At 41.6% G+C, this 72,089-nt stretch overlaps 2 protein-coding genes across 2 annotated transcripts; both read right to left on the reverse strand.

Moving 5' to 3' along the window:
- Window positions 1-13,415: 13,415 nt before the first annotated feature.
- Window positions 13,416-26,620, reverse strand: LOC124719767 (ankyrin repeat domain-containing protein 23-like). The gene is made up of 2 exons (XM_047244965.1): window positions 26,580-26,620; window positions 13,416-13,902 (listed from the first exon to the last, which is right to left on the reverse strand). Exons 1-2 carry the CDS (start codon window positions 26,618-26,620, stop codon window positions 13,416-13,418), a joined length of 528 nt encoding a protein of 175 aa, XP_047100921.1.
- A 151-nt stretch (window positions 26,621-26,771) lies between these two features.
- LOC124720381 (speckle-type POZ protein-like) lies at window positions 26,772-47,261 on the reverse strand. The gene is made up of 2 exons (XM_047245717.1): window positions 46,636-47,261; window positions 26,772-26,940 (listed from the first exon to the last, which is right to left on the reverse strand). The coding sequence occupies exons 1-2, from the start codon at window positions 47,043-47,045 to the stop codon at window positions 26,787-26,789; spliced, it is 564 nt and encodes a 187-aa protein (XP_047101673.1). The 5' UTR covers window positions 47,046-47,261; the 3' UTR covers window positions 26,772-26,786.
- Window positions 47,262-72,089: the final 24,828 nt, after the last annotated feature.

Here is a 72,089-nt window from a genome sequence, read left to right on the forward strand (position 1 = left end):
TATATATATATATATATATATATATATATATATATATATATATATATATATATGACCTAGTAGATAGTGTCCGAAGTTCCATGCGGCTTTTTGCGGATGATGCTGTAGTATACAGAGAAGTTGCAGCATTAGAAAATTGTAGCGAAATGCAGGAAGATCTGCAGCGGATAGGCACTTGGTGCAGGGAGTGGTTCAAAAATGGTTCAAATGGCTCTGAGCACTATGGGACTCAACTGCTGAGGTCATTAGTCCCCTAGAACTTAGAACTAGTTAAACCTAACTAACCTAAGGACATCACAAACATCCACGCCCGAGACAGGATTCGAACCTGCGGCCGTAGCGGTCTTGCGGTTCCAGACTGCAGCGCCTTTAACCGCACGGCCACTTCGGCCGGCGCAGGGAGTGGCAACTGACCCTTAACATAGACAAATGTAATGTATTATATGATTACATGATAGCGGAACAAACACTGGTAGCAGTTACTTCTGTAAAATATCTGGGAGTATGCATGTGGAACGATTTGAAGTGGAATGATGATATAAAATTAATTGTTGGTAAGGCGGGTACTAGGTTGAGATTTATTGGGAGAGTTCTTAGAAAATGTAGTCCATCAACAAAGGAGGTGGCTTACAAAACACTCGTTCGACCTATACTTGAGTATTGCTCATCAGTGTGGGATCCGTACCAGATTGGGTTGACGGAGGAGATAGAGAAGATCCAAAGAAGAGAGGCGCGTTTCGTCACAGGGTTATTTGGTAACCGTGATAGCGTTACGGAGATGTTTAGCAAACTCAAGTGGCAGACTCTGCAAGAGAGGCGCTCTGCATCGCGGTGTAGCTTGCTCGACAGGTTTCGAGAGGGTGCGTTTCTGGATGAGGTATCGAATATATTGCTTCCCCCTACTTAAACCTCCCGAGGATATCACGAATGTAAAATTAGAGAGATTCGAGCGCGCACGGAGGCTTTCGGACAGTCGTTCTTCCCGCGAACTATACGCGACTGGAACAGAAAAGAGAGGTAATGACAGTGGCACGTAAAGTGCCCTCCGCCACACACCGTTGGGTGGCTTGCGGAGTATAAATGTAGATGTAGAACCCAAGCATTTATAGCTGCTAAGTCCAAGGCATAGGAAAAAACGCGCATGGGCCATCTGCAGCATCCATACTTCACAGTGTAAAGCCGAGCCATCTGATCGATTACGTCAACGCCATACTTAATGCTACTGCAATAGGCCACTGACTCTGGTAGCTTTTTAAGATGTCGTTCATCGATAGTTACTGTGTCATGCATTGAACTCCCAATAAGCACATTTTTGTTCTTTTTCCACTGATAGCATGTTAGAGTCATATCACCTGACTTACAAAGAATAGTTGTGTGCAAAGGTGCCACAGCAGATTTTGCTGATCGAGGTATTTAGATTTCTTCACTGTGGCTATAATGCTTGAACTCTTACGTTTCTAAATTTCTGCAAGGCATTTCGTTGTGAAAAAATTGTCGCAGGTTATGTTTCTTCCCGCAGAAACAAGAAGCTGCGTAAGACACGTTACAACACGCTCTGCAAGGGGAATACCTGTGGGACGCTGCCCATCTCTGCCTAGGTAAGGAAACTCATTCACCAGATACTTACAATTCATATCAACTGCAAGAGAAAACTTTATTCCAAATTTGTTTCATTTATTAGTCATGCATTCAATGAAAGAGCGTCTAGACTTGTACAGAAACAGTTGCTCATCCACAGTGCTATTTTCACGTGGAATGTAACACAGCAAGTAATTGGCAATGAAAGGATTCCACACAGGGGCAGCAGGTGCAAAACGATCTGTCTTTAGTCTATGTGACGTGTGCTCTTTTCGTCAAATCGCATAAACCGAAATATTTCTGTGAACTTATTTCTGCTCTTTGTGTTCCGAGAAAATGTTGGCCCCCTATGTATTCGACCATAACAGCTTCAACAGGAAGCTTTTTTATATATATACACCTCGTAAATACGTGATATTGTGGCTTCTATTGAATCGATGCTAATGGTCCAAACATCATCATGTAGCTCTTGGTGTGCTCTATTATCTGCACAATTCTTTATATTTTGTAGCACCCTGTCATCAATTAGCAGTCTCCATGCACTACAATATACACTCTTCCTGACAATCTTCTTCACATACCCAACAACGGCTATATAAAGGTACCTGCTGTAGGTAAAGCAAAACTGGTTTGCAACTTCTCGGCTTCTCTCAAGAGTCACTGATTTCATTGATGGGAGGGTTATATTCCTCATCAACAGCGCTTACACCGTCATCTCGTAATTCACCAGCCTCACTAATATAATGAGGATCTTCCCCTTCGTATTCCCCATCTGACATTGAGATCAAATATCTTAAAATTTGTTCATCAGACAAACTGTCTCTTTGAACCGCCATTACGAAACAACTGAAATGTCACAAACACAGACTGCGCCACTTGAGCAACAAAGCTTCGTTGCTCATCGACAATGGATCTGCAGAACACAATAATCAAATTAGGGCGATAAAAAACAATAGTTATGGACATGTCCGAAAGCTATTGTTTGGGATACTTTTCAGAATTGTCCTACTGGGTAATTTCTTTCATACCTCTACCTAAGAAATATTTATGAAATGTCATAGAAAATGGGACCAGTAAAGAATCCATTTAGGAAAAATAAAGTCTATAGATGTAGAATACCCGACAAAATGACTGTGTTAGTAATCCTTAAAACTGTTCCAGACATATAAACAATTACTCTAGTACTATTATAATGTCTAGACTGGGTAACTAGAAGTACTAAATTGGATCACGATCAAGAACCATCAATTTGGTAATGGAGGAAAGTTGTGGTGGTCTGGGGGATGTGATGGACACTGCAGTGGGAGACCAGGGCTTGGCTACAGGAAACAGGCTCGAATCGACGTAGGTTTCAGAGCCATGCAGAAATGGAGGGACCTACAGAGGATAGAGTAGTGTGGAGGACAGCATCAGACTGGAGCTGGAACTGAAGCCCACAGCAGCATCAGGGAGTGGTCCACGGCCAGAGGCCGTCTGGTGAGGGGAGAGCAGCGGGCTGCTGCCCACCCAGTCCAGCACTGTAATGGCCTGACAGCTGGACCTGCCAGAGCGTGTAGTTTGCCTGGACTGATTTTCGCTGACAGTGCTGCCAAAATTACTTTTGGTGTTGATGATGATGTTTGGTTTTGGGGCGCTCAAGTGCATGGTCATCAGCGCCCATACAAAATCCCAATTTTTACACAGTACAATTTTTTTTCGCAGTCCAATCTAGCCACTGTCACGAATGACGACGACGACGACGACGATAACTGAACTGGGCTGAGAATCGAACCCAGTACCCCATGATCCAGAGGCAGCAATGCTAGCCACTAGACCACGAGCTGTGGACATTACTTTCGAAAAGTTGAGGAGAGTGAGGAAATGTGCCTCATACTTTGGTAGCAAGATTGAGCTTATTGTGTCTGAGAGGATTTGTTGTGCAGAACGGGTTATTGTGTAACATGCTCGCCACACTGCAGTATAAGGGAACAACCTAGAGCAGTGTATCAGGACAGGAGGAAAGATGAACAGCTGTTGGTGTTCCAGAAACATAAGAAAAATTTTCAGAGATGTTAGACTAGTTGCCGATATTTTAACATGCAAATGTCAGACTAAATGTCAGTACCAGCTTTGTGTTCCTAAATATCTACGCTTTCTATTCCAAGTGTCAGCACGTGATATATAAGAGTCTGTTTCCATTGAAGAAGCACGACTTTAGTAACGGCCATCTTTGAGAAGCCTTATCGAAAAAAAATCTGGGAGATTCATACCTTGAACTGACATATTTAAATTTGCTTTAAAATCGACGTTTTCTGTCTCTTTGCCTTTTTACCATATGGAAAGCTAAAAAGGATGATATGGATTACTTTCAAGCAAATGGCAAAAATACCAAAAACATAACTATCAAACGATAACCTAAAGCTTTTTTTTCGTGTGCGATGAGATTTACAAAGAAAGTTTAAGAAACCTCCAAAAGTGTAAAAACACTACCATACATTGCTCTGCTGGGAAGCACAATGTTTCTACATCAACACTGGTGAGTATTGGAACAACAGTGGTACTGGGACAAAGTACCGTTATCCAAGATGGGGGCGATGACGTAATCCTAGATGATGGTAATGGCATCATCCAAGAAGGCGGATTTAGGTGGGAAGATTGAATTTTACATGAATGTGTCACAACACCCTCCCGCAGGAAAATGGTGGGAAGTTCAAGTTACAACACGATAAGTAAATAGCGGGGAAAAGGGACTTGTCTTTATTATGTAACCAATTTCAAGCATGTGTGTTCGCCACCAGGTCTGGACTCCAACTGCCTAAGTTCATATCGTCGCCACCAGAGCGCCACTGTGATGTCAGATCATGATGCAAGTACCGTTATTCAAGGTGGCTGCACCCGGTGTATCCACCACATGGCTTGGTACACAGAGGACGCTGTCTTGACGTCAGCTGATGACGCGAGTACCGTTATCCAAGATGGCGACAATTTTTTTTTCTCCACTGAGATGACTGTAATTGGTGGTGCACGTTCCGTCTTTGCTGAGCCGTCATTGTCAAACCATCGTCATTTGTTCGATCATCGAGATGAATGTGAATGATAGAGCCGCTTTCAATAGCTGCAGACATTTGAGGGAGGCCTGCCACCACACTTCACTACATCACGTATGAAAGAGTATGATAATGGAGAAGTGTAGGAGGTATAAGTACAATAATTCTGTTCAGCAGATTTCTGCAATGCAGAGTGATGGAGGCAGGATGCATATTATAATCAGCACATGCTCATGCGCATGCACAAACAGCCGAAATATTCATATAGGTAAGAAATAGGGTTCGCTACACTTTCAACTACTTTTCAAGGTCACCCAACCGCTCACTTCCACTTCCGAAATACAGGGACATAGATCGATGTATGTAGGAAATGTCTTATGATTTTTGGTAGGTTAGCGAGTAAGACACGTAAATATCCTCTTAGAAAATTTTTATTTAACTTTTGCATATACATTTACACACAGAAAACATCTCTTTCTTTATTTTTGTTAGGTGTAGCTTTAATAATGTCCAATTTAATTTTTAACTTATAGCTTAAATACACACCACAATCATTCTTTTTCCAACCACTAATTTGACAAATACAGAGAAGATATATTCTCGAATTCTAATACATATCTAATTTTCTTCCAGTAAAATACTTGTTTTATGGCTTTAACTATTAGCCCTGTTCCTTCCTGCAGTTCTTCTAGGCGAGAGCATTTGGGGATTTTAATTTTTCCTCGTATATCCTCCATGACGCTGCTGTTAAAGCGTTCCACGTCCTCCTGTGTGTATGTCGGCAACTCTTCTGCTCCACATTCGTGCGGGATTTCTGTATAGAACTTTAGGTTTACTATTTTTGCAAACGAGTGGCCATTAAATGTAGTTATTCCATCAGTTTTAAACTTGGCAAATGGCTGTTCTGTTGCTAGGTGGACAACATCAAGCACGCCACACTTAGACAGAATATAACCATCCCTTTTAAGCCGATCCAAATGGGAATAGAGATTAATAAACACGTTCTCCGTGTATCACTTAATATAGTAAACGTTCTCGATTCCACCGATTTTGGCCAGTACTCCAACATGTGACCAGTTTCTATGGCTGTTTACTGTAAATGCCAATATTTTGTATTCCCCTTTCGTAGTCAGATTTTTCCATACAGAATGTTTAAATGCATACTTAAACCTGGCCTGCACATCGGCAATAGCTTCTTCCTTTTCCAATTGCAGCTTATATTCTTGTTTTATAACAGTTGTCTTCTCCATACACTCCAGTCTCCTTTTCTTTACTTCGAGTTCTTCCATATCCAGTTTTCGTTTCCGTGCTCTTAATTCATTAACTGCACTTAATGGACTAATTTATTTAATGAGGAATGGTTTAAGTCTGTTTGATACATTGGTCCTTTTTCTTAAGACGTGAGGTATGACATTATCTGTAGGAACCAGTCCCAATTCAGCAATATCTGTATTGTGGAGAACAGGGTTCTAGACTGACAAAAATAAGTTTCTCCTGCTCTGACATAGCACTTCTGAGTAGTACTTATATTGTCTTTGTTGGAGTCAGAGTTAAGAATCTCCACGTAGTTTATAGGTAGATAATTAAAACTGTATGCAGACATGAGCATAATTTATAAGCTTTTCTCGGTCTTGAGTGTTCGGCAGACTTACTTGCACACCCATCAATTTTCGGGTGTTCTTATTAGCCCAGTAGACAAATTTCAGAACGTTGTTAAACACCACACAGCAACTGTTCTGTAAATTCTTAGTTGGCTGACACCACATGGATGCAATTGGCAGAGAGTAAAGTGGGGCACATCGTAAATACTGCTTGTTGGTGTCCAATGCACTTAAACAACTTAGCACTGGGTCGAACACACGATCCATTCTATAGTTGTATATTGTGGCCTCCAGCTTGGTAATGCCATACTCCTTAGCCAAAGAAGACGTGAAAGTTTCCTGTTGGCGCGTGTCTGGACACTTTATAACATCTATAACTTCTAACTTTGTTTACTCCTGGACTTGTGATTTGACATATAAATTTGTTATATGCTTTTACCCTACAATTGGACCTCATCCACGTTGAACAGTCTCTTCCAGCTGTTATATCGTTGTCCACAATCACATTGCTGCTTCCCTGATGGTCTCCTTCCATGCAGAAATCGTGGGTTGATATTAGGTACTCGCACATCTCCATTTCATTAAAAATTACAGCAAAGTCTAGCGTTATGTCTAAATCCAAAAGGTAATAATCGTCCACAAGTAGCTGCTACAATATTCTGGGCAACTCCTCCATTAGAACATCCAATTGAACGTCCGCTAATTCCACTTTATATTGGCATAGCCCCAAGATTTTTATATTAGTTTGAAATCGTCTCCACTGCTTCCGTGCCGATTTTGTCAAAAATTCCTCTAGCTATCACACTGTCGCTTCCATGTAGGAGAAATGGTAGCTTCGCCTTGACGCCATGTCTTGCAGTGACGAACTTGGAGAATTTACTACATAGATAATAGTTAAATGAGCCACACATCTTCTATTTTAACATTACAAATCGTCCCTTCTCTAACTGCTCCTGAGAGTTCTCAGATTTTAACTACCACAATATTATCGCAAAAGGGTTCGGTAATAGGAGTAAGCACATTTAAATTCTTCTTGCTAAGGAGCGTACCATATTCGGTGTAATTTATGTTACCAATGTCAGAAACCAGATTGTCGAGGTTCCCCAGAAGTAACCATAAACCAAAGCGTTCGTCAGTTGGTGTCGTCCTCCTCCCTAATAGTTGAGGCATGTTAAGCACTTTGGAGGAATCCATGTTGACACTTTCAACTACCACAGAAGACTGATTAGATGCGGATGTCATGCATGCTTTTATACCCTACAAATCGGAGATGATAGCACTTTCGGTCACACGATTTCCGGTCTTACACTCTGCTTAGACTCTAGCCCAATTGCGCTATTTTATCGCAAGGTGACCGTAGGACAGAAGGCGACTACTCCATGTTGGAATTTCAACTTCCCGCCATTTTTCTGGGGGAGGAGGGCTTGGCACTTTCACGCCAAAATTCAAACTTCCCGCCAAAATCCGCCATCTTGGATGACGTCATCGCCGCCATCTTGGATTATGTAATCACCTCCATCTTGCATAACTGTACTTGCGAGGAAACTGTTAGTTGGAATTTGTATGATCAATGTTTTCAAGGGTAGTACAGATTAGCATGGATGAGGCCAGATGTTTGGAGATACTCAGCCGATTAGTACGTTAAACCAAAATAAATCTATATTAGCAGTCCTAGTGACATTCCAACAGCACATAATATATACAAAACCTGAATTATCTGCAGATAACTCTGAAATATGTTTGCAATGAAATCTCTGAAATCTCCTTATTCACTGTTGAACGTGGGACAGGTGATTATATGAATGACATAAGTTATACACGATCTAGATACTGAAGTATGAGGCACTCATTGTCTGCAGCTGATTTTGCTTGGAGCTGCATTCGGCACCATACTTTACACCAAAAATGAGAATAAATATTCTGCTTTAGCAGGGCAAGTCTATAACTGTGATTAATAAATGTATTGACCTTTCAATTAATTAATGAAACAATAAATTCCTTTGAATTATGTACTTGGTTTATGGACCACAGTAGAGAACTTTATTTCAATTACTTTAATTACAACTGTAATTGCACCCTTCTGGTTGATGTGTGTGTCCAGCATCATGGACTATGTGTTGCTGTTTTGTGTTCATAGTTGGCAGTCTGCCTTCTGTCTGAAGTGCAACTTCAGTTCTTTTGACGGTTGTACTTTGATGTCGCAAAATTGACAGGATAATATCAAGAAAACACTCATTTTATTTTCCGCATACGCCGTCATTCATTCATGACTGTATTAGTGCATCTGGGCACTCCATCATCTTTCCTACTCTAAATCAAATTGATCTGTTGTTCATATTTTATTGAATATAACATGGTTTCCGATAGTCTCAAAGAGTATTATATTACATTGCCATTGTATCAAAGCTTGTTAGATATTACCTAGCAGTCACTGGCAGTCCTCTGTTCGAGAACAGAGTCTGTTGACTGTAATCTTCTACTGTCTGTTATGGCTGAAGGTAAACAAATACCTCTCTATGTTTGTACCCATTTTTTAAATATTATGAGTGGTTTCAGGTTTTACCTTTTGAGTGGAGTGGCTTTCACGTACTACCTGTCGTGTTAAATTTTCTGACAGAATTCCCTATACCATTTCCTAATTCAGTTGTACACTTCCCACAAGCAGTAGTTGGGCAGACTGATGCCTGAGGCAATGAAGATGCTTCCGGCAGGGGCGGCTGTCTGGCCAGGGCTGCTGTGCAGCTGGTAGCAGGGCGACCCCTGCAGAAGCGTTGTAGACGTAATGCCTGACAGAGGAGAATGCACTGAAGATGGGCAGAAGGAAAATGTGGGAAAAAGGGAAAAATTTCTGTAACTTTCTGTAATGTGATAGTGGAGATCAATGTTACATGATACGTGCCTATATGTCATTCTACAGTTCTTTCTTCATTAAAATAAACTGCTACACTTTTCAAATGATTAGCACATAACTTCGTTTAATTATTGCTAAAGATGGCACACTGCAGTTATACAGATTAATCACTGAGCTATCTGTTATGCACATACATGAGTCAATTAGTTCCAGTGTAAAGTCAAGTGTCGGCTCGCCAGTCGGGAACGTGAGAGCAGAGAGGGCTGTGAAGAAGACGTCTGCAAATAGTACGCTGACTGACACCTCTCTAAGACGACAACGCGACAGCAGCGGCATCTGGGCGAAGAGAACATAAGGGTAGGTCCCGACTGGTCGCGGCCACCGCATCAAGATTAGGAACTCCAAGACCAGCGACTTAGGAATTGTATATACTGAAGAGATTTTTTGTTTGTGTGTCGCCCTATTCTTGCAATACTTCTGTGTTCTTGTCAAAGTTAAGTATTGCCATTCGTTCATTTTGTAATAAAACACTTTAATACTATTTGCTTGAACTGCTGTCCAGCGATCCGAGAAGCAGGTACCCTAGGCACAATATATTGGGCATCTAGGCATGATACAACATTGGCGATGAGTATTAAGAAGAACTCAGTCCCTGACGGCCACGGATTTCGTTTTCTATTTTACTGGCGCCTTAACTCTGCGTTGGCTTTTCTTTGCAATGGTGTGTTTACTTGCTTTAACCCTGTGGTGCATAGTGTCCTCTACAGTGGACAGCTGTTAATGGTCGCTTCTTCGGCATTTTCAATCAGTCCTGATGCTGCTAATGCATCCAGTTCACTGCAGTCGGCAGTCCCTACTGGTGTTGTGCGCTGCATGCATTTGCAGCCGCATGACTGATTGAAAATCCCAGAAAATTGACCATTATAAGTTGTCCACTGCAGTGAAATTCACGCACCACAGGGTTAATAGTATCTCTCATATTGTTTTCGCTAATCAGAGTTTCCAGGTGGGCGTTGCGCAGATTTTCTTTGCTTCTGTACTTATTTTTAATGCCTATCTTGTCTGTTTATTGCAGTTCTCTCTTCTAAATCGAACAACCCACTTCTCCCACCCCTTGGTCCAGCGGCACAGCTGCTAGCGAAATATGAAACGCAGCTGACACAGATGTTTCAGTCAGCAAATCGCAATTCTACTGAGTACAGTACAGCAGTTACTCACGGCTCAACCCACTAATGAAACGCAAAATACCACACCTCTAGCTGTGAGTGCCATACTGCCTTTTTGCCAGTTTAATTAATTAACAACAAGACAAATGACAAGATTTTTGTGAGGTAAGTGATTTGTGAAAGGTATAGGTTAATGTTAGTCAGGGCCATTGTTTTGTAGGGATTATTGAAAGTCAGATTGCGTTGCGCTAAAAAAATATTGTGTGTCCGTTTAAGCACAGTCATGTATAATTTTTCAAAGGGGACGTTTCAAAATATTTGCGTTTGCCTAATGGCAGTGCTTTCACACATGATGTTTTCCAATGCTATTAGGAACAGCTGACTGCTCAAGTGCCAAACTGTTCAAACTATTTGGACGATATTGTTGTAGCAGGTCGTACACCTGAAGAACACACTGCAAATTTGCGTGCTTTGTGTGTTACCTGATGCAGGACTAAAGTGTAGACTGGATAAGTGTGATTCTTTTTTAAACATGAGTTACAGTATGTTGGTCATGTCATAAACAGTCAAGGTTTACATCCTATTCAGTAGCATTTGTTAGTCATACGAGACCTGCCAGTTCCTCGCAATGTCACAGAATTGCAGTCAGTTTTAGGGAAAATGAACTATTATTCTCGGTTAACACGAAATGCTGCAGAAATTGGAGCTCTATTCGACCGCTTGCGTCGCAAGAATGTCCCCTTTGTTTGAACAGATAAGTGCCAAGTAGCTTTTCAAGAACTTTAAGATGCGTTGTTCTGTTCTGTTGACTTTGATCCTGACAAATCAACTGTATTGCCAGTTGACGCTTCCTCTTATGGACTCGGTGCAGTTCTTTCACATAGATTTGGTGATAAAGACAGGCCTGTTGCATTCGCATCGAAAGTGTTTTCCAAGGCTCAGTGTAATTTTTCACAAATAGAGAGAGGGGCACCGGCTATTGTGCATGGTGTCACCAAATTCCACCACTATTTGTATGGCATGAAATTCTGCTTAGTAACGTATCACAAGCCTTTGCAGTCATTGTACCTACTGGCCAACAAATGCAATGATGGGCTTTGTTGTTGTCTCAATATCAGTACGAGACTGTAAATCTTATGACAGATCAACATGGTAATGCGGACGTACTTTCACATCTTACGATTGACCCTGATACAGACTTTGACGCTTCTGCAGCATTTTGTTGTCACATCGATGGTCAGGATTCTGATTTGCTTCAACCTTTGCCTCTGAACAACAGGAACATTGCACAGGCCACGGAAGCTGATTCAGATTTGGAGATTCTGCTAAACTACATTTTGCCTCGCTCATAGTATAGCATTAAGAACTCCGTAGCGCGCCAATACTTTGCACGTCGGCATAGCCTCGCTATAAAGCGAGGGGTAATTCTTGTTCAAAGTGGAATGACACTGGGGGATAATTACGAAACAGCGTGTCGAGACTGTACTTGGGAGGGTATGGACAGCCAAATAGAACAGCGTCACGCATTTGGGGAAATTCGGTCCGCTCCACCATAAAAATTCTCTACTTGGCCTAAGTCGCAATCACCTAGGAACGTGTGCACATAGATTTTGTGGGATATTTTTGGTTGCTTGTGGTATACGCTTACAGCAACGGTTTCTCACCTCCTATCGTTCGCATCCACAAGATGGACCATCGCAGGCGGACACTGCTCCACCATCCTCGATATCCGGCGTCGAAGTATGGACGCAGACTGTGGGTGCGAGGCGAGATCGTTCTTCGACTTGGTACTTGCGTGTATCTCATTTCAGGCCCACACGGATTGCAGCTCTGGCATCAGGATAAAATTCGCCACTATAATGTGCACAGTGATACTTGTGTACCTCTTCGCCCAGATTCACAGATCCCAAGGACGGTGTGGCCACAACAGCTGTCAAAGGGTGTCGTCACGACACCACCAGACGACCCCGTGGAGACGGAGGCGTCGCCTCCTCCTCTCGTCCTACCCATGGAGCTGGACCCACCAACGCTGCAGCAGCTTGCGGCTTCTCCATCTGGTTATGGGTCTCAGGATTTGGATGCGTGCCCTTCTGTCCGTTTTCCGGGGGATGTTTGCACCTGAGCGCAGGCCAGATGGCGGGCTGCAACTGGAAGCCTGACGTCCGCTGCAGCCACAGTTTCCAGTCCATCGCTGCATCCACGCTCCTGCCTTCGCTGCCGTTGTCGCGCTCCTTATACGACGACGGTCCGTCGTTTTGGGGGGAGGAATGTTATGGCGTAAAGTCGAGCGCCGGCACGCCGGTCGGGAACGATAGGGCAGACAGGACTGTGGAGAAGACGTCATCCAATAGCACGCTGACCGACCTCCGTCTAAGACGACAACGTGACAACTGCGGAGAGAACATGAGCGCCACTCACAACTTGTCGCGGCCATTTCTACAGCAGAGATTAGTCACATCAAGACCAGTGACTTAGGAATTGTGTATACTGAAGAGATTTCTTTCTTGCATGTCGCCCTTTGTTTGCAACACTTCTGTGTTATTGTCAGAGTTAAGTATTGTCATTGATTCATTTCATGATAAAAGTCTCTAATACGATTTGCTTGAACTGTTGTCTAGCGATCCGAGAAGGAGATTTCCTAGGCACCCCATACTCAACAACTAGAAAGGATGCAACAAAATTCAGTCTGGAATCGGAACAAATGTGTTGTAAGTACTGGTAATAATACCACTTTTTAACTGCAGACACAAATTGCTGGACTGTTAGCTCAATAGGTACAGAAGTAAATTCAGTAAAAGATCTGAAATGAAGATGTATTTTAAATACAGAGCTTATGTGTCAGCAATCTGGATACAAGGAAATACATAAAAGTTTTATAAAAGTTCCACATAGCACCAAACATGCACCTAAAAAGTATTTTTCATTAAAAAAATATTGTAGAAAACGTGTTCGTTAGTAATCGAGAATTATTCAGTTTGTTTTGAATTTTCAGCAAAAGGAGAGTCCCTCTTTGAACTTATAGTAGTCTATAAGAGCTCTTGGTGTAATGGTACTTGAGTCGTTGTATGTACTATGTAAATATGGGTGCAAACCAAGGCTGTGGGATAAAATTTTCTGTATTATTTATTTTATAAGTAACAAAGGTCACATAGAAGGCCTTTTTTATTTTACTCCAGAGTCGTTTGCACTATATTTAGCTTGATCCTAGGATGTCTACGAGGCGCTGGTGGTTGTTCCGCTTGGCTAGGTCCAGCAGCGTGTCCCCATTGTCATTCCTGACTTCTCTGTCGGCCCCTGCCTCAAGTAGTGCAGTCGCCGCGTCTGGGTGGCCACGCCGTGCCGCATCGTGCAGTGGCGTGTTCCCTCTGTGATCCCTGGCGTTGCGGTCGGCAGAGGATGCTGCCAGCAGCCGCACAACGGGTGCGTGGCCTTTCCATGCAGCCTGATGCAGAGGTGTGTTCTGCCAGCGGTCCCTGGCGTTGACATTAGCTCCATCCACCAGTAGACGCCTCGCCACCTCCACGTGTCCCTTGGCTGCTGCCCAGTGCAGTGAGTTCTGCTGGTTCTCGTCCATCGCCTCCACGTCCGCCCCCACTACCAGCAACGTTCGCACCTTGCTCACTGACCCCTCCTTAGCTGCTGCAATCAGCATCTTGCCCTTCTCTTCTCCAGAAAAATCCCTGCAACAAAAGGAGAATACTTACAAATTGCTCCAAACACACACGGCCGAGGACGAAACACTACGGCAGAAACAGAACTGTGATGAGTCCCTAAAGGTCAAGAAAGTTACCGCAATGCACTAGGGTCCAAAATTAAAGCTTCTAACTGCGATTTCCCGTCCTGTGTCCAATTCACGATGTAATCATGCAAACTGTCAACAGATGTCTGCACAACCGTGTTCTACACGGAAGTTAGCATTCCAGTCAATGGACAACCACGCCCACGACGAAGTCAGTGCAGCTAGCGTTGGGGTAGTGGTTGCTGGGTACTTCCACATCTGCAATCGCTGTAGACACAGATGGTGCCGTATGGTACAGAGAAGACGCATTCCGGACTCTCCGCAGTGGAGGGCCATAGGAAGAATGGGAGGAGGACAGTCACAACTTGATGTGGCCCGATGGCTTAATGTGAATCGCACTGTTGTTTCTCAGATGTGGCGACTGTTCGTAGAGACAGAAACTGTATCTCGAAGATGAGGGCAGACCCATGTGATACGAGAAAGGGAGGACCGTTATTTCGTTGAAAGGGCATCACGGTACTGCCTTACTACTGCACGGCAACTGGCACTTCACCTCGCAGGATGCTGTGGATGTGTTGTATCTAGGCAAACGTTATACAGAAGATCTCACCAGGGTGTCACTTATTGTCAGGGGCCCGTGGTTTATGTACCTCTGACACTTCACAGAAAGAAATGTGTAGAGTGAAGTCGTCAATATCCCACCGAATGGCGCAACAGTGGGCCAATGTTATCTTCACACATAAGTCCCAAAATGGTCTGGAGAGTGATTGTCAGCGGATTTTCATATGGAGGGAACGTGTAACAGGATTTCGTGACCCAAATGTCGTGCAAAAGAGACTGATATCATGGAGGTTCTTTAATGGTATCCTCAGCGATTACGTGGACTACCTGAACACCTCTTCATGACATTGTATGGGTGAATAGGCAAGGCTTAACTCCGGTCAGGTATCGTGACGAGATCCTGGAACCTCATATGCCGTCGTTGCGAGGTGCTGTGGCCTACCACTTCGTATTGATGGACGATAGAGGTATGCCCCATAGAGATCAGCTGATTGACGTTTTCTTGGAAATGGAAGATATTGCACACCTGGGATGCTAAGCTCGATCTCCCAATTTGAATCCCATAGAGCATGTCGCGGACACACACCTCTACCAGAAAACTTCAGTGAGTTTGTTAAAGCTTTAAAATACTGTGCACAGCAGAGAACACGAGAGGATGTAGAAAATCGTACATGCAAGGCTACAGCGAAGAGACAAAAGAGAAATACGAAACGTATTGTGGTCTTTATGACGCCAGCCCATTCTCCCCATAAACAATGGAGGCAGGCGTAGAAGTCATAACAACAATGATTGAAAATAGAAGACAGAAGTGGTAACACACTGTAGAAAGCATTAACATGACTCACAGTAGTAGGAAAGCGTAGAGACTGCTCAAAAATTAGATGGTATACTTGCAGGTACACCAGGGTTTGCTGGCGGTACAGCAAACCAAATAGCCTCCCAACTGCAGAAAAACGGTAAAGCGAAACACAGACTGAAGAAAGGGCATACGAGTGGACTAAATGCTTTCCAAGAAGAAAATAATGATACACTCGATCATACATTTACAGTATCAGAACTGAAAGAAGCAATCAAAAGTTTAAAGACTGGTTAGGCCACAGGCCTAGACGATATTGAAAATGAACAGATGATACGTCTTGGTGTTCGCTCTAAATTGTGACTGTTGGGGTTTATGAACTGCTATCGGGCAACTGGACGAATTCCTGAAATATAGAGACAGGCAAAAATAACTGCAATTCTTAAGCCTGGTAAGGACGCAGAAGATCCTAAGAGTTATCGGTCAATCTCTCTGTTGTCCACAACACACAAACTGTTTGATACTAAGCAGATTCAAAGAGTTTACTGAGGGCACCCTAATAAAAGAGCAAGCAGGATTTCGGCCTGGCAAATCTTGTACCAGTCAAGCTCTCAGCCTAACCCACTAAATTGGAGATGGGTTTGAGAAAAGACTTACTACGGGGATGGTGTTTATAGATTTTATGGAAGCATATGATATCATCAACCTCAGAAATCTCATTGCAAAAGTGCAAAAAACAAGAAAAAGCCCTCAATTGACTGCTGTACTCAAATCTCCCCCAGTGCAGTGTTCTTGCCCCCATGTTATTCAATATTTATACAAATGAGCAGCCTATTAGTCCCTGGTCAAGATCATTCATTTATGCTGATGATAGGGAAATAGCAGCTCAGGCATAAAACTACAAGGATATTGAGGAAATACTAACTGAGAACCTGGAAAATCTCACCAACTATTACAATGAAAATCAGTTGAAATCCAATCCAAGTAGCCCCCAGACTTGCCTATTCCATCTTAACAACAGAGAGGCGAAACAAGGACTGAATGTTTGATGGAATGGCACAAGATTAACACACTGCCCTCTCCTAGTGTACTTGGGAGTTACTCTTGATAGGACACTGTCATTCAACTGGCACATTGAGAAGAGCAGGGCAGAAATCCAATCACGGAATAACTTACTTGGCAAGCTAACAACATCAAAATGTCGACCTAATCCAAAAGTTTTCTGCACCACCCCCATGACGCTCTGTTACTCTGCTGCTGAGTTTGCAAGCTGGACACTGTCCTGAACCAGATGTGTAGACATATTACTGAATGTCTTAAGCCAACAAGAGTAAAACACCTATACTGCTTGTCAGGAATTGCTCCGCCAAATGTCCGACGTACAATACAGAGCAGAATTGAACGAACAGAACAGGTTCAAAATCAAAGTCATCTCCTCCATGGGTACCAAATGGTACCAAAACGCCTTACGTCAAGAAGTAGTTTTCTCCACTGACCTGAACCGCTCACAGGTTCACCAATAACTTCTAGAAAAAGACTGTGGCAGGAACAACAAGAATATGCACACGATTCTGAACAAGTGCTGCCATCAGGTGCAGAACTTAGGTGGGAGAGATGGAAAACCCTGAACAGGCTATGTTCAGGAATGAACAGATGTAACAGAATTCTGCACAAGTGGGGAATTAGTGAAAGTGCTTTGTGTCCGTGTGGGAACATCCAGACGATGAACCACCTGCTTCAGTGTCCGTTACTAAACCATCCAAGAGCGTGCACGGCCCAAGACCTGATGGCGTGCAGCAAATTAGCGAGGGCATATGTGGACTTCTGGAAGAATGACATGTGAAACAAAGACTGTATAAAATTTTATTATACTGTATATAGTTTTCCATGAATTTTATTTTATAAATTAGCGTTGTCATACTGTAAATTGTTTGTAGTACGCATACGAAATATATGTAGTAGTGAGATGGGTTCCATCACACAAGCATCCACCAACAATTCCATAAGACTTGAGAGTAGCTCTGCAGGAGGAATAGAGTTATTGCCTCCACGTGAGATTGATGACATCATTCACAGCTTGCCCTGTCGATGTCAGGGTTGTATGAGCCAGAGGTGGTCACAGCCTATGCTGAGCACATTATCCAGTTGTTGGATTGTGTCTGCAAATCTGTTAAGTTGGAAAAAACGAAGAACATTTTTTTCTACCTTTTTGAATATTGTAGTTGTTTATGTTCTTTGCTCTTAACATTTTTTCCTACTTCACTATCATCTGTTTGTACTTTTTATGGCAAAATAAACGCAACCTCGCAAAATTTCAGTTTGTTGCTTTAATTTTGGACACCAGTGTACATAGAACTTCATGCGCTTTTCACTAGGCAATCTGGATCTTGTCTGCGTGAACACACTAAAGACCTGACACATTTACATAAACTTTTGAGGTTCTTGCGGTCTTCAGTCCAGAGACAGCTTTGATGCAACTCTCCATGCTACTCTACCGGGTGCAAGCTTATTGATCTCCAAGTAACAACTGCAACCTACATCCTTCTGAATCTGTTTTGTGTATTCATTTCTTGGTCTCTGATTAAGATTTTTAGCCTCCACACTGCCTTCCAGTACTAAATTTGTTATCCCTTGATGCCTCAGAACATGTCCTAGCAACCAATCCCTGCTTCAATTTGTGTCACAAATTCCTCTTCTCCCCAATTCTGTTCAGTACCTTCTCATCAGTTATATTATATACCCACCTAATCCACTGCATTCTTCTGTAGCACCACATTTCGAAAGCTTCTATTCCCTTCTTGTGTAGACTGTTTATCGTCCAAGTTTCACTTCCATTCATAGCTACACGTCATACAAATACTTTCAGAAACGACTTCCTGACATTTAAATCTATACTTGCCATTACCAGATTTTTCTTCTTCAGAAACTCTTTCCTTGCGATTGCCAGTCTACAGTTTATATCATATCTGTTTCGACCATCATCAGTTATTTTGCTCCCCATGTAGCAAAACTCATTTACTACTTTAATCGTTTCATTTCGTAATCTAATTCCCTCAGCATCACTTAATTTACCTTGGCTATATTCCATTATCCTCGTTTTGCTTTTGTTGATGTTCATCTTATATCCTCTTTTCAAGACACTGTCCATTCTGTTCAACTGCTCTTGTAGGTCATTTTCCATCCCTGACAGAATTACAATGTCATCAGCAAATGTCAATCTTTTTATTTCTTTTAATTCCTACTCCAAATATTTCTTTTGTTTCCTGTACCACTTGCTCAATATACAGGTTGAATAACATTGGGGACAAGCTACAAAATAGGATCAAAACTATCTAAACACCTCTATCTAATGTGTGACTGACGAACAAATGTGATTAAAGGACGATCCGCCAGTATAAAAGGTGGCAGAGACACATGTGTTGTCAGCAGAGAACCAGAATTAGCAGAATGGGTCCATCAGGGAGGTTCAGTAATTTCGAATGTGGGCCTGAGTAACAAATGTACCAGTAATATTTTGACCCTTACACAGTAGCCCTTGTGAAGTTGAAATGCAAACGAACAACTATAGCAAAAGGTAGAAGAGGCGGATCCATGTACCGACCAATAGGTACCATGGAGCTTCATGGAGGGTCATTGTAAAAAATCGCATGAAGCACTGCAGCCAGAACAACGACTGTGCACAGGGAGGTAAAAAGAAGGGGGTAAAATGGTCGAGTAGTCCCCACCCCCAATGAGCCGCACATATCTGCAGTCAGTGCTAAGCAACACTTACGTTGGTGTAAAGCGTGACGCCTCTGGACGATGGATGAGTGGAAACGAATGGTCCAGACAGATGAACCACCTGTGGCAGTCCAATGGAAGGTTCTGTCTTTGGTTGATGACTATTACCTGCCATTTTGTGTAATGCCAAAAGTGAAGGAGAGAGGAGATGGCGTTACATTATGGGGTATATCCATGGCTATGTCATTATTTCCCTATTGAGCTTAAGAGAACACTAAATTCGACAGTATATGAATCACGTTTTCCAGCTTAATGTACTGCATACAATACAGTATCATTGTGTGTATTAGCAAGACAGTGCTCCTTGTAATAAATCATTATCTGTCACGTGAGAGTTTGTGGACAACAACATTCCATGAATGTACTATTCTGCCATGAATTCCGAGCTGAATCCAATGTAACTGCTTTGGGATGAGTAGAAGCTGACTTCGCTGCAGATTGAAGAGTCCAACGTTGAGGAAGGATGGGTTCTAATTTTTCCACTGAAGTTCAGACCCATTACTGAAAGTTTCCTCTGCAGAGTCAAAGCCTTCATAGAGATGAACTTTGACACATCCCTTATTAATGTTCACTAATGAGTGTCCAGAAACTCTCAACGTAACTGAATGTCTACTGAGTAATGGGCCATGTTATTTGCAAGTGACAGCAACACGTACATTTTGATGTTACAAACTGTGTGTTGTAGCCTCAGGAATAACATGTAAAACTTTCTTTGAGAACTAAAGACAATTAAGTACAAATAAATTCTATTAAAATGAAATTGTTTTAGCCAGAAGTTATCTAATTGGTTTGATGTGGCCTGCCATGAATTCCTCTCTTGCACCAACCTTCATCTCAAAATAGCAGTTACACACTACATGCTCAATTAACTGCTGGATGTAGGCCAATCTGTCTTTCTCTTCAGTTTTTACATCCCCTTCGTCTTGTCAGTCTTTCCCCATGTCACTAATTCTGCAAAGTGTCCCCTCATTCCATATCCAACATGTACACCTAAATTTCAACACTTTTCTCTAGCACCACATCTCAGACGCTCGTAGTCTCCTCAGTCACGATGTTCAGCCACTGTCTACGATTCAGTATCATACAAAGTAGTTCTCTAAACATAGATTCTCATAAATTTCGTCCTCAAATTATGACCTCTGTTTCATAGTAGTAGATTTATGTTGGCTAGTTGTACCAATTTTGCCTTTGCTAGTATGCTTTTTATGTCCTTCTTGTTTTGTATACCATGGGTTATTTTGCTTCTAGAATTCCTTGATATCGTCTACATCATGACCACCAATTTAAATGTAAAAAATTCCAATATCTGCTACTTCTCATTAGATATTTATTTCAGTGGTTCATTCTCAATTAATATTCCTTACTCATCAGACTCTCCATTCAATTCAACAGATCCCGTAATTCTTCACTTTCTCTGATAACAGCAATGCCATCAACAAATTTTTTCTTTGGCATCCTTTCACTGTTAATCTGAATCCCACACTTGAACCTTTATTATATTTCCATCATAGCTTCTTCGATGAATAGATTGAATAGTAGGGGAAACGACTGAATCCTGTCTTACACCCTTTTAATCTGAGCACTTTGTTCTTTATTTTCCCGTAGTCTTCCCTCTTCGTTCTTGTACATATTGTAACCTACCTGTATTTCCCTGTAACTTACTCATATTTATGTAAGACTTTCGAAGATCCTGCAGAATTTTATATTATCTAATGCTTTTTCTAGGGAAAAATACTTTTGACTGTATTTTGACTTTTCGTCAGACTTGCTTCCATTATCAAGTACAACTTTCGAACTGCCTCTCTGGCGCCTTTACCTCTCCTACAGCCAAACTGACCGTCATCTGACAGTTTCTCAATTTTCTGTTCCATTCTTATTTATATCATTCTCATCAGCAGCTCGGATGTATGAGTTCCAAAGACGATTGTGCTGTTGTTTTCACAATTATCTGCCCTTGTTACCTTTGGAAATACGTGGATGATTTTTTCTGAAAGTGTGATGGTACATTGCCAGTCTCATAGATTCTACACTCGAACTTGGATAGTCGTTGGGGTGCCACTTTCCCCTATGAACTCAGTAGTCATGATTAAATTTTATGTATCCTTTTAGCTTTATTTGTTATCAAATCGACCAGAGTTCTTTTAAATATTGCCTCTAACAGTACATCCTCTATATCTTCCATGCCAACACAGATTGCTTCCTCTTCCATGTCATCAGAAAAGTTCCTCCTTCATAGAGGCTGTCAATGTAATCTTTCCATTTATCTGCTCTCTCTTCTGACGTTGGGAATGGAATTCCCATGGTAATTATTGTTTTGACTTTTCTATATTGTGTGTCAGTCCTTACTACGACTGTTTGTTTAAAGTTTTGTCTTACTTTTTCTGCAGTTATTTAGCCTTGGATACCTAGAACATGGTACTTATGTTATTCCTAATTGACTTACATCGAGGTGACAAGTTGTGCAAAAGTGATGAGCACATACGAAGATAGCGGTAGTATCGTGTACACAAGATATTAAAGGGCGGTGCATTGGCGGAGCTATCGTATGTAATCAGGTGATTCATGTGAAAAGTTTCCGACGTGATTGTGGCCATGTGCCCACACAGCGAGAATTAACAGATTTTTCACACCGAAAGGTAGTTGAAGCTAGACGCATGAGACCGTACATTTCGGAAATCGTTAGGGAATCCAGTATTCCAAGATCCACAGTGTCAAGAGTGTGCCTAGAATACAAAATTTCAGGCATTACCTGTCACCACGGTCAATGCTGTGGCTGACAGCCTTCAGATAACGATCTAAAGCAGCGGCTTGTACATAGGTTGGTCAGTGCAAGAGACAAGCAACACTGCGTCAAATAACCGCAGAAATCAATGTAGAATGTACTACCAGCGTATCTGTTAGGAAGTGCGGCAAAATTTGGCGTCAGTGGGCTGCGGCAAAAGATGACCAATGCAAGTGCATTTACTAACAGTATGTTGTCACCTGCAGCTCCTGGTCTCATGACCATATTGGTTGAATCCTACACGAGTGAAAAAGCGTGGCTTGGTGAGGTAAGTCTCGGATTGAGTTGGTGAGAGCTGATGGTAGTGTTAGAGTGTGGCGTTGACCGCACGAAGCTACAGACCCGAGTTGCCAACAAGGCACTGTGCAAAATGGTGTTGGCTCCATAACGGCGTGGGCTTTGTTAACATGGAATGGGCAGGGTCCTCTGGTACAACTGAGCCTATCATTGAATGCAGACGGTTATGTTTAGCTACTTGGAGACCATTTTCAGCCATTTGTGGACTTCATGCTTTCAAATAACGACATCATGTAAGTGGGCCAAAACTGTTCACCACTCGCCTGGGGAAGATTGTAGACCACTCGAGTAAATGATTTGGCCACCTGGATCGTTCAATATGAATTTCATCGATCATTTGTGGGATATAATCGACAGGTCAGTTCCTGTACAAAATCCTGGACCAGCAACACTTTAGCAGTTGTGGGTGGCTATAGGGGCAACATGGCATATTATTTGTACAGGGGACTTCCAACAACTTCTTGGTTCGCCGCCACGTCGAGTTGTTGCAGTAGGCTGGGCACAAGGAGGTCTGACATGATATCAGCAGGTATCCCACGACTGTTGCCACCTTAGTGAATGTAGTTGTCTTCCTGTCTTTCTCTGAATATTTTTATACTTTCTTCTTTCATCGATCAGTTGTATTTTATTTTCTTACTGAATATTTCTTCGAAGTTAGCTTCCCTATCTGTGTTCGTCTGTCCACCGTCTGGGATTTTACTTTCTAGAGATGTCCTCTCCTCTTCAACTGAACAGCCCACTGTGACATTCCTTACCGCAATATCCATATCGTTGGTAAACTTTAAGTTTCATTTCTCAGTACTGCAGTATGCTACATCCTTCTACACTGATTCTTCTGATCGGCTCTCTTAAACCTCACTCTGCTCTTCATAATTATTAAATCTATGTTTACATCTGGGAACGCCTTACATTCCAATATCTGATTTCGGAATCTCTGTCTGACTATGATGTAATCCAGCTGGAATCTTCCAGTGTCTCTGGGTCAATTCCAAGTTTCTTTTTTCCTCACATGATTACTGAACAGAGTATTCGTTATTACCATCTGAATTTGATTGCAAATATCAATTAGACTTTCACCTGTCTCATCCCTATGCCAAGCCCGTATACCCCATGACCCTTTCTTCTTTTCTTTCCCCTGCAACTGCATTTCAGTTCCATATTTCCTCTCATTTCTCCTTTTCCTTGTGTCGTTGCCATGTGTATCTGACTATCGTTGTCGGCGTTCGTTTGATTTCGAATCTGGTGAGAAAAACTCTGGCATAGAGCTGTTCCCAGTAGCCCACTCTCTCTCTCCTACTTCTTATACATAACGATTCCTACACCCGTGACACAATGTTCTGTTGCTGTTGATATTACCCCAATGTGTCTTATGAAAAATCCTTAGCCTTCTTCTGTTTCACATCAATCACCCCCACCGTATCTAGACTGGGGTCTTTGCACCTATTTAGACTCCCTAGCTTTCCAATTACGATCAAACTTCTGAATTCAAAGCTCCCAGTCGTAGAAGGTTATCCCTATGTAAATTATTCCGTCTCGTTTTCATGATCACTTCGACCTTTGTAGTCCACTCCCAGAGATCCAAAAGGGTAACCTGTCCAGAATCTTTTCTCAATGCAGATTGCTTCAAGACAGTTTCCCTGTTAACGACGTATGTCCTATGGATACACGTAATGTGGTTTTAATTTATTCGATTCCATTTCCTTCTGCATCCTCTCGTCATTGATCATTACTGACTCTTCTCCCTTTTAAGGTCAGTTTCCCACCCCAAGGGCAAGGGAATGCCCTGAAGCTCTGTCGTTCCTCAACCCTATTTGACAATGCCTTTGTCAGGAAAATGGCGACTTCTTATGCTGGACGTCTTCTGCTGACACTGCTGTTAACTTTTGTTCAGAGGTTAAGCAGTGCCTGCGTTGAAAACTGGGACACAAAAAATTTTGATCACTAGTCAATGACGCACTCCTAAGCCATTGGTATACAAAAGCAAACACTGTCCCAACGTTTATTAGAGAATCGTATAAAAATGTGAAGTAAGTCGTTCAAGAACTTTTTGAGGTTTTGGTATCATTGTTAACAACGTCTTTTACTTTCGAAATCGTAAGTACAATGAAGGATTGCAGCACCAAGAAGAAGCAGTGCGACATAAACGAAAGTTGGTAGGCGTGTTTCTACATCTGAATGATGATGACTTTTCGCGGCAGTCACGTCGTTTAAGAGTGGCGCTAGTAGCACCACAGTGAGGGAGCAAATGAAGCCTGCTTTAATTATACGCTGTAACGGGCTCGAGTGTTAGTTACATTTTGAGATTGGACGCAGTGAGTTGATGTAGAGTAAAAATGTCTTTGAGAGGACCAAGACGCATTTATCAACATCTCATAGGGATTAAACGAAGTCTGTAATGGGGCTACGAGATGCTGGTTGTTCCTTCCGTGATGCAGAAATATTTCACAGTAATGTAGCCACTATACATGCCTGCTGGCAGCGGTGATTACAAGAATATTCGGTTGCAAGAAGACTGGGTTCCATATGGCCACATGGAACTACTGAGAGGGGAGACCATCGTGTTCTGCGTATTACTCTGGCGCATTGTAATACATCTCCAGCAGCAGTTTGAGCAGCAGGTGTCACCAAGTAACACAATTAAGTATTACAAATCGGTTACTTTAAAGACAGCTCCGAACCAGGTGCCCTGTAGCATGCGTTTCACTGATCCCAAACCACCAGCCTCGCTGCCGGTATTGGTCATGTTTTGATTAGGCCAGTTGGGGGCCTACAACCAGCCTTTCTGTGTGTTAACACACTGGACCTGCACCTGGAGTTATGGTCTGTGGTGCGATTTCGTATGACAGCAGGAACATTCTCATGGTTATCCCACACACCGTGTCTGTTTCAATCTGGTGATTCGACCCGTTCTGCTGCCATTAACGAACAGCATTCCAGGGGGAGTTTTTCAACAGGATAACGCTCGATCACTTACCGCTCTTGTAACCCAACATGCTCTATAGAGTGTTGATAAGTCTCTTGGCATTCTCAATCATCAGGTCTGTTTCCAGTCGAGCAGATATGGGACATCATCATACAGTAACTCCAGCATCATTCATCAACAGCATTAACCGTCCCTGTACTGACCAACCAACTGCATCAGGCATCGAACTCCATTTCAAATACCGATATCTGATACTTGAGCAACACAATCCATACATGTTTGCATGCCTGCATTCGACCTTTTGGCAGTGCACCAACATTTCACGTTTCCAGTGGCTTATCTCGCACAAATATTAACTTGCGATCCTGAAATGTTAATCAGTTAAATATGTTACCCTGGCAAATGTATTCCTTACGTGTCACTGTTCTATATTAACAAGTTTTTGGTGTTGTTATTCTTTTAAATCCGTATATTTATGACTGTAAACTATTTTTGTTTAAAGCTGTTCTCGCCTTTAGTCTTCCAAAGCCTATATTTATGTAGGACCTCTTACTAGTCACCACAGCCGTCTGATGCCGAGGAAAAAACGAAGCCTTGGCTCTCTTCGCCCCGTACATTGTTATTCACATGACTACCATGTTACAAACGATCTGCTCTCCAGGCTGGTTTTCTTAACTCACTCTCAACAAACTTTTCACTCCATTATCGAGTATTGACTTAATATGTTTCATTTCCTGCTCTTAATAGTTTATTTTCTCATGCTGATGTTTCTCTGTCGCTTTTTAGCCAGCTGTCTCCTCTTTTTATATTAGTCTTTTTATGCAGAAATATTTTTCAATTTCCATGTCTTGTCTCTTATTCAACAACAATAATTTATCTTGGGTTGTCGGGTGTAATTCAGCAGATTACTCGTATTTCCCTTTTTGTGTATTGGTGTGAAAAGAACAATTTTCCAGTCTTTAGGTGCGGATCTTTCTGTGAGCGAGCTGATGTATGTAATTGCTAAATATGGAACTTTTGTGACAGCATATTCTGACAGGAACCTGACAGATATACAATCTGGATCGGAGGCCCTGCCTTTATTCAGTGATTTAAGCTACTTTTCTACGAGGATATCTGCTTCTATGTTTCTCACTTTGAAGTTATTCTTGATAGGAATTCAGGAACATTTATTTCCTCTTATTTGGTCAAGGCGTTTCGGAAAACTATGTATAATAACTCTGCTTCAGTGGCACTGTCACCAGTGACTTCACCATCGTTATGACACAGTGAAGGTTATTGACTGCTTCTTTCCACTAGTGTGCTTAATGTATTACCAGAATATCGTAGGGCTTTCTGAGAGATTACTAGACAGAGTTTTCGCTGAAAACTGAAATTGCTCCCAACACACCAGCACAGTCGTTATTTTTGGGGAAATATTTAGTGTTATCTTACACAAGTCAGCTGTGTTAGGAGCTGAAAACGAGTCATGCAACAAACCTGTAGAATGGTGTATAGATCCCCTTATATCCTTGCCTCATCGAACGTCACAATTAATGAAAGAAAAAAACTTTATACGAGACCTACAACTTCTGCTTTGTCAAAAACGTAAAACAGCGACATTCGATTTCTTGACTTTATCACTTGGCTAACTGACCAGCATGTCGCTCTGTGATTGTGGACAGGCTACACGTAAGGTGACTGAACTCACCGCAGGAGAGAGATGGCGACGTCATCAGGCTGGGGAGTCGTCTGCGGACAGGTGGGAGGCACAGCTGTGGCTGGCCTCTGGCCGTCGTCGCTGGGGCCACTGTGTGGCTGCGAGGAGGGGCCGGTCCTGCTCTCTCCAGCGCTTGGCGTGCTGCACAGGAGGAACACTGCCTCAAAAAGGGTTTTCTCATCGAATCCAGTGGTCAGATTACCACAGACTGTACAGCTGAGGTACTGTCCACACACAGATAATAGAACACACACTGCCAACGACAGTAGTGGCCCACGTAAGATGAATGACAGCATTCAGGTAATCATACATCTTCCTTCTCCTCATTTTTTTTTACCTGTAGCCTAGAATAGTACACGATATTTGGTACAAAATAAAGTATAAATATAAGATTTGTACAAAGCTCAACAATTGTGCTTACAACAACCATTGGTCAAAATAGTTTCAATAGACAACATAACGAAAAAAAATTTTTTACATGTGAAATTTCATAATTATTTCACTTACTATTGCCTGCATTTTTTGCTATAGGTACACTTTTCTTCATAAGTAAGAGAGATTCCTCGTTAAATTTTGCACAGCATACAATACATACTTAAAGGTGTATGAAATATCATCGATTAAACGTGTACTGGGAATAGCAGCGTCACTTCATGAGGAATGACCACTAGTTAGATGCATGTAGTGTCGATGTAGAATCAGTGAAAGTGCTGTCCATTTATATACGGGGAAGCTAAGCTATATGTCTGACGTTGAATTAGGGAAGTCTGTGATGACCTGGACGCACATTATGAGCATTTCGGAATGCATGACTTCCTGAGTGTTCTAGGAACGCTGTGGTGAGTGCCTTCGACATGTGGCGAAACCAAGGTGAAACTATGTCCAGACGTCATGGGGTTGGGTGGCTGTCCCTCATTACATATCTCGAATGTTGTAGGCTGAGCAGACTGGTAGAACACGACAGACGGTGCAGGCTACAAGTGTGTCTGAACACACAGTGCCCTCAAGACTCCTAACAGTGTTCCCCTGCAGCTGGCAACCCATACATTTGCCAATGTTAACACCATGACATCAGCAACTATGACTGAAATGGGCACTTGACCATTAGCAGCTGCTGGGCACCTATGCTGTGGGACAGAGACAAACTGGCGCTTATTCCATTGTGCTCTAGGCAAATTCACCTTGACATTCATAGGTCCAGTAGAGATTGTGCAAGGCACCATGATGGCCAACAAGTACTATACACTAGTTCCAGACCACATACTCCCCTTCATGAGGATCATGTTTCAAGATGGCAGTGACATTTTTCAACAAGGAAATGCGCCATATCTCAAGGAATGAAAGTGATGGAGTATTTCGAGGAACAGAGTGGCGAGTTTCATTTAATGTGCTCGCCCCACAACTCACCAGATGGGAATGCGATCAAACAATTCTGGGATGTGCCTCGACTTGTCGTAAGAACTCATTCCCCAGCCAGGAATTATTGGGAATTAGATGCCTTGTGTGGGCAGTGTGGTGCCAATTTCCTTCCAGACTATGACATGTCACTGCTGCTATCCATTCCAAAGGTGAACATATCAGCTGTTACATAGGTGGTTCTAATGTTCTGGCTGATGAGAGTTTATGTTTTAGTCTTCAGTGTTATCTTACACAAGTGAGCTGTGTCAGGAACTGAAAACAAGTCATGCTAAAAACTTGTAGAATGGTGTAGGGATCCCCTTATATCTTTGCCTCATCGAACGTAACAATTCATGAAAAGAAAAACTTTATACGAGAACTACAACTTCTGCTTCGTCAAAAACGTAAAATAGCGACATTCGATTTCTTGACTTTATCACTTGGCTAACTGCCCAACATGTCGCGCTGTGATTGTGGTCAGTCTACACGTAAAGTGACTGAACTCACCGCAGGAGAGAGATGGCGACGTCATCAGGCTGGGGAGTCGTCTGCGAAGAGGTGGGAGGCACAGCTGTGGCTGGCCTCTGGCCGTTGTCACTGTGGCCACTGTGTGGCTGTGAGGAGGGGCCGGTCCTGCTCTCTCCAGCGCCTGGCGTGCTGCACAGAAGGAACACCGCCTCAAAAAGGGTTTTCACATCGAGTCCAGTGGGCAGATTACCACAGACTGTATGGCTGAGTGTCCACACACAGATAATAGAACACACACTGCCAACGGCAGTAGTGGCCCACGTAAGACGAATGACAGCATTCAGATAATCATACATCTTCCTTCTCCTCATTTTCTCATACCTGTAGCCTAGAATATTACACAATATTTGGTACAAAATGAATATAAGATGTGTACAAAGCTCAACAACTGTGGTTACAACGCCCATTGGTCAACATAATTTCAATAGACAACAGCGTAAATCACAAAGTAATTTGAATGACAGTAACCCTTAAATGCACTTAATGTGGTACTACCGTCATGAGATGGTGTTTGTAGCTCGTATATTAAGGGGGTTGGACGTCAAACGGACCGACTTGGAGCAGAAGAGGCACCACAAGATACTAAATTCTACTGTCTATATTTTTACAAATAAATTCATAGAATTTTTGTCAGCATGACCAGGATTCACAATCATAGCAGTGGAAGTTCAAAAACATAACGAAATAATTTTTTTTACATGTGAAATTTTATAATTTTTTCACTTACTATTGGCTGCATTTTTTGCTATAGGTACACTTTTCTTCATAAGTAAGAGAGATTCTTCGATGAATTTTGCACAGCATACAATCCATACATAACAGTGTATGAAATTCTAGAATTTATTTAATTTTCAAGAAAATGAATGACCTGTTACATTTTAAACTTCATGTTTAGAAAAAACTCAAATTTTGTAGTTAATTTTCTCAAACTTTACCACAGTTTTTAATAGAGATGGAAAATTCTAGAGTTTTGCATTATGGAGTTTGTGTTTAATGATACTACGTTGGAAAAGGAATGGGATATTTATTTTGGATGTTACATGTACCTGAGAACAGAAATTTGTGTTTTGCAGAAAATGGCCATTAAAGTTTCTGGCTGCATTTGGCATCTTTTAGAACTGTCCAGCACCATAAAGAGTTTTTTTTCCATTTTGTAAATCAGTTTTCGTCTTTTCCACATTCTTATCATTCACTCTTTCCGAATTTATCACTTCCAAAAACGATTTACGTGCTTTCACTACACGCTCTCTGTTTATCGCATACAAAGCTTTGATGCAGTTCACTTTGCCCTTGATTCCCATTTTCTTTAAAATATATATCCGGCTTTGCACACCATCATTAAATATGTAACTGCATCATAAACACCAACAGCAAGTGCATCTCTTCCACACAAAAATTGGTTTTTGGCAATATTTTCCATGCACATTCATTAAAGCTTTCATTGGGGTTTGAGTGTCGCCATCAAGACATATCTTCTGTGTCAATAGTCCTTTGCTAGACGTATGACCATCTCTGGCGCAAATATAAACATTCGAATTCTACACAGCGAAATACACGTATGTATGACAGCAGACGTCTGTGGTCTAGCGCTTCATCTTGGTACACGTAGGACCAAATAGCGTGCCTTAAAATCACTGAAATATATATGTTTTATACATCAAACTATTCAGAAAGATGTACCCTACAAAACAGATATATTTTCGAAAAGTCGATTTTTTTTTAATTTTTGACATCCTGCCGCTTAGGAGACAGGAATCGGACTATAGGGGGAAGAAATTGGAGACAGGTATCTAAAAATCTCTTTGGGCTCTTTCGTCGCTGTTGTCTGTCAGAATGATGCGAAAATAAACACAGAACACGAAGAAATGGGATATAAATCAAGAAGGGGATCAATTATGCCAGTGATATGATGTTGTGCAAGGTTGTTGGTTTGTGGGATGTCGCTTCCGAACATTATTGATGGCCCAAAACAACACAGGGACCGCAACGCTCTCGTGACGTGATAGCACATGGGGAATGGCTCCTGTTACGCCCTGGGGCCACGATTACGACAGTCTAAGTCGTCTACCGCCCCAGGCAACGCGTCGCCCCCTGGGTGAACGGCAGACAGCCTGGCGGCTGCACTGGGGGTCACCACTGGGTGAGGCGAATGCCGCGCCGAAAACTGGGGTCGACCTGCATGTCTGTGTACAGCGAGAGAAACTCGACAGCGCCGAACTGCTCCTTTGCCAAGCAGACTACCGTCACAAGGGGCGTCATTTCGGTCTCGCCGCTCACTACTCGCTATCAAAGACAACTGAGGCGTAAGGTATTTATGGTATAATGTAAAAGTTGATCTATGAATACTAGATGTAGACATGTAACATATAGGGATTAATTCTTATCACTTTACTGTTCCATCAAGTCGTTAGACTTCCACGAGTCTTAGACAGAGTGCTCGTACGCCGTTGCCGAGTAATAGCTGCTCTGCGAGTTTTTTCTGTATGTTGGTATTTTAATGTCTCACAAGGAGGTGACAAAATAGCCAAATACAGTATGTCTACAAGGCACAATGTCGTTGATAAATATTGCACAATATGAAACGAATGAGGTACGATAGAAGACAGTTACCGAATTTTCAGATGTTTATGTGAATTTCGCCCACTCATGGTGAATAGAAAGAAACGCTTGTTGCTTACTTTCATGTTCCTTGCATCAAATTGCACGATAGATCATCATGTGGACGAATCAGTCATTTTAGATGCAAATTGCCAGTTCATTTATACGTCTATTTGTACTCTAAACATCACCATACAATTACTATTCTTTTTCCCCAAAATGGTAACAAGAAATACAAATTGAGTTATCAGTTCCCACCCATAACTTTTTACACATTACTAACATAGAAAGTCTTCTACAGAGTAGAAGGAGTTCTCAAGCAGAAACTTTCTCAATTTATTTCCAAATTTTACCATACTGTCAGTTACACATTTTATATCACAGGGTAAGTGGTCAAAATTTTTTGTTCAGACCTTAATGGCAACCTAAAGAAAAACTTAATGTTCAGTAATGAATGTAATTTTTTCTTCTATTATTGTATTCATGTACCTCATGATTCCTTTTGAACTACAGTAGATTGTTTACAACAAGCTTCATGAGGGAATAAATATACTGTGAAGCGGTAGTCAGTAGGCCCAAATCCTTAATCAGATGGCTACAAGACGATCGCGCGTTAGCGCCACATATTATTGTTACAACTCGTTTTTGGGAAATGAAGACCTTCTTTCTTAAAGATGAATTCCCCCGGAACATTATACCATATGACATTGCTAAATAAAAAGAAGCAAAATATGTCAACTTACTGATTTATCTCTTTTCAAAATTTGCTATGATACTGAGTGCAAATGTAGCGAAGCTAAGTTTTTTTAGGAGTTCCCAAATTTATGTTTTTCCAATTAAAATTCTCATCAATATGGACACCGAAGAATTTGAAAATTTTCCACCTTATGTATTACTTCACCACCATGTGTTACACTTATCACTGATGCAGTACCCCCAGAGGTGCAGAACTGTATATAATGTGTCTTTGTGAAATTCAGGGTGAGACAATTTGCAGAAAACCAAAAAATGATACTTTTGAGAACTTTGTTTACCATATCTTCCAGTTCAGTATTAATACTGAGAGTGATAACAATACTGTTGTCATCTGCAAAAAGAACTAATTCTGCTTGCTGTACATTAGATGGTAGATCATTAACATATATGAAAAACAGTAGTAGACCTAAGATCGAGCCTTGGGGAACCCCATATGTGATTTCCACCCACTCAGAATTATGTCCCTGAATTCTGTTGGTTGAATTACTACTAAATACAGCTTTTTGAAACCTTTTGGTTAGATGTGATAAGATGCATTGCTTGACAACACCATCAACCCTACAAAATTTATCTAGCAGTATATTATTATTTACACCATCAAATGCCTCAGATAGGTCAGAGAAAATACCCACCGGTGCTGTTTTGTTATTTAATGCTTGTACTATCTGGTGTGTGAACATTTAAATGGCATTCTCAGTAGAGCACCCCTTCTGAAAGGCCAACTGTGATTTGGTGACAATATTATTGTTGCCAAGGTGTGATAATCTTCTACAATACATCACCTTCTCAAAAATGTCGGTAAATGATATAAACAGTGAAACAGGTCGGTAGTTGCTGATGTCTCTCTTATCTGTGAAATAAAAGGTGTCACATTCAAATTCAAAACTGAACGCTATTCAGTCTGTGAATCCAAAGAAGAGTGAAGATACCGATTGAAACAAGTTTACTGTTACAAGTCACTGGTGTAGAATTAATAATGCGATGTGTGACAGATAAAACTGAAGCATACCGAAAAAGTGGTGAGATGTCATTCTGGCTTCTTACACAAACACACCATCAGCTGCAGTGTAACTGATCAGGGTTTCAAATCTCCATAACAGGCAGACCGGACACCACAGCACGTTTATATAATGCCCGTGAACAGTGTCAGATGTTGTGTGATACTTGTGAAGGATACAGAGACACTTTCTACGCATGTGTTATCTGCAACTGACATAATTTGGAAGCTGCTCCACTTTTGATCTCCAGTTGCGTGGCTGGTTTAATTGTGCAGCAATAAGATTTTGGGGCATTTAGATGTTACAATGTAGCAGTGTTGAGTTGCACATGACCACGAGGGCAGGCATTATCGTTGTCAAGGTTACAGTCTAACACGTCTGGTCAGGACAAGGGAAGAATGCCATATTGCATACCAGGCTCACAGTGACCCCTTTGCAACTGTACCTACCATCTGAGACCAAATAACGGTCTTTTATCACCAATGTGTTATCCTGCACCATGGTTCAGGGATTCATTTATTGCTTCATTTATTTATTTATGTCATTTTCGCTATACCCTCTTGGGTGGAACAGCGATCATTGCAATTTATAAATAACAGACTCATTAGCCAGAACATTATGATCACCTGCCTATCATCGATTAAACGTGTACGGGCAATAGCAGCGTCACTTTATGAGGAATGACTGCTAGTCAGACGCATGCACAGTCGATGTAGGATCAGCAAATGTGCTGTCCATCTGTAGATGGGGAAGGTATGCTACATGTCTCAGTTTGAAGGAGGGAATTCTATGATGACCTGAACGCTCATCACGAGCATTTCGGAATGCACGATTTGTTGAGTGTTCGAGGACCACTGTAGTGAGTGCCTTCGACATGTGGCGAAACCAAGGTGAAACTATGTCCAGACGTCATGGGGTTGGGTGGCCATTCCTCATTACATTCTCGAATGTTGTAGGCTGGGCACACTGGTAGAACGCGACAGACAGTGCAGGCTACAAGTGTGTCTGAACACACAGTACCCTCAAGACTCCTAACAGTGTTCCGCTGCATCTGACAACCCATACATTTGTCAATGTTAACACCATGACATCAGCAACTATGACTGAAATGGGCACATTAGCAGCTCCTGGGAACCTATGCTGTGGGACAGAGAGAAATTGGCGCTGGTTCCTTTGTGCTCTAGGGAAATTCACCTTGACATTCATAGGTCCAGTAGAGATTGTTCAAGGCACCATGATGGCCAACAAATAATATACTCTTGTTTCAGACCACATACTCCTCTTCATGAGGATCATGTTTCACAATGGCAGTGGCGTTTTTCAACAAGGTAATGCACCATACCACAAGGAATGGAAGTGATGAAGTATTTCGAGGAACAGAGTGGCGAGTTTCAATTAATGTGCTCGCCCTACAACTCACCAGATGGGAATCTGATTGAACACATCTGGAATGTGCCTCGACGTGGCATAAGAGCTCATTCCCCCCGTGAGGAATTATTGGGAATTAGGTGCCTTGTGTGGGCAGTGTGGTGCCAGTTCCCTTCCAGACCATGATGCGTCACTACTGCTATCCATTGCAAAGGTGGACATATCAAGTATTACGTAGGTGATTATAATGTTCTGGCTGATGAGTGTTTATGTTTTAGTCCTTAGTAACTGTTTTCATTTAGCCTACTGGTTACTGGTTTTGGTACACAATACCACCTCAGGACATCCTCTGCCATGCTCTCGGGAAACTACTAGGTACCTCAAATATGTCAAGCTTGTTTTTCTTCTATTTCTTTCTTATTTTGAACATTATAATATGGTATGTCTGAAATAAAAGATTTTCTCTGTCCTTTTTCTGTCTACCAGTATGCTCCAACATTTATATGGATATCGATGTGGTGCTCTACATAGAGGCATTCGTTATTTCAAATCATCTTGCCTAATTTTACTATTTCATTTTACATATTGCTATTAACACTACAATGAGAACTGATACTGTAATTGTAGTAATAAACAATATAACTCTTACAACTATTGAAAGCCCCTATTAATACTGCATCACCATGAATTTTCTCTAGAAGCTACAACTACTACTGTTACTACTATGTTACTACTGACAGTTGTTACTAATATTAACACTAATAGAAATGCTTATACTGCAGTCACAAAAGATAACGTTATATCTTACTGCCTTGAATAGCTTTGCTTTTCCATATACAGTAGTCTAAGGTGGACGCACACACACACGCAATTTATTAGAAGGTGGGGTCAAATAAAAGCAGCCAGAGATTAGAGTTCTATAGTACAAAGCAATACAACAGAGGAAAGTAAATACAGCACTAAGATGACTATAGTAGCTGTTGAAAATGACCACCATTCATCTCTTGATGCTTTTGGGCCCTGGTCGGTAGGTTGCTGAAGACGGATCGAAGGTTGGATGCTTGAACTGCTGCAGTCTCATCTGGAGTGTTCTGCTGCAGTTCTTGATAACTGTGAGGGTTGTTGTGATTGACTCTGCTCTTGAGGGCTCTCGTGCAGTGTAATAACACACTGACAGATCAGGTGACAAAGATGGCCAGTTAGGGCCCCAACTAGGCTGCCCTCTGTTAACAACTGTGAATCATGAAATTGTGTATCTGTCTCAAAGGTTCGGCTTGCTGTATGACCAGTTGCTCCATCTTCTTGGAAGTAAATGAACGCGTTTCCCTCCTCCATTAATGCTGCCACAAATAGCTCCAAAATGTTGGCAATGTGATGGGCCAAAGTCAGCAGCTGATTGAAGAATGTGAAACCAGTAATGCTGTGTACAGACATTGCACACCAAAATCCAACCTTATGATCGTGCAAAGGTGTTTCGTGGAAGTTCTGCTGACTCTCTGCTACCCAGGACCTGTGATTGTGTTAGTTGATGTAACAACTCAGCTGAAATTAGTCTCCATCAGACATAAAGAAAAGATACATGTCCAAGCCATTCATCGTTATCCCAGTGAATGGACATTCACAAATGTGGAGGTGCTTAGGAACATCTGCTGGTTTTAATGCATGACCAACAGACATGCGGTAGGGATATACAGGGTGGTCCATTGATAGTGACCAGGCCAAATATCTCACGAAATAAGCATCAAACGAAAACACTACAGAGAGAGATACTCGTCTAACTTGAACTGGGGAATCCAGATGGCGCTATGGTTGGCCCGTTAGATGGCACTGCCATAGGTCAAACGGATATCAACTGCGTATTTTTAAATAGTAACCCACATTTTTTATGACATATTAGTGTAGTACGTAAAGAAATATCAATGTTTTAGGAGGACCACTTTTTTCGTTTTGTGATAGATGGCGCTGTAATAGTCACAAACGTACAAGTACGTGGTATCACGTAACATTCCGCCAGTGCGGACGGTATTTGCTTCGTCATGCATTACCCATGTTAAAATGGACCGTTTACGAATTGCGGAAATGGTCGATATCTTGTTGACATATGGCTATTGTGATCAAAATGCCAAACGGCGTGTGCTATGAATGCTGCTCGGTGTCCTGGACGAAATTATCCAAGTGTCCGGACCGTTCGCCGGATAGTTAGCATACGTTATTTAAGGAAAGTGGTCAGCCACATGTGAAACGTCAACCACGACCTGCAAGAAATGATGATGCCCAAGTAGATGTTTTAGCTGCTGTCGCGGCTTATCGGCAAATCAGTAGCAGGCCAATTGCGCGGGAATCGGGAATCTCAAAAACGTCGGTGTTGAGAATGCTACATCAACATCGATTGCACCCGTTCCATATTTCTGTCCACCAGGAATTGCATGGCGACGACTTTGAACGTCGTGTATAGTTCTGACATTGGGCACAAGAGAAATTACGGGATGATACTACAAGATGTTTCACTGCATGACAGAATGGCGATGTACTTCCAACATTATGAATGTCCGGCACATAGCTCGCGTACGGTTGAAGCGGTATTGAATAGCATATTTCATGACAGGTGGATTGTTCGTCGAAGCACCATACCATGGCCCGCACGTTCACCGGATCTGACGGCCCCGGATTTCCTTGTGGGGAAAGTTGACGGATGTTTGCCATCTTGATCCACCGACAACGCCTGACAACATGCGTCAGCGCATTGTCAATGCATATGCAAACATTATGGAAGGCGAACTACTCGCTGTTGAGAGGAATGTCGTTACACGTATTGTCAAATGCATTGAGGTTGACGGAAATCATTTTGAGCATTTATTGCATTAATGTGGTATTTACAGGTAATCATGCTGTAACAGCATATGTTTTCAGAAATGATAAGTTCACAAACGTATATGTATCGCATTGGAGCAACCGCAATAAAATGTTTAAACGTACTTACTTTCTGTATTTTAATTTAAAATACTACCTGTTGTGAACTGTTCGTCTAAAATTGTGAGCCATATGTCTGTGACCATTACAGCGCCATCTATTACAAAGCGAGAAAAGAGGCCTAACTAAAACCTTCATATTGCTTTACGTACTACACGAATATGTAATAAAAAATGGGGGTTCCTATTTTAAAAACCGCAGTTGATATCCGTTTGACCTATGGCAGAGCCATCTAGCGGACCAACCATTGCGCCATCTGGTTTCCCCCTTCAAGCTAGACAAGTTTTTTCATTTGACGCTTATTTTGTGAGATATTTGGCCCAGTCAGTCAATGGACCACCCTGAATATGCAGGTCTGCATAATCAGTGTGATATCATGGTCTCTTGTGACAGGTGTTGGATTGATTTGGTAGGTCTCTGAAACATTTTCTGGCGCACTGCAGCCATGTTTTGTGGTGTGCAGTGGAGTTTAGGCATCTTTTTTTACTGATTCAAAACAGATCCTGTTTGACAGCACTTTCAGATTAAGCTTTGCATGGGACTCGTTGCTCACACTTTAACACCACCAAATTTTGCAGAAAACAACTGACCACACCGTTTCCATTACTTCGTTCTCACATAACTTTTCACAACGAACGCTTTCTGCTCCAATGAGAGTACCATCGCCCCCTTTGCTCAGCTCCACTCACACTGGCACAGCCCGCACTACAATCTGAACTGATGTGGATCACGTGGTGGATCACATGGCGTGCATGTCACAGGGTGTAGCTACATGCATATATTCAAGTGCAAACCTATCCAACCTCCCAAGCCACTTTAATTTGCTCCACCCTGTACTAACAGAAGTATCTAAGGTCTCTCTAGGTTTGCAGCCAGATTGGCCACGCTATCATGTCCGGCAATATTTTACTGCCTCGAGACAGCATTGCAACCGATCAAAGTGTATCACTTATATTTCACTCATTTTTCTAATCTTCTTAGATACACTCGTGGTCACCTCCCTTAACACTTTTGTTATTGGACCAGCCAATCGCAGTAATGTATTGTTTTGTTCACAGTCCCTAAGGCCATGAGCATGTCTTCCTCTTCGCTGCATTGGTGTCAGAGACTACTAGCAGATGGACTATGGAATTATTGAGTCATGTGTAGCTGTCATTACTAGCAACACAGAATATAATGCATAGACTACTGGCATTACAGCAATGAATCACATTTTTTACTGGCCCAGTTGAGCATCTTTAGGCACTATGGCGGCGACCTTGGTAAAGGTCGCATTCTTCCTGTTTTCTGGAGACGTGCAGCAGTGTTACTTCTGGTGTCATGGTGTGTGGAACCACTGGGTATGACCTCAGCTCAAGACTCATACTGACTGAGGACACTGTCAGCACAATGGTACGCCACTGACATCCCGTGTCCCTATTTGCTGCCTCTCTTGCAACAGTGTTGTGACATCAACAATCAACAGGAAAATGCCGACCCACACATGGGATGTATCTGCATGAATTGTCTGCATGACGTTGAAATACCCCCATGTCCCGAAAGACATCCAGATCTAACAAGTAGGATCATGTCAGGTGTCAATCCATTGCAGTCGTAGTAACCGTGATATCAAGGACGAATTGCAATGGTTATGGGCCACTTTGCCTCAAGAGAGGGTATAATGACTTTAGGATGTTCTTCCCAACAGAACCAGTGCACGTGTCCAGGTAAGTGTGGTTGCAATGCCAAATTATAAATCGGTTCATGCCACTAAGTTCTGTGTAAATTTGATTGGATTTTTCAATGACTGATATAATGTCACATACTGTCTCAACCTGTGAATTATCATTTAGTTTCGTTTGCCCTTCCAGATACTTCAGTTCTTGTTGATGTAATGTATATTCAAACATCAATTCCACATGAAGTGATGTTCATAGTCTTATGTGGAGGTTATCTTTCCAGTCTTACATGCTTCACTTTCTGCAGACTCTACTTTTCACTTTTACAGCTGGTGAAGTCCATAAATTTATGTTCATCTCATATAGCAATGCACCAGCAACCTACTTCCACATCCATTCCCTTCAAGATTAATTTGGGAGATATATAACCAACAATGAAACTAGAAACTCCATCCACTACATTAATAAATACAGACACTTTGGAAAAGAATTTTAGCTTAGGAAACAATCCCCATACTACCACACTGAATGAACATAATGCAAAGAAAGATGTTGACATCGATTAAAACAATAAGTTTACTGTTAACCATTGCCATCTCTGCTTTTTAGAAACTAAAATTCGATTTTTTCACCATAACACTTCGCTAACGCCACTCTCCTCTAATTTGTTTAAAGATATGCTTATGTAGTGACAGAACTCACGACATGCCACAGACGGGGGCTGAGTGGGGACCTGTGGTCTGCACAGCTGTGTTGAGGGTCCGGCCACAGCCACTGTGCTCACTGTGTAGCTGTATATTGGGGGTTGGTCCTGCTGTGTCCAGTGGCTGCCCCACATTGCAGAGGTAGACTGTTTCGATACATGTATTCACACAGGGACCACAGGGCAGCTATCCATCCACAGATAATGGGACCATACAGCCAAAGGCAACAGTGGGTCGACTAATCCACTAAGATAGATGACTTACCTAGTGAGACAATCAGTTTACACATTGCCTCTCATGAGTTCCTCATACTAGCAGTTTAACATACCAAGTTACAATCACTCAGAAATTAGATTGGCATAACGTTTAAATTTACTTAATTTGCTACTATGTCCATCAGATGGTGTTTGTAGGTCATATGCTACTGACTGGGCGGTAGGGGCAACATAGAGTAAATATGGTGACAGATACTTCTGAAATGACTGGGGAAGGAAATTCAGAGAAAAATGGAGCACATTATTTATCATATTACGAAGCTACTGCAGTAAAAATTTCACTTCCATTAAAACCTTTATCACAGAATTGAAACTTCGGCCAATAGATTTATTTGATTCACACTGGCCAATGAGCACTCACACGAAACAGGTGAACATTGAATAGTACCTGACTGGGAGGCTGAACGAGTCTATGAGTATGATCAGCAAAATAAGAAGACACAGTAATTATATATATATATATATATATATATATATACGCCTAAGGGCTGATTACAGGTTGACTCCCACTGAAATCAAGAATTTGGTTTGGTTAATGGGTTCAGTGTAATGATACTGTATTAGTATATGTCATGGATACAAGAATGATTGAGTATGATTGAAAACCATGAGAAATAGGTTACATAAGGCAATGCACCAAATATATCTCAGTAAATATTCATGAAATCATGCTTACACATAGAAAGTAGAGAAAGTCCATTGTGCCTTCTTCAAGTTAGAAGAAGATACAGGCAAATATCTGGAGACTGCAAGATAGTCACTGAAGTGTTTGAGTGTGTATGTGTGTGTGTGTTTTTTATATTAGTGCATATAATTTAAATATAAGTGCAATGCACAGACAAAGGAACTATGCTACATATGCCAGTTGATGGAAATTTGTATATAGTGTGATAACGAGTGAAAAAGTTGTGGCTGGTGTCTGGACGACGTGCAATTTACAAGTGGTGCTTATGAAGCATGTGTTGTCATGGAAAAAGACAAGCATTTCCAGAGCTCTGCAAACAATGCTACATGTAGGAGCGGTGTTCAATGGCAGTAACTGTTTGGAGATACGTGTATCAAATGAGAACTATGTTACTGAAGATGTGGCTGCTTCTACTTTTGTCACTTGTAGTTGTGAATGTGTGTGTGTTGGTTAACGTTTGTGATTTCTCACAAAGAAACAGGGCGATGGATTTACGATTGACGTAAGAAGAGAGGCTTCATGTATATGCACGTAATGTGGATGGATACTTGTGTGTGAACTGGTTGTCATGGTAAGCAGATGAATAGCTACAATGCAGTAGTGTACATAGCATGAGTCAATGAAGAAGATACTGGTTGGGTCTTGTGACATGCACGCTATTTGAGTTAAGAAGTGGATTTCCCAACGTTACTTCTAAATAATTCAGATAGAATTATATATTTAAAGTTAATGTATAAATAATAGGCATCTTGAAAACATGGCTGTGTCGATAAGCATTTTCATTCAAACATTGATTTTCGTTTAAAATTATGGAATACACTTCTGTAACAATAAAAATAAATGAGAAATGAATCATAGAGTGTAAGGATTATTATGTGAAGGATATGAATTCCAGTTTTTGAAGCAGCTCAGTAAGTGGTGCATAAATATTCAGATACATCTAAAAATAAAAGTAATTTATGATAATTACTAGCACTAGCATTGTAGTGAGTATTTATAATGTGATATGTTCATAAAAAAGAACAGAAGTACCTAAAGATCTCTTTCATTTTGACGTGGTTGGGGATGGACCAATAACTGGAACAGGTCAGAAAAGGAAAACACTAAGTTCTACCAGAAGAAAACACTGCAGGACTAATATTTACAAAAACCACAGGGAAAATTAAGCAAAGACTGGTCAGTAGATATTTGACAGACCCTCCTCTAAGAGCCAAGTACGGAGTTTTCACACAAAAAAGCGCCTTCCTTTGTGTGTTGCACAAGGGAGTGCACTGAAGTATGGCAATGTCATGGGAAAGAACAGACTAGAATCAGGAAGGAAATGTGAAGGAAGACAGAGCATTATATGGAGCTGCCTGAAGCGGCAGAGCTGTGGTGAAACCCGGTCGCTTTTCTTGTGAGGTGGTCATGTGGTGTTTAAGAATTATGTTTTTATATCATCTTCTTCAAGGGAGATGTTCCAAATATGCTCCGATTGAGAATGACAACATATTCCTTAGAGATTAGTAAACTTCCAAAAAGTTTTTTCTAATTCCCCTCGAATAGTTCTTTAGAGTTAATGAATTCTGTTACAGAAATTGTCAGCGAATCCCACATATATACCTAGAAAGTAAAAGGGAGATACACAACACACAAAAGTGTTGTACTGATATGGGTGTAGCGACTAATGTGACTGACCACTACAACGAAGATTTCAGGTTTTACAGAATGGAAACATCACGAGTGGGGAATTTAAAATACCTTGAACTGTGCTGCAGCATTCTAAGATACACTATGTGATCAAAAGTATCCAAACACCTGGCTGATATTGAATTACAAGTTTGTGGCGCCCTCTATAGGTAATGCTAGAATACAATATGGTGTCGGCCGACCATTAGCCTTGATGACAGCTCCTACTCTCACAGGCATACGTTGAATCAGGTGCTGGAAGGTTTCTTGGGGAATGCCAGCCCATACTTCATGGAGTGGAGCACTGAGGAGAGGTATCTTTGTCAGTCGGCAAGGCCTGGCACGACGTTGGTGTTCCAAGACATCACGAGAAGTTCTTTAGGATTCAGGTCAGCACTCTGTGCAGGCCAGTCCATTACAGGAATATTACTGAGGTGTAACCACTCCGCCCCAAGCCATGCATTCAGAACAGGTGTTTGATCGGGTTGAAAGATGCAATCACCACCCACGAATTGCTCTTCATCATAACTGCCTCCGAAGTTTACTGTTGGCACTAAACACACTGGCAGATGACGTTCACTAAGCATTCGTCACACCCACTCCCTGCCATCGGATGGCAACATTGTGTACCGTGATTCGTCACTCCACACAACGTTTTTCCACGGTTCTGTCGTACAATGCGAGACATTGTTTGCATTTACTGGTATGATGTGTGGCCTATTAGCAGCCACACGACCATGAAATCCGAGTTCTGTCACCTCCCGCCTAACTGCCATACTACTTGCAGTGGATCGTGATGCAGTTTGGAATTCCTATGTGATCATATGGATAGATGTCTGCCTATCACACATTAAGACTCTCTTCAACTGTCTGCGGTCTCTGTCGGTCAACAGATGAGGTCGGCCCATATGCTTCGGTGCTGTACGTGTCCCGTCACGTTCCCACTTCACTATCACATCGGAGACAGTGACCTAGGGATGTGCAGGAGTATGGAAATCTCGCGTACACATGTATGACACAAGTGACACCCAATCACCTGACCACGTTCGAAGTCCATGAGTTCCGCGAAGCGCCCCATTGTGCTCTCTCACGATGTCTAATGACTACTGAGGTCACTGATATGGAGTACCTGGCAGAGGGTGGTAGCGCAGTGCACCTCATATGAAAAGCGTATGTTTTATGGGGAGTCCGGATACTTTTCACCACATAGTGTAGATGTTTCCCTGGTACTGGTAAGGAGCGTCAGACTTGCTCCGCTTCTTCACCTTCACTTTACACAGTATAAAGCCATTTATAGGTATCTCATTCCCAGAAGCAGGGGAGATAACAAACGAGAACCGAGGGTACTTTGAAGGAAGAGGTTTAAGGTAGCATGTACAGCACAGAGAACAGAGCGGGCTTTCCCTAGCTGCCAACAGCACATGTCACTGTGGTGTCTGTCTGTGATCTGAGCAGTCCATCATTGTATCCATCACTAGAACGGAACCTGCAGTGGTCACACCTAATTTTCCTTTTTCTTCAAACATTTCAGGAGCTAACGTAAATAACAGCTTGTTGTACACATGCAATTCAATAGAAATGTTGACTGCAAATAAGACCTAAATAATCCATGTAGCTATGGAAATCTTGGCTATTGCATGATTCTCTTCCTGCTAACTTATCTGCCAACAAAAGATTTGATGAAAATGTTATTAGAATTCAACGAAAGCATTGTGAGCCATCAGAAAGTGCTATTTCTATTTCCAGTGTCTGTGTTTATGGCTCTACTGTAAAATGGCCTTCAGACATCATTGCATGTTTGAAGAAACAAGTACTGCTTGAGCTACAGCTGCGTGAAGAACAAGAAACGTATTCACAATCGTGAATACGATGAGACTCCAACTGTACAGTTTACTGGTGATTAAAAAGCTTGATGTCAGACCTGGACTGGAATCTGAATTTCCCAATGTGCAAGTATGATCGCCGAACAACTTCGTCTATGCGAGGATGCTTCAATGACCGACCTAAAACTCCACATATCAACGTGAGTTTCCATGTCTTGCTGTAGAACAATCACTGTAACTCACACAGGAAGAAACTCACTTATTGTTGTCACGACCTTTGCCTGGGCATATGAATACTACTTACAGTGCCTGTGTTTAAAAACCTCCTATGGCATGTCCTTCAGACAAGGATGCATGTCTGAAGCAACAGACCCTGCTGCAGATCACACCTGTATTTAACATAAGAAATGTGTTTGCAGTTTAAAATACGATGAGATTCTCACTCTACAATTTACTCATGACATTAGAAGATTTGTGCCAGACTGGGACCCGAACCTGGATTTCCCATTTTATGCGAGCAGTGGCCTTAACAACTTCCTGGATCCAGGTTAGAGTGTCAGTATGGTAGAAATTTTACTATTTTGCCAACATATAGGGTAAATCACCTAATGCTTCCTCCAGAAATATTGCGGGTATTGAAAGTGCTATTCATCTGCTGTTTTCATACAGTGGATTGGTAGTCTGGAGCTCGTATTGTTAGTCAATCCATAGATTGTACTAATACCTAGGAGGTGTATTTGTTGTGACAAGATACACTTTTCTAAATAGACCTACTCCTATTGACATTAACAAACGAAGAGTAGCGTAGTTCAGAATGTCAGTGGTGTTTGTTGCAGGATCCAAGTACGAGTCGTTTACGAGATACCGTATTTGAAATGTTCGACATCGGCACTTGTTTGTGGCATTCAACCTGCTTAGTTGCGAAGTACAATGTCTTTATGTTTGCTTACTTCGAGCATGCATGTTCCTTGAGAGCATTTAGACAAGCTATTCAGTAGTGTGTGACAATCCAATGCAGACAACGCCGGTATTTGTATGACATACATTATGTGACCAAAGGTATCTGGACACCCCCAGAAACATTCATTTTTCATATTAGTTACATTGTGCTGATACCTACTGCGAGGTAGTCCATATTGGCGCCCTCAGTGGACATTACACACCGTGATACAGCAGAATGGGGCACTCCACGGAACTGACGGACTTCGAATGTGGTCAGGTGATTGATGTCTCACTTGTCATACGTCTGTATGCTAGATTTCCACACTCCTAAACATGCGTAGGTCCGATGTGATAGCGAAGTGGAAACGTGAAGGGACACATACAGCACAAAAGCGTACAGGCCGACCTCATCTGTTGAATGACAGAGATTGCTGACAGTTGAAGAGGGTCGTAATCTGTAATAGGCACACATCTATCCAGAACATCACACGGGAAATCGAAACTGCGTCGGTATCCACTACAAGTGCAATGACAGTTAGACGGGAGGTGACAATACTAGGATTTCATGGTCGAGCGGGTGTTCTTAAGCCACACATCACGATGGTAAATGTCAAATGACGCCTCGCCTGGTGTAAGAAGCGTAAGCATTGGACGATTGAACAGTGGAAAAACGTTGTGTGGAGTGACTAATCATGGTACACAATGTGCCAATCGGATGGAAAGGTGTGGGTATGGCGAATGCCCTGTGAATGCTCTCTGCCAGCATGTGTAGTGGCAACAGTAAAATTCGGAGGCGGTGGTTTTATGATATGGCCGTATTTGTCATGGAAGGTGCTTGCACCCCTTGTTGTTTTGCGTGGCACTATCACAGCACAGACCTACATTCATGTTTTAAGCGCCTTCTTGTTTCCAACTGTTCAAGAGCAGTTCGGGGATGGCGATTACATCTTTCAACATGAAAGAGCATCTTTTCATAATGCATGGGCTGTGGCCGAGTGGTTGCATGACAGTAACGTCTTTGTGAAGGACTGGCCCGCACAGAGTCCTGACCTGAACGCTATAGAACACATCTGGGATATATTGAAACGCCAGCTTCGTGCCAGGTCTCACCGACCAACATCGATACCTCTCTTCAGTGCAGCACTCCGTGTAGAATGAGCTGCGATTCTCCAACAAACGATCCAGCACCTGATTGAACGTATGGCTGCGAGAGTGGAAGCTGAGATCAAGGCTAAGGGTGGACCAACACCAGACTGAAGTCCAACATTACTGATGGAGGGCTTCATATTCAGCCAGGTGTCTGGATACATTTGATCACATAGTGTATACAAGAAAATGGATATCAGTAGTAGTGTATTTTACTGCGCATGCACATCTAATTAAACTTTGTGGTGGACATTGTAGGCCTGGCAGTACACACACTTATCGCTGTGTAACATGGAATTGTGACTTGTCTCACGCTTACCTGGTGTCTGTCGGTGTCTCTGCAATCAGATGAGTCAACTCCACAACAGTTTGTGGATCGTTAACTACAGCCTCAGTCCAACCCTGCGTCGCCATCACACGGAGCATGTGGGCCTTTATGAAGGCGACAGCGGCCTGCTTCAGCCTGTTGGCGGAATGCCTAATAGCGATAACACCTGCAGCTGCCGCAGTCTCGACAGACAGCTGGGCGACCACCTGTTGCTCACAGTGCGCTTTCAGTACCGACAGGCCGTATACGTCGGCGGCGACCAGCAGCTGTGGGGCCATGCTGGGCAGCTGGGGCACCTGCAGGGTGTAGAGGTATGCCAGCACCTGGCGCAGCACAGGACCCTCTGTGTCCGAGAGTACGAGCTGGCTGCTGCTGCCCTCTACAGTGACGCGACGGACCATGTCCGCAAACACGGGACTCCTGGCGGCTAAGACAGCCCTGTGAGCCACAAGCCGCGTGTCCCCGGCCAGCAGAGTCACCACAGCGCCGTCCCCGGCGTCCAGCAGAGCACCCAGATCCACGGCCGTGGCCTCCTCAGTCTCCTGAACTCGTCCCACTGTGAGGGATTCTGGAACACAGTTTCCCAAGGGACAGGTGGGAGTGGCTGCCAGTGCAGAGTTAATCATTTTATCAATTTAAAGGCATTTATAAAGCTGCCATCAGGATAAAATTCACACACAACATAGATTAAAGTGTGTAGATGAAGGAAATAATACTTTTAAAAATCTATTACATCTCCTCTTAAAACTTCCCTGTTTGCTTGTAATAAATGCCATGGAAGGAATACAGGCCTCCTATCATTTGACTCTTTGTACAATTACTTGCTCAAAGTATCAAAATGGAGATCTAGCACAAAACTAAGAGCATATTTTATTCAACACACAGTCCCAATTTCTGCACTTATTTAAGGAAACAATGATATTTTATGTCTGAAATCTGTACCCCTCTGCCCTTAACCGCTAGCCCAGCATGTTTCTCTCCAGGAACTGATACAGGGGATCAACTAACTGCTGTCACAGTCTGGAATGGCTTTCTAGAAACATGATATAGAGGTGGTGGGCATAGCTTGATGGCAACTTCTCACATATTCCAACATGACAACACCCAATATTTTGTAGGGTAGTGGCATAACGGCCCCTCCCCCCCTCCCCCAGTGGATAAAATTAAATGTTATGTGGGGTACAAACAACTGTGTCCGACTGTGTTTCGCTCACAATACTAAATTATTTCTAAAAGATCATGTTTATCATTACTATTTCACAACAATGTAATAGTTATTACATAAGTTAACATTAATTAATTTTTATTTTCAAATAATAGAAGTAATGAATGACACAATGTGGTGCATGCTACAGCTTGTCAAACGAATGTATGAACTTCATCTTCCACACATAATCCTCCTGCTGCACACAATAGTTTTCACTTTGTACCATGATGGAGAAATCGAGACATATAGATCACATATGCTTCAATATCTCATAAAAATTTCTAGCAAATGACCAGAAATTTCGTCATCACTCAGTTCATAATAGTAAATGAAAAAATATTAAACTTCAACTCAACACTTACTATGTAGTGGCTACTATTGTAGTGTAAGATGTGTACAGTACTTTATTTTTATTATTGTTTGTGGCACCTAGTCAGACACAAAGCGTTGGCAAGTTAAAATCTTTCGATTTCTGACACTGCAGAAGTAAGGAGTCCAGCAATCAAGTGATTCAGAAACAGTAAGTAGAGTGCACGAATTTTCACTTGATTGATTTTAAGTAAAGGTGCAGGGTGAGGGTGACACAAGTTTCAATAGAGAGAGAAGTGGTGTAGAGGAAACAAGTTTTGTAACAAGTGCATAACTTCACTTCAGACAGTTAGTTAACTTCCATTTTTGAGTAGTCTTAGACGCAATGAGAAAGGCTACATCATTAGAAATCAGAAGTACCAATTGTATAATTGACACATTAGTCTGAGGTTTAATAAAACGTCTACAAAAGCTAAGTATCATTTATCTTTCATCACTTTAAAAATAAAAATGTTCGAAGGAAATATTCTTCTTAGTGGAGTTTAGTTAATTGCTAAAGATGATGACTTAGTGTGCGTGTTTGGGTGGGTAGGGGGGTGGGGTGGGGGAGGTGGAGCTCTAGCTAGTGTCTGTTTGCACTCTGGGATAATGGTCTCAGAAAGGTTGGGAGCCATTACTGTAGGGGGATATGTCAGGGCCAGTCATAGAGAATATGCCATATTTTCAACACACATTTTTTCCATCATTTGATAATTGATGACACCCTACCAAATTGTTGCAGATGGTACTGATAACTGACCATTGTTGGTGTAAGTTCTTCATTACAAGCTGCTATTAGCGCTGAAAATAGTCACAGTTCCAGTTACTACGTTAGACGGTCAGGTTGATCCTTTAAATGACATTTTAAATTACTATTATTTATTGCACTTATTTTCTATCAGCTAGCTCCGAAAATCCGAGAAACAAGAAAGCCCTGGGAAAGACAACATTCTAGCTGAATATGTCGAACATAGAAGAATTGGAATTAGAAATCTGTTAACTACTCCCTAGCGTAACATATAGACAAAGCGGAATTTGCCCTCAGATTCTAGAAAAACATTATACGATATTTGTCCTTAAAGGAGGAATGTCTTAAAATACGAAAATTACCGAAGTCTTAGCTTAGTTGAGAATGCCTTATCAAATAAAAGCTTCCACTGTCTTCGAACAATTGACACAGGATTATCAGAAAGTCAGTTTGGATTTGGGAAAAAGCGAAGAATCCAAGAAGGAGTAATATCATTAAACTTAATTTGAAATTGTAAATACATAGCTTTGGTAGGTATACAGGAAACGTCTCATGATGTAAAATGGCCAAATAAAGTTTGAGGTACAGGAGAGAGTACGAATATGCATAGAGAAATGTTATGTGGAAGCTGTATAATAAAAGACTTCCATTGGAGTGCACTCTACACAGGTTCTACGCATGTTCACAAATGAGTCCGGCAGGGTGGTGTACTATAAACAATTACCTTTAATCTATTCAACGAACAGGTACTTGGGAGGGGGAGAAGGGTTACATGTAGTAATGCAGGAGAATAGAGCAGGTATGCATGGCATAGCTGTTTTATCTGAAAGTGAATACAGTCTAGGCCCATGCTAGTGGCCTCTGTGTGCATCAGAACCAGAATGGTCCCAAAAGTGCTCCTCCAGGGTGAATTTGGATAATCCATGAGTGGACATTGCACACCACACAGTCTCCCATTCAGGGTAAAGTGACATCTCGATCGCCAAATACTGACTCTCAGCCCCCAACCGTGCCAATTTCACTTACTAACGAATCCATACAAATAAAAGTGGCCGACAACAACATGAGGTGTTCGATGGGCATTCTAATTCCCATCGTGTCCCGCGGCTGGGGCATTGGACTGGATGAAGAAGACCCATTGAGTTCCCTCCACAGTCGCCAGATCTAACACCTACGGACTTTTACTTGTGGGGAACTGTGAAAGATAACGTCAATCGACGTAAGCCACGCACGCTGGAAGAACTTCGCCAGGAGATTACAGCGACATGTGCAGCGATCTCCACTGTAACACTGACTGACATAGTTGCGACGAGCCGGAAGATGTGGCCGAGCGGTTCTAGGCGCTTCAGTCTGGAATCGCGCTCATGCTACAGTCCCAGGTCCGAATCCTGCCTCCAGCATGGATGTGTGGGATGTCCTTAGGTTAGTTAGGCTTAAGTAGTTCTAAGGGAGTAATGCCATCAGATGTTAAGTACCATAGTGCTTAGAGAATTTTAACGACCGCTCGTCATTCTGCTATGTGTATAGCCGCCGACTGTAAACATTTTAACACTTAAAGTAACCCTATGCTGAGCTGAACGTTGTACAACATATGTGATGAATTATTAGTTGTAAAATAAACACATAAGTAATAGTTTTCGTTCCTTATGGTGTGCATACATTTTTCTGGCTGACTGTATACAAAGAAGAAAAAAAAATGTTAATTAGTTACAAAGTTCGGCGAGTTACAATTTATTCAAAATGTAAACGTCGCTACATATATTCGGATTAAGGTTATGACATCTTCGATGTGCCTGCCGTCATAGGCGATGAGGTGGCGCAGATGAATAGCAAAATTCTGCGTGACCCGCTGAAGTGTCGGAAAATCGATGCTGGCGATGACCTCCTGAATGTCTGTTTTCAGCTCAGCAACAGTCTCTGGGCTATTGCTGTACACCTTGACCTTAATATAGCACCACCGAAAGAAGTCGATGTATTCAGATCCAGAGAACATGGAGGCCAATCGAGGCCCATGCCTGTGCCTCCTGGGTAACTTTGGATAATCGTGATGATATCATCTTCCAAAACTTTTATGTACCATTCGGTAGTCACCAAAAGAATATTGCACTGATTATTCCGTGACTGGAGACTGCACACCACACAGTCACCCGTTAAGGGTGCAGAGACTTCTCGATCACCGAATGCGCAGTCTTAGTCCACCACAGGTGCCAATTTCGCTTAGGGGCGAAACGAAACCATATTCACATCAAAGTCCTGTTCGTCAATTCTGGAGACAAGAGTGTAGGCGAAACAAAACTGCTGTTCCATGGCCCTCGGGCTTAATGGCAGAGGAGTTTGAATTTTGTATGGGAAAAGATGCAGGTCTTCAACAACTATAAGTCGCAGTGCCTCCCAGTTGATTCCCAGCTGTTGTGCAGCGCGTCTGATAGATTTCCTGGGGCTGGTTTGAAACACAGCGCTTGTCATCCTGATGTTTTCAGGCGTTTCCATCCGTTTTGGTCCACCGACATTGCGAACACTGTCAGCACGAAAGCTACCCGTTCTCTCAAACTTGCGGATCATATTCTTGATGTTTAGCACACACGGACCGGGTGTCTTCATCCTAATCTCGGTCGCACCACTTCCTTTGAGCCGCATTTGGGCTGTTATTGCTCGTGTAGTAGGCCTTCACAAGTGGTATATGTTCAGGTACGCTGTACCGTGACGTTTTCTCGTGCACATAGCCGACAACAACAAGGCGCACGTACATACGCAAACTAATTCCCATCATCCCCCGCAGCCAACGGTGCAATTTGAACGTCATAAAGCAAACCGTTCAGAAGCTATGACGATTTCATTTCATGTAGGTCAATAATTGTCACCCTCAAACTTCCTGGCAGAATAAAACTGTGCGCCGGATCGAGACTCGAACTCAGGACCTTTGCCTTTTGCGGGCAACTGCTCTGTCGACTGGGCTACCCAACCACGACTCACGTCCCGTCCTCTGGGCTTCAGTTCTGCCAGTACCTCGTCTCCTACCTTCCAAACTTCACTAGCACTCCTGCCAGGAAGTTTCATATCAGCGTACACTCCGCTGCAGAGTGAAAATTTCAGTCTGCAAACATTCCCCCAGTCTGTGCCTAAGCTATGTCACCGCAATATCCTTTCTTTTTTGGAGTGCTAGCCTTGAAAGATTCGCAGAAGAGCTTATGTGAAGTTTGGAAGGTAGGAGACGAGGTACTGGTAGAGCTGAAGCCCAGAGGAGGGGACGTGAGTCCTGCTTGGGTAGCTCAGATGGTAGAGCACTTGCCCTCAAAAGGCAAAGGTCTTCAGTTCTTGTATCGGTCCGGTACACCCTTTTAATATGCCAGGAAGTTTGATATCAGCGCACACTCTACTGCAGTGTGAAAATTCCAATCTCGAATTGTCACCCTCTATGAATAACTTTCCTTCCTGATTTCTATCCTAAACATGTTGTTGTTGTTGTTGTTGCTGTGGTCTTCAGTTCAGAGACTGGTTTGATGCTGCTCTATCCTATGTAAGTTCCTTCATCTCAAAGTACCTACGGCGCTCTACTTGATGTATTCATATTTTGGTCTCCCTCCACGCTGCTCTCTAATACTGCACTGGTGATACCTTGATGCCTCAAAAAAAAAAAAAGGCAGACCAACAGATCCCTTCTTCTAATCAATTTGTGCCACAAATTTCTCTTCTCCCCAATTCTATTCAGTACCTCCAGATTAGTTACGAGGTATACCCATTTAATCTTCAGCATCCTCCTGTCGGGTGATGCTGAGGGAATTAGATTAGGAAATGAGGCACTTAAAGTAGTAAAGGAGTTTTGCTATTTGGGGAGCAAAATAACTGATGATGGTCGAAGTAGAGAGGATATAAAATGTAGGCTGGCAATGGCAAGGAAAGCGTCTCTGAAGAAGAGAAATTTGTTAACATCCAGTATTGATTTAAGTGTCAGGAAGTCATTTCTGAAAGTATTCGTATGGAGTGTAGCCATGTATGGAAGTGAAACATGGACGATAAATAGTTTGGACAAGAAGAGAATAGAAGCTTTCGAAATGTGGTACTACAGAAGAATGCTGAAGATTAGATGGGTAGATCACGTAACTAATGAGGAAGTATTGAATAGGATTGGGGAGAAGAGAAGTTTGTGGCACAACTTGACCAGAAGAAGGGATCGGTTGGTAGGACATGTTCTGAGGCATCAAGGGATCACCAATTTAGTATTGGAGGGCAGCGTGGAGGGTAAAAATCGTAGAGGGAGACCAAGAGATGAATACACTAAGCAGATTCAGAAGGATGTAGGTTGCAGTAGGTACTGGGAGATGAAAAATCTTGCACAGGATAGAGTAGCATGGAGAGCTGCATCAAACCATTTCAGGACCGAAGACCACAACAACAACAATCCTCCTGTAGCACCACATTTCGAATGATTCTATTATCTTCTTGTATAAACTATTTATCGTCCATGTTTCACATTCATGCATAGCTACACTCCATGAAAATACTTTCAGAAACGACTTCCTGAGATTTAAAACTATACTTGATGTTAACAAATTTCTCTTCTTTTGAAACGCTTTGGCAGTCTACATTTCACATCCTCTCTACTTCCACCATCATCAGTTAATTTGCTCCCCAAAAATCAAAAGCCATCTACTACTTTAAGTGCCTCGTTTGCTAATCTAATCCCATCAGCCTCACCTGATTTAATTCGACTACTTCCCATTATCATCGTTTCGCTTTTGTTTAAGTTCATCTTTTATCCTCCTTTGAAGACACTGTCCGTTCCATTCGACTGCTCTTCCAGGTCCTTTGCTCTCTCTGAGGGAATTCCAATGTCATTGGCAAACCTCAGAGCTTTTATTTCTTCTTCGGATTTAAATTCCTACTCTGAACTTTTCTTTTGTTTTCTTAACTGCTTGCTCAGTACATAGACTGAATGACGTTGGGGATGGGCTACAACCATGTCTCACTCCATTATCGACCACTGTTTTCCTTTCATGCCCCTCGGCTGTTATAACTGCCATCTGGTTTCCGTACAAATTGTAAATAGCCATTCACTAGCTGTATTTGACTCCTGTCGCCTTCAGAATTTGAAAGAGAGTATTCCAGTCAACATTGTCAGAAGCTTTCTCTAAGTCTACAAATGCTAGAAACGTAGGCTTGCCTTTCCTTAATAAACCAAATAATCGTAAACATACGCCAGTGTATTGCTCTTACGTCTTTCACCTTGGGCAAATACATTTTTTTCAGCTTTGGAAGACAAGAGTCAATTATGAATGAAAAAGGAGCGCAGTACTGTTATGTCGTCCATCAGTCCCTCCCGATGGGGATCGCACACCGCACAGCAATACTCCAGAATAGGACGGACAAGCCTGGTGTAAGCAGTCTCTTTAGTAAAGCTGTTGCAGCTTTTAAGCGATCTGCCAATGAACTGCAGTCTTTGGTTTGCTCTAAGCAAAAAATTATCCATGTGATCGTTCCAATTTAGGTTATTTGTAATTGTAATCCCCAAGTATTTAGTTGGATTTACAGCCTTAATATTAAGTGTGACTTAACGCGTAATCAAAATTTCTTTGGATTTCTTTTAGCACTCATGTGAATAACTTCACTCTTTTCTTTATTCAGCTTCAATTGCCACTTTTCGCACCATACAGATATCTTATCTAAATCATTTTGCTGTTCGTTTTGGTCATCTGATGACTTAACAAGACGGTAAATAACAGCATCATTTGCAAACAATCTGAGAGGGCCACTCAGGTTGTCTCGTATGTCGTTAATATTGTTCAGGAACAACGGAGGGAAAAATTAGGAAATTTGTGATAAGGTCTTATGGGACCAAACTGCTGAGGTCATCCGTCCCTAAGCTTACACGCTATTTAATCTAACATAAAGTAACTTACACTAAGGACGACACACGGACCCATGCCCGATGGAGGACTCGAACCTCCGACGGGGGGAGTCACATGGACCGTGACAAGACGCCCCAAGATCGCGCGGCTACCCCGCTCGGACACAACAGGTGGCCCATAACACTTCCTTGGGGAACGCAGGATATTGCTTCTGTTTCAGTCGATGACCTTCCGTATATTACTACGGACTGTGATCTTACTGAGAGGAAATCGCGAAGCCAGTCGCACAACTGAGGCGATTTTCCATATTCATGCAGTTTGGTTAGAGGACGCATGTCAGGAACGGTGTCGAAAGTCTTCTGGAAATCTAAAAATATGGAATCAGTTTCACATCCCCGGTCGAGAGCACTCATTACTTCATGAGTATAAAGAGGTAGTTGTGTTTCACAACAACGATGTGCTTTGCATCCGTGATGTCTATGTGTCAATAAATCGTTTTCTTCGAGGTAATTCATAATGTTCGAACACAGTATATGTTCCAAAACCCTACTGCAAATCGACGTTAGTGGTGTGGGCCTGTAAGTCAGTGGATTACTCCTACTTTGGTTCTTGGGTATTGGTGAGACTTGAGCAACTTTCCAGTATTTAGGAACGGAACTTTCTGTGAGCAGGCGGTTTTATATAATTCCTATATATGGAGCTGTAGGATCAGCATAATCGGAAGGGAACTTGAGTGGGGTACAATCTGGACCGGAAGCCTTACCTTTATTAAGTGATTTAACCTGCTTTCCTACACCGTGGATGTCTCTACTTCTATGTTTCTCATCTAGTCAGTTGTTCTTTATCGGAATTCAGAAATATTTACTTCGTCTTCTTTGGTGAATTAGTTTCGGAAAACGTGTTTAATAACTCTGCTTTAGTGGCACTGTCATCAATGACTTCACAGTTGTTAATCGTGCAGTGGAGGTATTGATAGTGTCTCGCCCCTGGCGTGCGTTATGTATGACCTGTCGCTGTCCTTGATCACTGTCAACTGTCTTCAGTGCGTGATTGGCCACAGACACGCACTGCCGCAGGAGGAACACCTGTTTCTGGAGCTGAGCCGTGCGCCAGGTCTAACACCATGGAAAGGGATAGCTTGGACGTCTACCTGTCGCTAAAGGGTTAATAGAGGTGGCGTTTGAACATTTAAGCTCCTGATTCAGAACAGCTTACACCATGGAATTCCCTTTCACATATAGGCAATATTGAAGCAGGTATACAGAATCACTGCATACTCACATACACATCTTTTGTGCATTGGCTGTTGGCTTTTCCTTTCACACACTTGTAACCACAAGGAAAACGTTTATATTTTGTGTTCTGTCAAACATTTCGTTGGTTATGTCCCTTTGTACATATATCCACACACAACTTACACTGCTTACGCATTAAATGTTGTTGTCGTTGAGGCTGCTCCCTGCTGAGGACAGATAGCTGTACCTCACCGTGGTCGTCGTATTCCACGCCAAGACAACTTGGTGGCCAAGGAATCAGGGTTGGAAAGATGTTTTGCTCTAAATGCAAGTCCGTCTGGAGACTACACACCCTGTTCCTCGATGCTCAAAAACTCCATGATGCTTTCACAATACTTCTCCTACTTTCGTTTCTGCCCCTGTGTGGTCAACAGGGAACAGGCGATTGCTCCAGTGTTTTTCTTTCGTCCGTGAACATTATACTGTTGTGTGCATTTTGTTAATACGCTACGGTTTATCTATAATATCTGGTCTCATTCCTGAATAACGAAAGACGTCTCTCCTGTATGCATATTACATCTGTTTTTTATCAGTTTTTTCTGACACAAAAATTAAACATATTTGAGACACAAAATAAAGTTTAATAAGATTAACTTAAATTGTATAGGCACTTAAGGTTTTTGCAACCATATACACTTCTTTCAGTAATTTTTTATATATCTTGTGTACTTCACCGTCATAATTGTACGAAAAAATGGACTATGCCTGTCACTATAGACTTTCATTTTGCCTCTACGCATCCCCCCTTCAATACCTGATCTGCTGCCCATAGAAAAGTACACTTTCAATGGCTTGCTTGTGCCATGTGTACTTGCAAGTAATAACCCATCTAAAACGTACGACCACTAACAGCCATAATTATTAGTCTGCAAATAGCGCAAGTACTGATATAATATTGTTTAGTACACTGTTCTCAGTCACCTGTAGAAATATCTCCAGTTATACCCATTACACCATGTATGTCTACATGTAGGAAGGTTAACGATCTGCAAGTATAGCGAACTACACACACTAAGCATTTGAATGTTATATACACTGAAGAACCAAAGAAATTTCGTGTAGGGCGCCGGGAGCACGCAGAAGTGCCGCAACACGACGTGGCATGGTCTCGACTACTGTCTGAAGTAGTGCCGGAGGGAACTGACACTATGAATCCTGCAGGGCTGTACATAAATCCGCAGGAGTACGAAGGGGTGGAGATTTCTTCTGAGCAGCACGTTGCAAGGATCTCACTTATGCTCAATAATGTTCATTTCTGGGGAGTGTGGTGACCAGTGGAAGTGTTTAAACTCAGAAGAGTGTTCCTGGAGCCACTCTATAGCAATTCTGGACACTGGGGAGTCGTATTGTCCTTCTGGAATTGCCCAAATCCGTTGGAATGTACAATGGACATGAATGGATGCAGGTGATCAGACAGGAAGCTTATGTACGTGTCACCTGTCGAGAGTCGTGTCCAAATGTATCAGGGCAGTAGAGAACCAAGGCTGCTGTGGCCACACTATCCATTGTGCCAGATGTATTGAGGATGGCGGCCATGACGTCATCCAAGATGGCGGCCTGTAGACTTGGCAACAGCGCATGACATCATCCAAGATGGCGGATTTTGGTGGGAAGTTTGAAGTTTGGCAGGACGATAGGTCAATTTGGCTACCTCCACTAACCTAACCCTCCAGAAAAAAAATTGGCACGAAATTCAAATACCAGCAGGATAATGCGTCTACCAGGAAAAATGGCGGGAAAAAGGAACTTCTCTTTATTATTTAACCACTTTCAAGCATGTGTGTTGTGCCACAAGCTCTGGTATAGATGATATCGTTGCCACCTGAGAGCGCCATGATGACATTATCCAAGATGGCGGATTTTGGCGGGAAGAAGTTCAATTGGGCTACCTCCACTAACCCAACCACCCATCCCCCATGAAATGGCGGGAAGCTCAAATTCCAACATGATAATGCGTCACATCTATTAAAATGGTGGGAAAAATGTACTTGTCTTTATTATTTAACCAGTTTCAAACAAGTGCGTGTGCCAATGAGTCTGGACTCCAACTGACTTAGTTCATATCGTCGCCACCGTGACGTCATCCAAGATGGCGACTGTGATGTCAATCAAGATGGCTGGACCCAGAATACCCACCATATGGTGTAGGATTGTACACTTGGCCTGCCTCCACTAACCTAAACCCCTCCTCAATGGAGATTGAAACACCCATGATTAAAATTCCTTATTGGATTTTGTGTAATTTACCGAAGCCGCCAAACAGTTAATTATTACGATTATATGGCCGTGTGCTTAATGGAAGAAAGGCTATTGGTTTTTCTGTTGGTTTCGGGGTTATTTCAACTGAGTGCAGCTCTTCTGAGATTGAATAGTGGAAATGATAGAAAGTTTGTCTATTATTAAGGACCACAAAGGTTGTGATGTACAAACTGATATATATATTTCGTACTAACCCACAAATGCTGAGGCAGTTGTTACCTTCGCCTTACACATCTAATCACAGTTACATCTTTTTATTGGTTGTTGATTTTCAGTACTTTGTCACACGCAATGCTGATGGTTAAGATTCACAACAATCCTCAGTGCAATCCATGGTTGTTGCTGGCCGACGCAGTTGACACGAAACACATAATCCGGCACTTGTCACTTTCTGTTTCATATCACTCGCAAATCGGTATTAGTGAGGGTCAACCCCACGACGATCAGGGGGACGTGCTCACTCGTCATATTCTGGTGAATTTTACTCGACCACCATTCTTGCTCTTCTTTTCAGCACCACTTCTAACTCGATATTCTCCAGTACTACTCCGCACTCGACACTAGTCTCACTGCCTACTGCAGCGCTTGACAATCGACTCCTGTCTACTATCAACCTGGGCGTCGGATACTAGCATCAATGTTCGTGGGATCACGGATCCCTTGCTTCCGCGCCCAAAAACTTTCTTTGTAGCCACAGGGGAAAAAGAATAATAGGAAAAATTATCACATAGCATATAAATGAAAATGAGGAACATTTAAGTTGTGGTTCAAACACTGAAAATTACATCATATCACAATTAATACCCTATTGACTCCAGTAGCAAACTGCCCCTACAGAAACATTATACAACATCAATATATCTTAATTAACATAGCATGGTAAATATTTTTAGAAAACTTTGTCTTACATTCAATTACCAAAAATCTTCATTTTCAAAGGTTTGTCTGGGCCATTAACTACATATTTGTTACTGGCTAATCTCTTATAACTAGCTACAGCAAAGACAAGAAAACAAACTGGTTGAATGCCAGGTACCCCTTTGGTACGCCGTCCTTTTTAGTGGGGTTCCTGCCGTCCATACTACTATCACTCTAACTTATAACTCACTTGGGCAACACACATCAAACTTAGGGAAGAAATTCACAACTTATTCATTTGAGTCTTTAACACAAGCAAAATTGAATATCAAAACAAAATATAGCATTTACACCTTGATGTATGGAATTATTTTACAATTCCTCATACCACTACAGATTCAATAATATTAAATGCTCCATTATACCACTAAATATGTCTTACATAACTATTTGCGTCGCCATAACTAATGTGGCCACCCAATGAAACATTTTTAATTACAGATCATTTCATTACTGCCATATGTGAATTGTTATCACTAAAGCTTACATGAAAGGTACAATATTTCCTATTATATTGACATTAATTCAAATCTGCTATATGGATATTTATTATTCATTACACAGTGCCAGAATTCTGCTTCTAAAGCTTGACCTAAGCACAACCATAATTGACTCTGATAGCTAATTGGATACATGAATTAATCATCACTCATGAGTTACACTTTCTGTTTTATCAGCACACTTTAGATCAACATATATACCTACAAGTAACTTGCAAACTGATGTTGCTCATGTGCTAAATGACATACTTCAATACTTCAAACATCTCATACTCAATACACTTCATTACACATAACTCCCTCAACTTAATAGCAACTTCAACTGCAAATAAATATGTATCTTCAACCTACATCAATCCTCCATATACTTCAATACTTCAAACATCTCATACTCAATACACTTCATTACACACAACTCCCTCAAATTCACAGCAACTTCAACTGCAAACAAATATATATCTTCGACCTGCATCAATCCTCCATATTCGCTGCAATAACTGCATAAAAATACTACTCCAGACTCCTTAGTCTCTCTGTACATAATATTTCACATCATTTATTCGAACAACTATCTCCTCATGTATTTGTTTCTTTATATGTTCATCTACTTACAAGCTGATTCATTACTTCAATTCTCTTACAATTGCTTGACCTGTTCATGCCGCATAAAACAACTCTGTAAGATTACACAAACTCTTGTTTGACTAATTAGCTTCCCACCACATTTTATAAACATTAGCTTTCTGATCTAGTTCTCATTTTATTACTTCTGGAACTAATAATTTTGCAATGTACTGACACTAAGTTGATTTTTTACTTATTGATTCTTTGACATCTCATACTCTACATCAACAGTAACTACTTATCCTTATTTTAAGTCAACTATAAATCTGCTACATGGTTCCTCACTGAATTACTTGGATGACCACTACCAATCCCAACTATTACACACTAACTTTCTTAACCTAAGGATAGAGAAAGACGGTAGAGAAGTGAAACTTGAAATGAGAAATAAAGTCTCACCCAGCTGGGAGTGTACCAGTCGCCACTTGTTACACCAGCAAAGGAGTTGCTGGCTCCCTACACCTTAACTACTTGTCCATATATGAGTGAACTATAAATTTGCTATATGGTTGCTGACTGTATTATTTGGATGACCACTGCCTATTCTAAGTACTATACCTTAACTTTCTTAATCTAGCGATAGAGAAAGATGGTAGAGAAGTGAAACTTGAAATGAGAAATGTAGTCTCACCCGGCTGGGAGTGTACCAATCGCCACTTGGTATACCAGCAAAAGAGTTGCTGGTTCCCTATACCTAACTTTCTTCAATTCGTACCTCATGATCCCTTCGTCTATCTTCTTCCCTCTCATAATTCCTGTCATTGTCATCATCATCTCTCCCATGATTGTGGTAAAACTGTCGACCATTGCCATGGTTCGTATGTCCATTACCTCCACCTCTACCTCCGTAATTCGGTGGGCCATTAAGTTGATTTTGATGGTAATTATTTCCACCTTGGTTCTGATCACATATCTGATTGTTTTCCTGTGCACGAATAGTTTCTAATTGCTCCAATACTTCCATTAAAGTATCTTTATCTTTAATCAGGCTTCCAGATAAGTTTTCTTGCATCCTACGACTTAACCTCCTTTTAATTGCTGATATCATTATGTCATCATTCAATGGCTGCTCCAATGTTTCATTCAACTCCCATAGATGCTCAGCAAATTCTCTCAAGGTACTTCTCCAAATATTAAGGGACTTGCAATGCAGTAAATCTTCAAGTGTCGCACATTGGTGACTTTTGGACCAGTATTTCTTTAAAAATTCTTCCTGAAATTGACTGTAGCTGGTAGCTTCTTCTTTCTTCCTAACTCCCCAGGCCTATTGCGAACTGAATTTTATCTGAATCTCGTAAGTGTGCTGGGAAAACTCCTCGTAACCACTTAGTAAATATCATTGGATGTAATGCCCCTTTGGGTTTATATTTTTGCCCCATGTTGGTCTGGGTATACCTATTATCAGCATTTACTAATGTAACGAAGTTGCCCTCTCCTACTGTTTAGGTGACACTATTTATCTTCCCATCAATCTCTTCGGGTTTAGTTTCTAGCTGTTGGACTCCCTCCTGCAGCTGTTTGATCTCATTTGTGACTACATGCTCCACAGCCTCCTCCCATTTCACTTGCCAATTTCCCAATTTACCAATATTCACTTGGCACTGCTGTTGAATTTGTATCACATTATCAATCCGTTGGTTCTGGTATGCTTCCATTTCTCGCATTCTCCCTTCCAATTCAGTTTCGACATCCTTCACATCTCCCTCAGCTTTTCCGATTATCTCTTCTCTCATATCGTTCATCTCTTCTCGGAGTTGATCTACCTTCACCTGTAGCTTGTCATCTCTCTCCTGAAGAGTTATCATCTGTTCCTGGAATTGCTGCAGTCGCTTCCTTAAGTTTTCCTGGTTTTCTTGGGACATCTCCGCTATAATTTTCTTGATTTCTTTGTTCTCTTTCTTAATTTCTTCATTTCCTTTGGACATTTCTTCAATACGTTTGTTGGTTTCTTCACTTCCTTTGGACATCCCTTCTATTCGCTTGTTGATTTGTTGGAGCATCTCTCTCATATGCTTGTCGATTCCTTGGAGCACCTTAAGTATTACTTACTGCGATAGTCCATCCTCAAGACTCAGTTCCTTTCTAATTGTTTTTACCGATGTCTCAGGGTAACCAATTGAATGACCCAATGGGCTGTCCATTGACATTCCACTGCTACCAATTCCTGACTCATCCTTGTCCTCCTGCCCTATCTCCATTTTTCTAACTACCGCCTCCACAACCTTTTCCTTCAATTCAGGATCCATTCTAACTATTCACTATGAACAGACAAGAAAGAGAAATAAAATAAAATTAAAATAACCTCCAAGTAACCCAAACACTTACTAATTAGCTAATAACGAAATAATCCTTCAATGTATTAGGTTAACGCAGACTGACAAAATTGACCTCTCCATTGAACACCATAAATTACAGAAGCCTATCCACATCAAACATCAATGACTGCATTTATACACAAAATCTCGAAGTAACAAACACACAACTTAGAAGACATATAAATACGTAGTTTACAATAAATAATGCAAATGAGGCACAATTCTGCGCTGTACAGCATGAACACAAACGCATATTAGCATACCAGGCTTCAGTGAAAATTTGCAAAAAAATGTTAAAAAATATTGTTCTTATAATTTCTGCAATTGTCAAATTTAATTTGAAGTTCCTTCCGCGCTCTGAAGATAGTGCAATATTAATTAGTCTCGCGCCAGCATCTCGTCCTCACTCACACCTCGACGCTCGTTGAAGTCGCGATGTCTTGACGTTTGAAGTCGCGCTACTAGTCGTGTTGGCGTTGGCTCCTCTGGAGCGGCGGCTGTCAGGCGAAGCGTCGCTGTAGCTGGTGTGGTGCCGTGTGCAAAGCGAAGCTCGCGGCGAATCGCGCTGACGCAGTCTCGTAGTTCGGTGGTTGGCGACAGGATGGAGCTGTTGTCACGTATTTCGTTCATCGGCGGGTAGGTGGCGCAGGCGTCGTATACTTCCGGGGTACGCCACTAGATGTCGAACTCCACGTCGTCGTTGTTTCTACTTCAGCCACTTGGCTCCGCTGTAGTCACTGGTCAGTGTGATACATCTCTGCTGTCTAAATCCTTGATGTTGAGGCGTGTGGAATCTCTTCACTGCTTCAGATGCTTTCGTTAGCCGCTCCCACTCTGGGTGACGTCATCCAACAATTACGCCAAAAACAACACTCGCGAATGCGGTAACAGTTTATGGGTCCACATCAAATTGAGCGATTTACCCCGATCAAAAAACAATTTCGGATATAAAGTCACTTGAATACGTGTTCCTGATACTTTTGTAAAGGAATTTTGGCTGGTTCACTCGCTATTATGCACAAACGCGCCATTTCTTAGAGTATAAATTTTATAGTAATTCACGCAGGTTTTCGTGTCCATACTTCAATACATTATTAATTAACACTTCTCACTTCAACTCGTAAAAATAAACTGTTTACTGTTTCTCAGTCACTTTTGCACTGTATTGTCTAAATAATGTGCTTTGTTTCCGCGATTTCTAATTTCACCATAAATACGTTACATTACACTGTTTCTAGTTGGAATACTATAATTTTTGTCACGTTAACGACAATACCGAATTATTCTTGCACTAAAATCGTCCGATAATTGCAAATGTCTTTCCACTGAAACCAAAAATGGTGCTTAATAAATCATTGTTTGGATCCGAAGATTGCAACTGTCCTTTTCACGGGAGCCAAGATGAAACACCCCCGATTAAAATTCCTTATTGGATTTTGTGTAATTTACCAAAGCCGCCAAACAGTTAATTATTACAATTATATGACCGTGTGCTTAATGGAAGAAAGGCTATCGGTTTTCTGTTGGTTTCGGGGGTATTTCAACCGAGTGCGGCTGTTCTGAGATTGAATAGTGGAAATGATAGAAAGTTTGTCTATTATTAAGGACCACAAAGGTTGCGATGTACAAACTGATATATATATTTCCTACTAACACACAAATGCTGAGGCAGTTGCTACCTTCGCCTTACACGTCTAATCACAGTTATATCTTTTTATTGGTTGTTATTTTCAGTACTTTGTCACACGCAATGCTGATGGTTAACATTCACAACAATCCTCAGTGCAATCCATGGTTGTTGCTGGCCAACGTGGTTGACGCGAAACATGTAATTCGGCACTTGTCACTTTCTGTTCCATATCACTCGCGAACCGGTGTTAGTGAGGGTCAACCCCACAACGATCAGGGGGATGTGCTCACTCGTCATACTCCGGTGAATTTTACTCGACCACCATTCTTGCCCGGCATTCCAGCGCCACTTCTCACTCGATATTCTCCAGTACTACTCCGCACTCGACACTAGTCTCACTGCCTCCTGCAGCGCTTGACAATCGACTCCTGTCTACTATCAACCTGGGCGTCGGATACTAGCATCAATGTTCGTGGGATCACGGATCCCTTACAACATATCACAGTGACTGAACAGTCGACAGTAGTTTTGTTGCTAAATGTGATGTTTGGCCACTATCGAAAGGAGTTGCTGCAGTTCCAGATGATGCAGCTGCAAGGGTACGACTTTATTCCGTCCATATGTTTTTCAAAATAAATGAAATGGCAACGTTCTGATTTTACCTCCTGGGGCATGTAGGATATACTATCAATGACATTGACTTGTAATTGTATGCATGGTTGTGTCATAGCCTATACGTTGTTCTGGAACCAATCCCAGAACATTCATTTCAACAAATGTGCTAATTAGTCAACGTCATATTATTGTGAACGAAACCGTTGTTTGAGGCTGGATTTGCGGCAGCCATTCCCAAGAGTTTGTTAGGGACTGATAAGCATATGTCGTCCATCGAAACCAATACCTCATTATAGAGGTTTGGCGTGAATCGAATGTTCGGATTTTGATTATTAGAATGCATGGATGTTAACCCTTGGAAGCGATATTTTATCGAACATAACTATAATCGTGGGTCAAAATGGACCCTTAAATAAAAATTCAACATAATCCTCATATAAGATATAATTCATATGAAAATACATAATGATTGTATTAAAATAAATTTTATTTCAAATATAAATAAACTTTTATTGAGTAAAAATTTTACAGTGTATTATTTGTCTAGCTTTAAGACCTATGTTTCATGTTTTATGAGTTTTTTAGTATGTTACTTTGGAATGCTATATGATAACAAAAAAGGCTTATGTCAAAAAACCTAGATACACTATGGGGTTTCTCATAACATTCCCTTAACATAAATAACGACTCTACATGCCATCAGTCAGAAACAAATATAATGAAAACGAAACATGGAACTGTCCAAATGTTATCTATATCAGTACATGAACGAAGAATGACACTTGGTACACAACACTTCTTTTCCTGCATGCCATTTACAGATGAATTTAAAACATGTGTCACAGTTTTGTCATTGTTTGCTGTCAGTTTTATGACCACATAAATAATATTTTCCTCTTTTTCGTGAACCACATAGATAAAAGCATTGTATAAACAATATGTTTTAGCATCGCAAAGGCACTTAATCTTGATGCCATATTTAGCTTGATGCCACATTTAGCAGACTTCGAGCTCATATAAACCCTGAAAAAACATTTCCCTCTAAAAGAGCAAAACAGTTCATCAACTGTCAAATACTCTGAGCAGCTATTTTTTTTTTTTTTTTTTGACAGTTCTGAATGAAATTTCTAAATATTTCGGAGTGAGAGTAGCCCTTTCATTAGTTCTTCTTCCTTCCCTAGAATTCATATATTGAAATCTGAAAGCAGATAACAGGAACATAAATCGCTTCATTGACATCGTTATTCTGAATATATCTCGGCTTATTCTAGCAGTTGCCCATAAACCCTGTATGTCTTCATGGCCAGATTTCAATACACCTGATAACAGTAACAACCCAAAGAACGCTTTCATTTCCATAACACTCACATGGTTAGTGGAAGCAGCATTAGTTTAATACTTTTCTGAATATTCTGTTATTTTCTGATTAGTGTGAGTGCAAATATGTGCGATCATTTCATCTGATATCAGCAACTGCCGTGATTGAATTTGTGACATGATGCATTTTTCAGGAACTGTATCAATGAGACCAGGCAGGTGTGATGATGATGTGGCCTCTGCTCTGGACCTAGCTGGTGGATGGGTAGACCACTTGAACTACTTGAGAGCCGGCTAACACTCTCTACTGAATCAGCAGACTATGAATTACTTGAATGAGAAGCAATTTCTTGCTGTGTATTTTCATCGCCACTTATGTCATCGTCACTTATGTTCTCTTAATCTCAAGGTTCAAAATCGCTTAAAGATTCTGTATCTGAATATTTTTCGTCTAATAACAGTTCACAGATTTCTTTTTCGGTGAGACTCTGCTGCATTCTGGGAACAAAGTGCCTCAAACCCACAAAATAATCCAATATACACTGACTAAAAGAAGCCTTTATCTGCAATCGTGGGTCACATTGGACTTTCAGTAAATTTCAAGTAGCGAGCTCCCTGTTCCTGGTGCACCTCACAATGTACTGAGACAGGAACGTACCTACAGCTTTTGCATGGGTGGGGAGGGGGGGGGGCATAACACTATCATTTTGGAAGGTAAACCTGTCTTCGCCCCCACCACATAAAAAAGATTTTACTATTAACGCCAATAGTCAATCAAGCAGAAATTTAAAAACCCATAAATACGTTAGCATCCATATTACATGTGGGTATAACTGTAGAGAAACATTAATTTATGTAAGCGTCTTTAAATAAAACATATATATTGTAGCTGTTGAGGTATTTATTTATGAAAAAGCAACTAATTCTAAGCTAACATTGGAGGTAATTATATATTTTTGAATATCATTATTAATCATTTATATTAAGCAATAATATTATTATATTAGTCTTTGTATTTAAATTGTGACACTTTGGCATTTTGCTGCAACTTCAGGTAGTAAGTTACTTTAAAAATAAACATTAATTACTTTAATTTAAAGTATTATATTCAGCCTTTTACGTCTTGCTACTAACTTACTAATAATTTCTTCACAATATAGTTGCACCACCAGGGGTGCAAAATTTTTTTATCCGCCACTGTTTGTCACATTTACTTTTCAGCCAATGAACTGTCCACCATTTTTGCTGGCAAAGAAACTACTTCAACATGGACAAAGCTGCAACTATTATTCATTGTTAAACTTCATAAAATTATATCACACTGCACAGTCTCAGCGATCGTAGTTTCAAGATTAGGTACCACAAAAAGAGAGTTCCAAAACAATCACACGCTTTCTATGTTTATATTGTCCATGGACAACTTGCCTTAGAAAAATTATAAGAAACTTTCAATAAGTGATTGAATAATTCCTTAAGTTGAGATTTACTCTGCCAATACATGTGCCTGTAACCGCATGAAATTTCATTAAGATAAGACTAACACGTTTCAAGAGTTTTGAAGTGAGTAGTTCCTAGGGAAAACGCCCATAATCCAGGCAATTGTTACTATAAATATAAGTAGAAAATAGTTATTAAACATTATAACTAAATTCTCTCATATAATAGCCTAACGCAGAATTAAACTTGAAAAAATTGGTATAACGTATTTTGCGATAGGCCCATTTGTTCATTTGTAATTAAATGTTAAACTAGAAGATTCTTCTTAATTTTTGCAAAACTGCGGCTCAAACTCATATAACCCTTTTTATAATAGTAAATAGGAGACTCACCCTTCTTTGGTTCATCCTCAGTTTTTCTGGTCCCGCTTCTTCATGCTGAGATTCCGCATCATGCGGTGACATGCCACTCTCTTTCGAAACAAGTGTATCAGAATTCTGTGTCTCTTTTTTATAAAAAAAAAACAGATGGGATTTCTGTCTCGTCCGTTTCATAGTCTTTTTTTTTTTTTTTCAAGCGCGACTCTTTTAACAACTAAACACACGCACGCACAGTTTAAGCTGGCTTAACACACTACGCCCGAAACTTCGTCACTCTAATTGTGACTGCCCAAGGGGAAGCTACAGAACACACTGGATTGGCTCCGTTCAATGTTGCCAGCCTAAAATAAGTTAATTCCGTTATGAGCTCATCCAAATTCCACTACAGTTTCAAATGTAATTGATGACATAGTATACATAATTGCTGACGATATACATGCTAAATAAATAATTTAAGCTATAAACAAATATATTCCATATCTTTCCAGCTGGGGCATTTAACGATCAGCGACAGCTAGGACGACAATGTCCAGTGCTGGACCTGAATATCGTGCTTCATTGAAATAGTTGCTGTTAATATAGTAATTGTAGTTTGATCCGACAGGGAATTTTCCTCTTTATATGGAATCTGAACTGACTAAGGCGTAACGAGTTAATTTACGAGGGTTTTTTTTTTTAGCATTGTGTGTGTGAAACGTTTCAATGTTTATGAAAATCACAGTGAAATGTATGAAATTGTTGATGCAGCAATATTTTGATCACCTTCAGTTCTCAGATAATAATTGATACGTTTTTCAAACTTACGGAAATGTTCCTCCGTAATTGTGTACGGAATATAATAATGATCAATTACGGTTCTTTTTTTGAATGTCTAGTCATGCTTTCAACAAGTCACTTAACGTTTCTGCGAGTAGCTTAGTAAGTCTTTCACTTCTAATGTCTGTCATCATGGAGAAAGTACCTGCATTCCCGTTCATATATTACATGTTTTGTACTTGGCAGTGAAAATTTACGAGGGTTTTACATTTCGTCAAAGAAAGTTGAATTCCACTACATTTTTAACAATTTCAGAATTTCGCCGCTACGCCACGAAGGCCAAAAAACTCCAATACGCTTAGCGGAATTCCGCAACGGTTGGCAAGTTCGCACTCACTTCCGTTGCACACGTAGTGAGGGTGGGGGTAGACACCCCGCCACAGGACACAGATATTTTGTGCAGCCCCATTTCTCCATAGCGTTCACTACGCCAACGAAGCGCAGTGCGCGACTATTTTGTGGCACGGGGTTTCAAAAGCGGGTATTCTTCTAATATTGGTGTTTTTTTGAGTAAACTAAGGAAGGGGGGGGGGGTGGCGCATGAAGCAAACTCCATGCCTTTCCGTTGTTAGACGGTTTTATTGTTGCCGACGTGTCCAAAATGACCCACGATTCCGGTTAAGCATGACGTGAACTTTACCGCAGATAAGGTGTGTTTTTGCTATGGTTGAGCAATATTCGCTGCATCACAGAGTGAAGTGTCCCTATGTGGCTCGTTTTAAAGGCGATTATATTCCTTAAGGGCTCCAAAATAAGTGAAACATAGCCTACCTCATCGTTTTCTCTGCTTAGTTGTAGGAAGGATATCTATCGGTCTACGTACGCTGATTAACAGTAACCGTAAACAGAAGCATTGTGCATTGTTTAGGCGACCAGTATACAAGCGGCCTAAACCGTTGGACGACTACAAACTAGGATGTCTGCAACTGCTGTACGTTGCTGGCAATGTTGCAACTTGTTCACTGATGTTTTCTGTTACAGTCAAGCGCTGGTATACCAGTCGTGAACGATAGAGAGGAGACGACTATGAAAGACGTCGGCCAATCGCACGCTGGCCGACGCTTTTCCAGGATGACAACGCGAGAGCGGCGGCCCCTACGCGAAGACGACATTAGCGCCGCGCCCGACTGGTCGCAGCCCAGTTAAGTGGTACCTTCAATATCAGCGAGTTCTGTAGCAGCTTCGAGGTTAGGCACTTGTATATCAGCAACTTAGGATTGTTTATACTGAAAAAAAAATGGTTCACATGGCTCTGAGAACTATGGGACTTACATCTCAGGTAAGTCCCTTGACTTAGAACTACTTAAACCTAACTAACCTAAGGACATCGCACATATCCATCCACGAGGCAGGATTCGAACCTACGACCGTAGCAGTAGCGCGGTTCCGGACTGAAGTGCCTAGAACCATTCGTCCACAGCAGTCGGCGTTTATACTGAAGATCGTTGCTTATTTTGCATGTCGGCCATTGCTTGCGACGCATCTGTGTAATTGACAAAGTTTTGTTATCATTTCCTATTGTAATAAAACTCACGAATATGATTTGTCTGAGTGTTGCCTAGCGATCTGAGAAAGCAGGTTTTCTTCACACCCCGTATTTGACGACTAGGCTGGATTTAACATTTTCCATGTGTAGTATGTTGACACGTGAGAGTTAAACTGCGGCTTATCAAAAGTAACGGCCATGAATAGTGAGAAAAATGCAGGTAACACAGTTCGAGGTGGTGACAATGCCCCTGCGCTGCATTTTCTGTATGTGAAAGACACGCTCTGTCCATTTTGAAAGTCAACTGTCAAAGGAAAAATTATGTCAATCGTGGCTTGGAGGAGAAAACAAAATGCACCATACAGCTTCACTGCTACAGGGTACCAGTTAACATTGGTCGATTTTATTGATATATGCTTTCCACTGCCCTATCACTCCTTTTGCAGCCTGGTTCGCAAATGTAAATGATCCATTTTGACAAATTCCACTACTCGCTGTTGGTGTGAGACTTGCACGTTTTCGAGGACGACGCTGGATGTGGTATATCCTAATGATTAACTACTTCACTATTATAGTTTCATAGTTTTAAAGTGATCGATTTTCTGGTATATTTAGTCAATGGTCGACGACAAAATTGGTATCCGTCATTGCCAGGTGTGGTCTCGCCGACAGTCACCTTTCGTTACTTTTCCTGCATTTCCCGACGGGCATGTAAGGAGAACCGGTGTTGCAGAGGTCATATGGACTGTGAATCATGTTTTTGTTGAAGACTCCCGTTAGATATGGGTCAATGTCGATTTCTGGTATTTGTGCTTCTGCTGATGAGTTTGAAGTGGCCTGGATTTTGTGATCAATAAAATCAAAATGTATTCGTATGATACTCCCCTACTTTGCCGCTCAACGGAATACATCCAGCAGCGTGTCTCTCGAAAACCATGACGATCGGCAATTCCGAATTTCAATGCTTGTATTAAGTCAGGCGCAGAAAATAATATGAGATTCAGTTGATGACTCTCCAGTGAACCTAAGTTGTTTTGCTTCATCCCATGAATCGTTGCATGTGAATACGTTTAAATAACCTAAGTGGCCATTGTGCAAACAAATGTCATTGTAACTTGCGTGTATCATTCATGTGCTGTGGAAAGCCTTGTCACTAATATAACTGTTTTTCCCAGCTCATTGGCATTCCGTTGACATCATTAACAAGTGAGTGACGTAAATAAGGGAACTATAGTCTGTAAACTCAAGAGCGAGCAGCGCTTTTGGTGGGGGAAGTGACCTTTCCCGGAAGAACGATGACACCGTCCTACAGGGGCACCCAAAACCTGTTGCCCGTTATCGGTCTAGCAGTGTAGATCGGCGTACAGTGATGTACGTCGTTTCTGTTCGTGGGATCTTAGTTGTTAGCATCAGTGAGTTGACTTTGTATACTTACTGATGTACTTCGATATCCGGAAGTAATGGATAATAGTCTAGCATTGCGAGAAAATGTGCAGAATACGAAGAAGTGGAGGTATTTGCGGAGTAACGAGCGTTCGATTGTCTCTAATGTTATTACAGCGTGTATTAAAGAGGCGGCCCAAAAAGAACTGTCGGCTAACATTACCAGTCCCAATTAAAGGGCTGCAATCTATGCAAACGTCAGCCTCACCCAGTAGGACACATTAGTTAGGAACGGAAAAATAAGCTGCTTCGTTTACTGGA

Source organism: Schistocerca piceifrons, chromosome 11, assembly GCF_021461385.2.
Source record: "Schistocerca piceifrons isolate TAMUIC-IGC-003096 chromosome 11, iqSchPice1.1, whole genome shotgun sequence".
NCBI lineage: Eukaryota > Metazoa > Arthropoda > Insecta > Orthoptera > Acrididae > Schistocerca > Schistocerca piceifrons.

Coding starts and splice junctions, on each gene's coding strand:
- LOC124720381 (XM_047245717.1), bottom strand. CDS start 47,045: ATGGTCCGTCGCGTCACTGTAGAGGGCAGCAGCAGCCAGCTCGTACTC. Junction 26,941..46,635: donor GAGACACCGACAGACACCAG/GTAAGCGTGAGA, acceptor CCTCCTGTGCAG/CACGCCAAGCGCTGGAGAGA.
- LOC124719767 (XM_047244965.1), bottom strand. CDS start 26,620: ATGAGGCAAGGATATAAGGGGATCTATACACCATTCTACAG. Junction 13,903..26,579: donor ATCTATACACCATTCTACAG/GTTTGTTGCATG, acceptor CTTTTGTTGCAG/GGATTTTTCTGGAGAAGAGA.